The sequence below is a fragment of the Anastrepha ludens genome, chromosome 2 (assembly GCF_028408465.1).
Source record: "Anastrepha ludens isolate Willacy chromosome 2, idAnaLude1.1, whole genome shotgun sequence".
Lineage (NCBI taxonomy): Eukaryota > Metazoa > Arthropoda > Insecta > Diptera > Tephritidae > Anastrepha > Anastrepha ludens.
In genome coordinates this window covers 75,445,194-75,507,212 of record NC_071498.1, presented here as the reverse complement: position 1 = coordinate 75,507,212, position 62,019 = coordinate 75,445,194, and the positions used below count along the sequence as shown (strand labels likewise).

Genomic DNA, 62,019 nt, shown 5'->3' with positions numbered 1-62,019 from the left:
TTAATTTTTGGCCACCAACTTTTCTCTAATATTTCTCTTTCCCATTCAAGTAACCGATTTCTAACAGAAACTATTTATAAAATTCATATTGCTCCAATAATTTAACATTTCCAAAAAATTGTTTTCTCCGCCCGTCATAATTTAACTTAGGCTATTTTAACTGATAGGACATATGTATGTACATATTTTTCAGAAAAATTTAAGTGGATACCTTGCGAATTATTTGTACATTCTTATAAGTTCCTGTACACAGACATACATATGTACATACCTACATATATTTTCCTCACTACTTATGTTTACTGGTAAATATACCTGCAGTCCATGTATGTGCATATGTACACACACATATCTGTATATGTATCTGAATGAGATTTCTGAATGTGAACACAAAAATGTACTTATATATGTATATGTACATATGTATGTCTGATTCAACTGAACATATACTTGCGATATTGTACGTATCCATATATATCTATGTATAACTAGATGTATTACATGTGTGTTCACATGTACAAAAGCAAGAACACATTGCGCGGCAGAAAGGAATAGATGAACGTCTCCAGCTTTGCCGGACAGCGGCCTTTTAGTCTGGCCAACCTGCAACTTACTGATGTTAGCAGCAGGACGCGCTCCTTTCCTTACTACTTCAATAGAAACTCAAACCTATGCAAGCACTGGCGCGGCTCTCTGTTTTCTTCTTGTGGTTATACTTTGCGATTTTGTTGTTGTGATTTATTTGATTTTTGTTTTGCTCACACTTTCGTTCGCTGTACTATTTGCATTTTAGCGTTGTGCTGTTTGCTCTCTCTGTGCTCCAAGGATATGCGTATTCAGAGAAAAGAGAGAATGCTGTCCACATCCCCGATACAGCTTCTTCGGTTCAGTCTTCGTTTAGTTAATACTTGCAGGCATCGTTGGGTTTCTATTGTGATGCGGGGGCTTGTTTGTTGTTTTACTAAAATTGAACAGTTAGTTTGGTGACATGTTTCATGTGCATGTACTCGTTCAAATCAAAGTGTGTATGTTTGAGCATATGTAGTTATATGCTCATATGTAGAAGTAACCCCTGCAGGGAAACGCGACTAGTAAAAGGCCTTAATTTCTCAACTTTCACCGACGAAGTGAAGATAACTATGAATTATAAACATTGTACACCAGGAAAACAAAGTCCGAAATTCTCTGGAATATTAAAAATCAACCGATAACCGTACAGGTCAAAAATATGCATGTACATAATGGTATAAATAAATGAATTTTTTCAACTAAATGCATTGCATTAGAGGATGGATCCATGTGTAGAAGTCCACGCAAGTGGGGAAAGTTACTGATCGCCATTCACTTGGGAGTGGCCAGGACGATTCTTCTACATATGGTTCAAGCAGCTCACAACGTCCGGGATTAGCCCACGTATCCTCTGGTTAGCTTCCGAACACCCGTTCGGGAGTGAGCTAACGTGAGAAGGCGAAGCATCCCAGCATAGCTGGTTGTGCGCTGGGTTTGGGACCCGCCACTTAAAAAGCCCCCCCAATGAAAACAGCAACAAAGCCTCGAATGAGAACTTCCAACACTGATGACGACCCCTGCAAACGAAATAAGGAATACGATTTGAGGGCATGCACCTGGAATGTCCGGTCCCTTAATGGGGAAGGTGCCTCTGCCCGGCTGGTTGATGCCCTCGTGAGAGTAAAGGCTGACATCACTGCCATCCAAGAGATGCGATGGACGGGGCAAGGTAAGAAAAACATAGGACCTTGCGACGTCTACTACAGCTTCCATGTAAAGGAGCGCAAATTCGGTGTCGGATTTGTTGTGGGAGAGAGACTTCGTCGCCAAGTACTGTCGTTCACTCCGGTGGACGAGCCTCTCGCAATAATCCGCATCAAAGCGCGATTTTTTAACATCTCGCTAATTTGCGCCCACGCCCCGACGGAAGAGAAGGACGATGCGACCAAAGATTCCTTCTATGAGCGCTTGGAACGTTCCTATGAGCGCTGCCCCCGCCACGACATAAAAATCGTGCTTGGCGACTTCAACGCCAGGGTGGGCAAGGAGGGAATTTTTGGCCCCACAGTCGGAAAATTCAGCCTGCACAACGAAACATCCGGCAACGGACAGAGGCTGATCGACTTCGCCGGGGCCCGAAACATGGTAGTTTGCAGCACCAGATTCCAGCATAAAAAAATCCACCAAGCTACCTGGCTGTCTCCTGATCGAAAAACGCGAAACCAGATCGATCATGTTGTGATAGATGGAAGACACGCTTCTAGTGTATTAGATGTACGTACGATCCGAGGAGCCAACATCGACTCGTATCATTACCTTGTTGCAGCCAAATTGCGCACACGCCTCTGTGCAGCAAAAAACGTACATCTACCTACGCAAAGAATGTTCGACATCGAAAAGCTGCAATCACAACAGACAGCCAGAAGATTCGCCACTCAACTCTCACTCCTGCTCTCGGAGAGCACTGCCCAACACACCGGCATGCGCGAGCAATGGAGCAACATTTCTCGTTCCCTACGTACCGCCGCCGAAGAAGAAATCGGATTCCGGCGAGCCTGAAAAAACAATTGGTACGACGAGGAATGTCATGCCGCCGCCGAAAGAAAAGATGCCGCCTATAGAGCCACGCTGCGATCGGGCGCAACGCGAGCCATGTGGGATCGCTACAGAGAGCTGAAAAAGGAAGAGAGACGTATTATCCGACAGAAGAAACGAGAGGCCGAAATACGTGAGTGCGAGGAGCTTGAGATGCTGGCCAATAGGAACAACGCCCGAAAATTCTACCAGAAAGTTCGGCGGCTTACAGAAGGTTTTAAGACCGGGGCGTTTTCCTGTAAGAACAAAGACGGTGATCTGGTGACTGACGTACAGAGCAATCTTAAATTATGGAGGGAACACTTCTCGAACCTGTTAAACAGTGACAGCTGCGCATGTCATAGAGAAAGTGAAGATCCCGATACCCCAATCGTTGACGACGGAATTATCGTTCCGTTACCCGACCATGACGAGGTGAGAATAGCAATATCACGGCTAAAGAACAACAAAGCGGCGGGCGCCGACGGACTGCCGGCTGAGCTATTCAAACATGGCGGCGAGGAGGTGGTAAAGTGCATGCATCAGCTCCTATGCAAAATATGGTCGGATGAAAGCATGCCTGCCGATTGGAATTTAAGTGTGCTCTGCCCAATCCATAAGAAGGGCGATCCTGCAATTTGTGCCAATTACCGCGGGATTAGTCTTCTAAATATCGCCTATAAGGTTCTAGCGAGCGTATTGTGTGAAAGGCTGAAGCCCACCGTCAACCAACTGATTGGACCTTATCAGTGTGGCTTCAGACCTGGAAAGTCTACCATCGACCAAATATTCACAATACGCCAAATCTTGGAAAAGACCCATGAAAGGAGAATCGACACACACCATCTTTTCGTCGACTTCAAAGCTGCATTCGACAGTACGGAAAGGAGTTACCTGTATGCCGCGATGTCCGAATTTGGTATCCCCGCAAAACTAATACGGCTATGTAAGATGACTCAAGACCAGCAGCGCCGTCAGAATTGGGAAGGACCTCTCCGAGCCGTTTGATACCAAACGAGGTTTCAGACAGGGTGACTCGCTGTCGTGTGACTTCTTTAACCTGATGTTGGAGAGCATCGTACGAGCCGCAGAACTTAATCGCTCAGGCACAATATTTTATAAGAGCGTACAATTGTTATTTTTATTGATATCATCGGCCTTAACAACCGCGCTGTTAGTTCTGCCTTCTCCATACTGGATAAAGAGGCAAAGCGAATGGGTTTGGTGGTGAACGAGGACAAAACGAAGTACCTCCTGTCTTCAAACAAACAGTCGGCGCACTCGCGTATCGGCACTCACGTCACTGTAGACAGTTATAATTTCGAGGTTGTAAAATACTTCGTTTATTTAGGAACCAGCATTAACACCGATAACAATGTCAGCCTTGAAATCCAACGTAGAATCTCTCTTGCCAACAAGTGCTACTTTGGACTAAGTAGGCAACTGAGCAGTAAAGTCCTCTCTCGACGAACAAAACTAACACTCTACAAGACTCTCATCATGCCCGTCCTAACGTATGGCGCAGAAGCGTGGACGATGACAACATCCGATGAAGCGACGCTTGGAGTGTTCGAGAGAAAGATTCTGCGTAAGATTTTTGGACCTTTGCACGTTGGCAACGGCGAATATCGCAGGCGATGGAACGATGAGCTGTATGAGCTTTACGACGACATAGACATAGCGCAGCGAATAAAGATCCAGCGGCTTCGTTGGCTGGGTCATGTCGTCCGAATGGATACAAACGCCCCGGCTTTGAAAATATTCGATGCGGTACCAGCTGGTGGTAGCAGAGGAAGAGGGCGGCCTCCTCTGCGTTGAAAAGATCAGGTGGAGAAGGACTTGGCTTCACTTGGTGTGTCCAACTGGCGCCGGTTAGCACGAGAAAGAAACGACTGGCGCGCTTTGTTAAGCTCGGCCAAAATCGCGTAAGCGGTTATCGCGCCAATTAAGAAGAAGAATGCATTGCAAAGTAATGTACCTTCCAAAAAAATTATTAGTCCTGAGATCGATTGCAATACAGCTCCAAATCATTAAAAATGAAGAATTCTTAGAGGCAGGAGATTGTAATCAAACGTAATATTTTTTGTATACACTAAAATCTTTTTACCCACCTTTATGGGTTTCTTCTACAACCATAAATAATTGGAAATAAAGGCTATTTCAAAAGATGCACATATATGTTGTTTTCAAATAAAACATGTACAAATTTAGATTCTCTCCAGTTTTACAAAATATGGTTCTCAACAATTATGTGTGGAAAATGACATTGTCTTGCATACGAGGATTAAAATTTTCAAGGACTCACTCAAACATTATCGTATTGAGTTCAGCAATCTCGAACCGAATATTGTATCTCAGCGATCGTTGAAATCGTTGTTTCAAAAAACCCAGTCTGCTCTGCCAGTCCTTTTTCTATCCTCGACAGAAACAGTTTCTTAAAAGTTTTGCATAAATCCTTGAATTGTCGACTCATTCGGACGTTTATTTCCAGTTTGAGTTTCACTAATTTTAATGCGTTGTTCTATCGGGTAAAATTTGTATATCTGTCTACTTGTGTCTGTCTGTGTCAAAGATGACATAAAGTACTATATAGAGTATTCACTATTGACCGCGGCCGATGAATGGGTTGGTGCGTGACTTTCATTCTTAATTCGGAGTACGTAGATTTGAATCTGCATGATTAAAGAGTTTTTCCCAATAGCGGTCGCCCCTTGGCAGGCAATGGCAAACCTCCAAATGTATTTCCGCCATGAAAAAGCTTCTCGTAAAAAATATCTGCTCTCTTGAGTCGGCTTAAAACTGTTAGTCCCTCCATTTGTGGAACAACCACAGGACGCACGCTAAATATATGAGGAAGAGCTCGGCCAAATACCCAAAATGTGTGTAAGTGTCAATAATATACTCGGAGTTTTGCCATTGCCTGCCGAGGGGTGACCGCTATTAGAAACAACTTCTGGAATACTTAAGGCACAAAAATCAACATTTTCGACACCTACTCTTCTTTGCTTTTCATCGAGGTCAAAAAGCTGCCGAGCAGCGTGGGACATTTGCGACGTGTGTATGGAGAAGGTGTCATAAGCGAGTCTACAACATGTCCCGCAGCGGAAGGCCTTCTGAATTCGATGAAGAACGTCCCAAATCACTTCAAGGAGAACGGTCGCCAAACTATTCGTGAACTGCGATCATAAAACGATTCTCAATCACCTTCGAAAAATTGGGAACCTGGGTGCCTTCAAATTACTTCTCAGCATCTCGCTCGCCAACCCGCAACATGCGGTCATAAACAGAGCTTTTTGTACCGAATCGTCACGGGAGATCAGAAATGGTGCCTATACGTCAATATAAAGCAAAGAAAGGAGTGATACGACAAAGCCGAAAGTCAAGCCGGATCTTCATCCAAAGAACCATACTCCTTCACGATAACGCCAGGCCCCATGTTGCACAAGTCGTCACAGCCGCACTCCAAGAGCACGCACTCCGTCAGCATCCGTCGTATTCTGAGGACTTTGTACTGACCGATTACCATTTTTTCCGCTACCTGTCAAACCATATGAAGGGCGTTATCTTCGATAACAAAGAGGGCCTTAAAACTTTGTACGAATTTTTACCTTCAACAAAATTCCTTTCGCATCCCTAAAAACTGATGATGTTTCGGTGCTGAAAAACAAGGTTCACATCACTGTTTAGCCTCATGTTTTGATTTAGTATCATGGTGATAGATTCAAGTCGTCAACTTTACCCTTTCGAAAACTCTCTAAATGTTGCCGAGAAAGTCGCACCCGAATGTGTTTTTGTTTCATTGTTAGCGAATACAGCACCCATTGTGCACACAGCTTTCTGAAACCCAATACTTCAGCCAAAATATTGCTTACTCTACCCAGTGAGATGTCTAATGCTTCTACTGAATCTCTTTCAGACACACGACGATTTTCCAATACGATATCGTATATTTTTGTTTTTAAGACTTGCACGACCATGTTTAAATTCAGCAACCTATCTTTCTAAAGGGTTTTTCAATAAGGGCGGGTAAATGTTGAAATGGAATAAAACAAGCTGTGTGTGAGTTATTGACAAAATTATTTTCACCCCTGCGAGAGATAACCTTACCCTCAAATCGTTCATGCAGAATGTCAATCGTGCCGTTTGCTGTGTGGCACGTAGCGCCGACCTGCTGGAACCACATGTCGTCTAGGTCCATATGGTTCAATATGGGCCATAAGAAATTGGTTATCATCTTTGTGTAGCGCTCGCTGTTGACGGTGACCGCCTCACCAACGTCGTTTTCAAAAAAGTACGGACCAATGACGCCGCCGGCCCAAATTCTACACCAAACGGTAACTTTTTGAGGATGTATTATCACCTGGTGAATCTCGTGTGGATTGGTGTAGTCCCATATACGGCAATTTTGTTTGTTAACACAGCCATTCATCCAAAAATGCGCCTCGTCACTAAAGATGATTTTTCGGCCAAAACTGGGGTTCTCTTCCAAACGGTTCGAAGCCCAGTCAGCGAACAAACGGCGTTGTCTATGGTCATCAACTTTGAGCTCCCAGGTCAGTTGGATCTTGTACGGGTGTAGGCCCAAGTCCCGACGCAAAATTCGCCAAGTTGAAGTCTGCGAAAGGCCAATTTCTTGTGCACGGCGAGGAATAGACTGCCTCGGGTTCTGCTGTACACTTTCACGGACCGCGGCAATGTTCTCGGCTGATCTTGCGTTCCTTGAAGTGCGGGTGTTGGCTGATTGTTTACTGACCCGATCGTCTCAAATTTGACCACCAAACGTTAAAGAGTCGACTTTGAAGGGCCACCACGTCTACCGAAAAAAAGATGTGGCAGATGTCACCAAAGCAAAATGGCTGCCACAGGGCGCCAAAATCGACCCGCGCCAATTGAAAAACCCTTTACTATACCAATTGATGGAGAAATGGCCTCATACACTTTCAACATTCATTCGTAAATTTACGTTGCTTTTAAACCTTCCAAAAATAAAATTTCAATTACTTGATTTTTCCATTGTAGAAAATACTGTGACGTGTAGATACAAAATGGTTTGTAAACAAAGAATGAATTGCCAGATTGAAATGAAACTTCACATACGTTCATATGAAAAGTGTACCAACTTAACAAAAAAAAATGTGGCTAGTAGCAACGCCCTCTCTTATCGAACAACCCAGTATAAATACTTGCATTGTAGTTTGTAATTCGATCTTCTGATTTCTGATAAAATATTTTATCTGTAATAAATATTTATTGTCAGTGATTATCACATTTATAATTGTGTGAATTTGTTATGATGCTTTCCATTTCAATTCAACCGGTTTATTCGGAACAAGTTCTTCGATTTCGATGTAACTCAAATATGTTGCTCTCTGGTCAAAATAATGAGACACGTTTTTTTTTGTTCGGCCGAAAAATTTTTTTTTTAAGATTTATCGGCAATTTTGTTTTTCGCCTCAAAATCGATTTTTTTTAATTATATAAGAATTTTTTTTTTTTATTGCTAATAACTTAGTCAAAAATGAACCGATTTTAATGATTCTTGGTTCAAAATGATACTAATTACTTGCACGAGGGACTTCATGTAGAAAAAATTGCAGAAACGTAGTTGAACATTTTTTATTTTGCAAAAAAAAAAAAAAAAAAATTTGAAATTTTTTCGAAATTCAATATTTCAAAAAGTGTATTTTGTTTTTGTTTTTTACTTTTTCCAAATCAAGAGGATACCTCAAACTTCAGTTGAGCTGAATGCCCAGTAGCTAAAATGAGTTGATTTGAGTAATGAATTTTTGAGTAAAAAACCTGTTTTGCACTTTTTGTTTTTTGAAAAATAAAAAATTTCCAACTATAGTACTTTTTTGCAATTGTTTCTACATGAAGTCGCTCGTGTAAGTAATGACGATCATTTTGAACGCAGACTCATTAAAATCGGTTCGTTTTTGACTAAGTTATGAGCATTTAAAAAAAAATTTTTCTTATATATATAATTAAAAAAACAAAACTATTTTGAGGCGCAAAACAAAATATCTGATAAATCGTGAAAAAAAATTTTTTCGGGCGAACAAAAAAATACGTGTCTCATTATGTTGAGCAGAGACAACATATTTGAGTTACATAGAAATCGAAGAACTTGTTCCGAATAGCCCGGTTGAATTGAAATGGAAAGCATCTATATTAGAAAAAAATGTTTTAATTGCTCATAACTTACTCGAAAATTAAATGATTTTAATGATTCTGGACTCAAAATTATCGCCATTACTTACACGAGCGGCTTCACAATTGCAAAAAAGTTGTTCAAAATTTTTTATTTTTCAAAAAACAAAAAGTGAGAAACAGGTTTTTTACTCAAAAATTCATTACTCAAAAACAACTCATTTTAGCTACTGGGCATTCGGCTCAATTGAAGTTTGAGGTGTCCGTTTGATTTGGAAAAAGTTAACAAAAAAAAGTACACTTTTTGAAATATAGAATTTCGAAGGTTTTTGTTTTTACAAAATAATAAATGTTCAACTACTTTTTTGCAACTGTTTCTACATGAAGTCGCTCGGGCAAGTAATTACGAACATTTTTAACCCAGAATCATTAAAATCGGTTCATTTTTGACAAAGTTATGAGCATTTAAACAAAAAATTTTCTTATATATATAATTAAAAAAACAAAACTATTTTGAGGCGCAAAACAAAATTGCAGATAAATCTTGAAAAAAAAAATTTTTTCGGGCGAACAAAAAAATACGTGTCTCATGATTTTGACCAGAGTGCAACATATTTGACTTACATCGAATGTTATGTGCGTGCGGATGCTGACCGACTGTCATGGATGAATCGACTAGCTTATCATCGTTCTGATCATTTTTTATTGCACAAAAATTCAATGGGATACAAAATTACATACCTAAAAACTTTCTAAATATTCGGATTATGGAATTGAAGATTTTGATGATAATTTTTGAAACTTGTTAAATTTTTCTGAATTCTGCGCAAAGCTTGGAACTTTGACTCATTAAACTATATTTTTATAAAGAATTATATACATACATAGATGCAAACATACATACAAACTCTTTCTGATGCATTAGGCGGCATAAAAAATGAACGAAACAAATACATATATGAAAAATTTGCGAGTATTTTAAAAAGGTAAAGTGACTTATGGGCATATACAGTGGCCGACAGAAGTCTACATACACCCCTTCCTTTCGTTGTTTCCAAAGTACAAAGACTTTATTTAAAAATGTTCTTATGCAATTTCATTTGAAATCTTTTTCTAATCGACTGAACTAAAACAAATCCATTCTTTAACATAAACAACACAGTTATGCTAAAAAAACGCAAAAGCAGCGTTGACAAAAGAGTACATACAGAACCGATTTCCTAGCTTTTACTCTGATATCCTATGTTGTGATAACGGTAAAATACCGTTTGTCTATTTCTTTCATTTTCTTATGTTTGTTGACTGAATTTAGTTATTTAGCACAGGAAAGAAACAAAATCATATGACGAAATTACAAAAATCTTAAAATTAAGTCGTGCAGCAGTCCAGACCATTGTAAAAAATAGTGGTTCCACCGAAAATAAGCCGCGCAGTAGCGGCCTGAGCAAACTATCTCGCAGAGACGTCAGCTTGATTCTAAAAGAAGTGGACAAAAATCCAAAAGTTTCTGCTCCGCAATTGGCCGAGGATATAGCAAGCTCATCCGAGTGTGTTCATCCCAGAAAAACTCAAAGAGCTCTGAGCAAAAACGGCGTTCATAGTAGAACACCACGAAAAAAGCCTCTTATATCTGAAAAACACCGTAAACTTCGCCTGGAGTTCGCCAAAGCACACAAGGAAAAGGGGATACATTTTTGGCAAAAAGTTTTGTTTACAGATGAAAACAGATGAAGAGCAAAAGTGTGGAGGAAAAAAAATACTGCACTGAGTCCGAAGAATTTGGTATCAACAATGAAGCATGGTGGCGGCAATGTAACGGTTTGGGGAGCTGTTGCTGCATCTGGAGTTAGGAGATTAGTATTTATTGAAGGTAATATGGATCGTCATAAATACAAATCACTATTAGAAGTCAATCTGAAATCTTCGGTGAATGATTTGGAGCTTGGTCCAGGTTGGGTCTTTCAACAGGATAACAATCCAAAGCACACAGCACACATTGAGAAGGATTGGCTGCTTTATCATGCTCCAAGGCAATTAAATACACCACCGCAAAGCCCAGATTTGAATATTATTCAACATGTCGGGAAAATTTTGGATCGAAAAATTAAAAAAAATCCGATTTCAAGCGCTTCAGTACTCACAGAACGACTAATAGAAGCTTGGAACAATATAACTTCTGCAGAGTTAACAAATTGAGTCACCTCTATGCCACGACGGCTTCAAGCTGTAATTGATGCAAATGGTGGACCAACTAAATACTAAGAAGCAATATTACTTAGAGTTCAATGAAGTTTTTCAAACTGGAGTAAGATATTTGTGTACTGTATGCAGACTTTTGTCAACTTTGGTTTTAGGTTTTTTTGCCATAGCTTTGCTATTTTATGTTAATGTATGGATTTTTAAAGTTTATAATGATTAGAAAAAGCTTTCAAATAGAACACATTTTAAAGTTTTTGAACTTTCAATCCAGTGGAAATGGGGGGTGTAGGTAGACTTTTGTCGGTCACTGTATGCATCTGTTCCGATCTTTTTATGCTGAAACACATAAAGAACATAGAATAAAATTATAACAGGTACCTTTGCGCAAAGTGCGCGTGGATATAATCATGAGTTAATATATACTTACCTACATACATACATATGTGCATGTGTATGTATACATATATAATATATACGAGGAGTGCCTTTTATTTGGCAGGATTTGGCAACCCTGGTGTTGCAATCTGGCAACTGACAGCTGTATCGCAAAGTTTGACATTTTTTGGCTTTTACGTACTCAGAACGTTTTGAAATACCAGCGCTATTTGTGTTGTTTACAGTAACTTAAAAGATTCAAAGATTTTCGTGCGATTATTTTTTACAACTTTCGACGTGGATTAACTCAGCAACATTGCATGCATGAACTTAATTCATTTTTTGGCGATGAAGCTCCTTCAAGGACCAGTGTTTATCGATGGTATGGTGAATTCAATCGTGGTCGTAGTTCACTCCAAGACAAATTTCGTGAAGGTCGCCCAAAATCAGTTGTTGTTCCGAAAACCATTGAAGCTGTGCGCGAACTGATATTGCAAGATCGTCATGTGACCTATCGTGAGATTGAGACAATCTTAGGCATTAGTGGGACGAGCATACATTCAATATTGCAAAAACATTTGACTGTCAAAAAAATTTGTTCGCGTTGGATCCCACACAATTTGTCAATCGCTCAAAAAAAGGCTGGTGTCGATTGGTCGAAGGAAATGCTCAACAAATAAAATCGCGGGGCTTCGAAACACGTCTATGACATCGTGACAGGTGATGAATCATGGATTTACACGTATAAGCCCGAAAGTAAACAGCAGTCGTCTGTATGGGTGTTTCAAGATGAGCCAAATCCAACGAAAGTTGTTCATGCACGAAGCACTTCCAAGCAAATGGTCGCCTGTTTTTTCGGAAAAACTGGACATGTCGCAACCGTACCACTAGAACAACGCAGAACAGTAAATTCTGAGTGGTACACAACCATTTTTTTGCCAGTTGTCTTCCAAGAAATTAGGAAAACCAATCGCCAAAGACGGATCACTCTTCACCAGGACAATGCGAGCTCTCACACATCGGCTCAAACAACTGCATTTTTGAGCACCCAAAACATCGAATTAATGGATCATCCGCCGTATAGTCCTGACTTGGCACCGAATGACTTCTTTTTATTCCCGTACGTAAAAAACAAACTGAGAGGTACGCTTTTCGACACCTGAAGAAGCGGTTGCGGCATTCAGAATGCATGTTTTGGAGGCACCTCATTCAGAGTGGCAAAAGTGCTTCGACAATTGGTTCAAACGCATGCAAAAGTGTATAGATCTTCATGGAGAATATTTTGAAAAACAATAAAGTGATTTTCGATGATTAAAATTTGTTTTTGTTCTCTAATCCCGACATATAAAAGGCACCCCTCGTATAAGTAATTATATTTATGAGGAAATGGGTGTAAGCAAATTCCTTTTATGCATATTTAATAGTATTTTCTTTTCTGGACATAACCGTTTTTAAGCAAATCCAGACTCTATTTATGTATACATATTTGTAAATATTGAAACATTTTAGGAAAAGTGAATAACGAGTAAAGATACTTATAGTGGTTATTTTGTTAGCAATTATTGCTTCTCTTCTCAAAAACAAAAAAAATACACATCGTTCCAAACATATCTGCCGTAAATATTGTAAAAATTAAAATGATTGCAACTACCAGACAGCTTGAGAAAATTGTATCAGCTAGTTCCTGGGAAAAATAATTGCTTCGACTACTACAAATACAATTTTGAAGTAACATCTAACCACACTCAAGATTTAACTTATGTAAGATGCGAAAACTTTACATTTGTAAATTATGTAGCATTAAATACCGCACCACTGAATATATGTACCTATGTACATATGTATGTATATTATATTAGTTTCAGATCTAGTTTCCCCGTTCAAAAAGCCCTGTTATTTTCCACTGAGTTCAAAAATAGCGGTGCAACAGAAGTAGTTAGGGCATTAGGACGAGCTCGAGTAAAATGGAAATTTCGTTCATAATTTAGTTCCGTATACGTTGTTTTACAACAATACATTCATTGCAAATCATTAGTACAACTATTTTTGAGTAATGGGTCGCACTAAACATTGTGCGCGTAAAAACCAAAAACTTAAGAACTTATTAAGAAATTCCTGTCGGACAAGAAGACTTCAATGATTATGTAGGATTTGCTGGACGACGAAAAGCGAAACAGGAAGTCGCGTGGCTTTGACGCGTGAAAAACTATTTTTCAGAAAATATTAGAATTAGCTCATCTTAAGGTAGGCTCTTTGGCGGCCGCCGTAGCCGAAAAGGTTGACTACCATTCAGAATTCGAATCTCGGTAAAGCAACAAAATGAAAAAAAAAGTTTTTTTCTAATAGCGGTCGCCCTTCGGTAGGCAATGACAAACTTCCGAGTGTATTTCTGCCATGAAAAAATATCTACCTCATAAAAAATATCTGTCGTTCGGAGTCGGCTTGAAACTGTAGATCCCTATATTTGTGGAATAATACCAAGGCGCACGCCACAAATAGGAGGAGGAGCTCGGCCAAGCACCAAAAAACGGTGTACGCGGCATATATATATATTTTGAAATATATAATATATATAATGTGAAATCGTTAGTAATTAAAAATAAGCTCACTTCAGCTAAACTTTTACAGACGAAGTTCGAGAAAGCTACCATTACTGCAACCACGACCTGTACAGGTCAGAATAAAATTTGCTGAAGAGCACTTGCATTGACCAGTTCTTTTAAATACATATGTACATTACCAGGACAGTATAGCACGAAGGTGCGAAAACCCTTGTATGGGACTATTCTACTACGGAACTGTTACAGTGTATGGGATAAAAGAAAACATGGATGTAAAGTTGTCACTTAGAGATAATGGAGTCAACCATGCTACCACAAGCGGAGAGGGGATGCCTATGAAATGCAAGATCGTACCTGACCTATTGTAAATTCAATTGAAAATCTTTGGGTAGATACCAAAGAAACTGTAGGCAAAGAAAAATTCCCAAATATCAAAGAGATCTAGAAGACTGTGGGAAAAGCGTGGAAAGCCATTTCCGTCGAGAGGTGTAGGCGATTAGTGGACTTTAGATATGTAACAAAACTCGCTAAGAAGGTATAGCAGAACTTTGCTATTTGGCGAAATATTAATAGTTTAAGCTTTATTCTTATTTTAGTTTTTAACGTAGTACGCCCACTGCTGTTATTATCACAATCAAATGATTATTTTTATAAAACATGACGTATTGCATTTGTAGTTAATAACTATAAAATTCGAAGATTAAATTTCGTTTTGAATTATTTTTACTCCAATAGAAATTTAGACTACAGGTTGGTCAATACCGAATTTTTTTTTGCCATATGTTATTTTCAAGGTAACAGCTTTTTCGCGCTGGAAATCTTGACAGGAAGTCGGCCTTATAGCCGCCGAATGAGGTGAAACGCTTACGCATAAAAAATGTTTTGAAATACTGTCAATATCAATGTTGTATAGCTTAAACAGTGCGTTTACTGGAAAGAAGTCAAAATTTTCTGCCTAAGTGTATTTTCATCTTGGCGGCTATGTTAGCAAGTAAAACTGTAGCTTCTGAGCAGTTTGCTGCTGACTTTGGAGCGGTGGTAACACAGGCCCATTTGTCTTCGAAAATGCTGCTGGAAACGCCATGTAGGTCAACGCGCCGCAGAGGTGTGATAATTTATTTTTTTTTGGCCTTAAATTGAACGATCTTTGATTTCAGCAAGATGGCATGCCAGGACTCAATCGATCTTTCACGCGTCTAGTTCGGAAATCGGTTTATCAACCGTCTCGTAAATGTTATTTGGCCATTTCGGATCTACAATTTGACGCCGTTGTACGATCAATTCTTTAACGATTCAGGTACTTAAGGCAAATATGGCCGAAGCCATTCGTCAGAAGCCATCGCCTGTCTTGAAAACCATCGCCGTCTTGAAAAACTGGGTTAACAAGATGTACCACTGATTTTTGCTAAATTTTTTGAATTTGAAAAGAAACCACTATATTATATTTCCAACAGAGTTGTATGTATTGCATATGTAAATATTATAAGTGTGTTTGAACAAGCGAGTAGTTAATTTTAGCCGATGTCATATTTGTTCAAATAGGTATTTGACAGTTAACACAGATCATTTAATTGATGATGATAAAATGATCGGTACATCATGCGAACTGCGTTCCTTTTGGCGATTTTGTGGGGAAGGCAATCATTGGGTATATTATTGTTGTTGTTATTATTATCATTTCCCCCGCCACTCTCACTCCGCACACCAAGCACGACGGTAGCTTCGGGTGCAAGTCGTGTTGGTACTTTTGTGTTTAGTGTTGTTTTTATTTTGTTATTTTATATTGTTATTTTATATTGAATTGCTATATTGCATGTTTTAAGAATCACCGATTTTTGGATTTTGTAATGAATATTAGGGTATATTTCTAAATGTTCCATATTATATAAATGTATAAGTATATTGTTAATATTATATAATATACATATATAACTTCCTTAAACCGCGGATGGAGCCTAGGGCCAGAACAAAAATATTGAAGTCATTTCGATTGTGAACAAGTTGCAAGTTGTTTTAAAGAATTACAGGTTGCATTTGAGTATAAGTCCATACCCACCATGCGTCGGCAGGAGGTTTTTTGTCTTCCACGGTTCCTAACACCTTGTGGGTTCCACCATAGAGCATCCTTGCTCGCCGGCATGTTTGCGCAAAGTGTGGCCTGTCCAGCCAAGTCGTCTGCGTTTGATGATGAGCTCGATTGGCAGTTTGTTGTTCGAATTAAGATTTTTTAATCTATTATTGGAAAATATTGTTCGAGCCGTAGAACTAAATCACTCATTCTGTATACTTGTCATATTTTATTTACCAACGAGATGGATGTCATCCGGCTTAACAAACGCTTGTTCCGAGTTTTCTACATTAGCTAAGAGCGCGAAGCAAATGGATCTAGAACAACAAAACTGATATCCTTCCATGAAACATCTGTCAACGTAATAAGATTTTGGTTCATAAGTTATTGCACACAATTTTAATTTTGAAGTAAGAGGCCTGCGTTTAATTTGGCATTAGGGTTGTGCATATACTTGTAACGCAATAAAAATAAATGCAATAAGCGTTTTACTACCACTAACACTTCAGTGGCAGATAAAATACGAATTTCATTATCACTGAAAATTTAATGATAGTGAAAAACAAATTGCTCGTTATAACGGTAATGATGAATGCATCCCAGTAATCAGAGTATACAAATGAAAATATTCAAACCTAAGTTACTACAACTTTGATTGCCTTTTAATATTAATTTCCGCAAACAATTTTAAGTTTTTGGAAGCTATCGTCTCATTTTTATTTCGATGGACACTAAAGCGTTGCAATACTCTTGCATATTCTTCCAAATATTCAATTTTTTCCTCACTAAAAGTAGATATCTCCAGCTTGTAGCATAGTTCCCCCAATCTGTTTATGGCTTGTAGAGTTTCGAGAGTGCCACATAAATGAGCCTGCTGTTGACGCCAAGAAGTCGAGATTTATTTTGGTAGATTTGCTTAACGACATCGTTAGTTGCACCGCGTGTACACCAATAAGCATTTTTATTAACAAACTAGTTTATAACTCATATTGGAAATAAAAATTCAGGGGGCGCTATCTTTTATGTCGGTATGAAAACATTGAATAACTTTGAATAAAGAAAAACAACTGATTTGTATAAGTGAGGTATTTTTATTTGGTTTGGTTATTTACAATTTATTTATTATTGGTTGGATATTTATTAAAACTATTTTTTGAATGCAATATCAATCAAGTCATCACCTTGTCAAGCATTTCGGGTTTTATAGCGTCGATTTCGGTTGTTTCGGTGTAAAGCGACCCATGGTTGAAATTGTACTGAATTGACGTATCGAAAACATGTACACACACTATGTTGAGTCGATCGGTTGGTAAATGGCAAAGATATTCAGCTTTTACATACCGACATAAAACATGGCGCACCCTGTATAAATTCAAAAGCTTTTAGTCAAAGATCGTGTTTAACTGAAAATTTAGTGCTACTGAAAAAAAGTTGTATAATCATAAACCTTTAGTGATAGTTAATTTTTTACCTTTAGTGATAGTTAATTTTTTTCACTATCACTAAAGATTTAGCGATAATGCGCTTCGGTTCGATATACCATGTCGTGCAAATGGAGGGACCATTAGAGAAAAATTCAAAATTTCAGGTACTAAAAGGAACAAAATGTTCCTTAGCCCACTTCTTAATTAGTTTTTGAGTTGTAATAAAATGTATATATTTATATGCATATACAATATGAGTACATTATAATTTGTATATATATGAGTACGAGGTGTATTAAAAAAATTAGGCGAATTTTAAAATCTCGCAGGTTATAAATTCAACTTTCGATTATTATTTTTTTTTTTATGTTGGTACACTCGTCTCGAAGATACGTTCACGGTTATGACCTTTTTAAGCAAATCTGCGCGATGCTCATGCGACCAACCGATGTGTCGACATCCTCAGCAACTTCTGTAATTCTGATTCGACGATTCTCCATAAAAGTTTTCTTCTCTTTCTGAACATTTTCATCAGTTATTGGTGTGCTGGGACGTTCAGAGCGAGCATTGTCATTCACATCTTCTCAACCAACCTGCTGTGAAAAGCTTGTACAACTTGTAAACATTTTTTTGAATCAGAGTACTCTCACCGTATGCCACTGTCAACATTTCAAGTGTTTTTCAGCACTTAATTCCATTTTTTCCACAAAATTTGATAAATTTTTTTCGATAACGGCGAACACGCAAAAAAGTTATCTTGTTTAAGCTTCCTGCAAACAAACTAAACATACTATGTTGCTAAAACCGTGAACATATCTTCGAGACGAGTGTGCCAACATAAGAAAAAATAATAATCAAAAGTCGAATGTAGGTACGTAGCTGGCAAACTTTGAAAATTCACCTTATTTTTTGAATACACCTCGTATGTACGTATGTCTGCAGAAGTGTTCTTGCACTACTTACCAGGGGAAAACATGGTTTCTCAAGATTCAATACAGAGAATTTTAGTGGTCGTTCTTGAACTTTGTTTATTGTCATTGAGAGAGCCTGAAGGGCGGGGAACTTTAAGCGCTTGAATTAAATTAAATTAATTAAGTTGAATGCTTTTGTTAAACTGAATGATCGTAGGATATCCGCCTTCTGTATTTACCAATAAGAACAGCCGCTTCGATAATGCTTGGAATCAGTTTTTCATAACAAGTTTTGTTGTATGTGTATATATGTACAAGGTGGCTTAAATTAAATCACCCTATGTATGTACATATGTCAATTGTATTTGACACTTGAGAATTAAACAGCTACAGTAGACAAATAGACAAACAATGGTGCGCGTAAAAATCAAAATAAAGATTTCCATCATTCAAAAGCATTTTTTTATTATTTTGTAAAAAAGTCATCCTAAAAAAATGGATAGTTTGCTTTGTGCCACCTATATATATTTATATACGTATATGTATATATACGGGCGCGTAACCAGTATTTTTTCAGTGGAATTTTGTATTATAAAGGGTGATCCGATTGGAGGTACTTTTTCCAATAAGAATACATAATTTTTTTTAGTAATCATTGACATTTCATCTTGAAAAAACTTACGCCTCAACGTTCACAAATCGTACAATAGTTTTACGGGAATCGACGATCTGTGAAAAGTGTTCATTGCGCTCAGACCAATATATGGTGTACATAACCGTTCAGCGATGAGACCCATTTGGAATGGTTCTACACAAAAATAATAAAGATTGCCCAATCAAGTTGAATTTTCGTTGTTTTAATTCATTTTAACATCCGATACCTCTATTTTGATCACCCTGTTTATGAAAATGAATATATAAAATGAGTAAATAATCATAGGCTTATTAAGAAATGAGATAAACTTAAAAATGTGCATACATATTCAGGTCCATAGCTACTTCCATACAGTGAACTTGTTTTTACCAAATCTTTCTAAAATTCTTTCGATTGTAGAAATTAATTATGGAAAATCAAGCCACAGGTCGTTTGCATGTTTGGACGTATGGTTCTGCCCATTTTAATGTATAAATGCCCAGTTTGGTCGGAAGCGCTGTAAAACTTGTCCCAGTGCTGTCCTGAATGCCGTTTTTCACTTACTCCCATCTACTTTAACGTTATTTCCATCGCAGCTCAAAGTGCGATCAGGTTAAAGGAGGGTGGTCTCTGGAGGCAATCTCTCAAAGGACACGGTAACATTTCTGTACAGTTAACATAGTATTTCTCTGAATTCTGTTCTCCAATTTCCCTGTCTGCAAACCGGAGTTTGAGGGTCGTGCTAGGGCAATATTTCCAAGTATGCAGGATTGGAGCGAGGGGAAAATCTGCACCGAAGCTGGCACCTCTGTCTTCACTGACGGCTCCAAGATGGTATCGGTAGTCGGAGCAGAGGCTTTCTCTAAATCAACTAATCTATTTCCTTAAAATTGCCGAATACTGCTAGTGTTTTTCAGGCGTTTTTCAGAAGTCTTTACAATTCTGCAGGCATGCAAAATGCTTAGGAAACGTGGTAACAAGGAAGATATTAACATTCTATCCGATAGTCGAGCCGCGAGCAAGGCTCTGACGACGCCATGGTACAGATTCAAACTAGGCAATTCCTGTAAGGAGGAGATCAAATATTTTGGGTGTTTAGGTAACATTTCTCTGATCTGGGTTCCAGGACATAGGAACATAGAGGGAAATGAAACTGCTGATGAGCTTGCCAGGAAGGGGACTGAATTGGTTTCAGAGACCTCCTACCCGGTCATCGCCATCTCCCATACTGTTGTTAAAGGGAAATCGCAAAACTTATTTCTCAGGAAAGTGCAGAAAAGATGGAGCTCCTTTCCTGTGACCTAAGTACAGTAGAAGGAGGACTCAGAAAGTTCTTTGGACTCCACGCCATCCAATCTCGTAGCTGTGTTTTCCGGCCAGTGGACGACTCACCTGCAGAGAAGCTAGGTTTACCAGTTAACCCCCATTGTGTGAGGATCTTTCAGAAGAGGATACTGTTGAGCACTTTCTCTGCAAAGGACCGGGGTTGACTGCTAGACGATTAGGTCACTGGGTGCTCCTTCCTTCGACAGCCTGAAGCAGTGAGTCCCCCTAAATCCCATTAATCTTCGCCATTAATGGTATCAAAACGGCGCTTTAGTGCTACTTGGGGAGTATCAGAGTGGTAGAGCTGGGAAAACCATCGATGGCACCATCGATATTATCGATGGAACCGATGGAGTGCGATAAATCGATGGAAATTTTTCGATGTCGATATATCGAATTTCTTTTTGGTTCTAACACGTGTGTAAGTAAATTGCAATATATAGTAAGATTTTGTTATTATTAATTTTTTCTGCCTTTCTTTACATAGAGGTCTACTTTTATTCTATTAGAGTACCCTGGCAGTTCCTCTGGTAAAATGGACAAGTTTTTGACCTCATCCCGTAAGCATTTTAAAAAGAAACAATTACAGGACAATTTTTAAGAATTTTTTTTTTTTTAGAAAAAGATCATGATACCTCTCCAACATCATCAAATGAACCATCTTGTTCAAAATCTGAACCGGAGCCTAAGCGCAAAAAGTGTATTTCCGCAGTGTGGACACATTTTGACAAATTGCAAACCAAACAACTTGCAAAATGTCATTATTGTGGCAAAGAATATAAGACAAGCGGAAACACGTCCAACTTGTTAGAGCACTTAAAACGGGCCCACCCTCTTGCCCAGCAAGTTAATAACGAAACTACGTCTTCTCAGTTAGAGCGATATTTTACACGGACAGACGTTTACGGTCCAACATCTTCCAAAAAGGAAGCAATTGACAAAGCCATTGCTGCAATGGTCGCAACGGATTTGCAACCATTTAGAGTTGTCGAAGATATTGGACTTAGAAACTTGATGAGGGTGGTGGACCCTAGATACGTCATGCCCTGTTGAAAAACTCTGCGGGACACGCATATTAAAAATATGAACGAGAGTATGACGGAGAAATTGAAGGGCATTCTTGACTCCGTTGACTCGTGCGCTATCACAACAGATGCATGGACATCTCGTGCAAATGTTAGTTATCTAACTGTAACGTGTCACTTTATTTTAAATTTCGAGCTTAAGACGGCAGTGCTATCTACAAAGCCACTAATGGATGAGACAAACCATTCAAATCTAAATATTGCTAACACATTGCGTGAAATATGCGATGAGTGGAAAGTGTTCGACAAACTGCACACCATTGTGACCGACAACGCAGCATCTATGATTAAAGCGTGCGAATTATTGAAAAAGAAACACTTACCGTGTTTTGCGCACACTCTTAATCTTGTTGTGCAAGATGCTTTAAATCTGGAAAATGTGCAAAACGTTTTAAAAATCACAAAAAGAATAGTGTCCTATTTTAAGAGTAGCGCTATTGCTTATGCAAAGTTCAAAGATGTCCAAGGCACCGAAAATCCTTGCTCTCTATTGCAAGAGATCCCTACTCGCTGGAACAGCGCATTACAAATGATTCAGAGAGTGTTGCGGACAAGAGAGCCCCTAACTGGCACCCTTTTAAGATGCCATAATGCTCCGATTCCACTGTCAGAGGATCAATTTCGGATTTTAAAGGACTTGTGCTCGCTTTTGGAACCGTTCGAAAAAGCCACAAAACATGCGTCTGCTGCAAAGGGCGTTACAATTTCATTAATTGCTCCTGCAATTTTCGCCTTATCGCAAAGTTTGGAAGAGCTCCATGAGCAGATGTTAACACCTGTAGGGAGAGAAACTTGCGAGTTTTTACAGAGCAATGTAAAAAAAGGCTCTTCTCATATGAGAATAGATCAGCACCACGCCTTGGAACTCTTCTTGACCCACGCTTCAAAAAGGAGGGTTTCCAAAATCCGTCAAATGCCCAGCAGGCCATGTTGATGTTGGAGGGAGAGGTTCATAATATAATACAGGACGTGAGATCTAAAAATTCCACAGAGGAACTGCCAAGGAATGAGGAGACTCCATTTTTATTTAAATGCATGGCAGGAAAAATAAAAGAAAAAAAAAACAAAAGTTCACGGGCGGACTCAATTATTACCATTCGCCAATATATGGAGCAGCGCAATGCTCTTCATGACAGCGATCCGCTCCAATATTGGCAGGTAAGTTAAGTGTAGTTTTTTTTAACAACTTTCATAATTGTACTTTCTACAATACAGATTAACAAGGAACATTTATTTGCACTTGGACAATGCGCAATAAAATTCTTGTGTATACCAGCAAGTTCAGCTGAATCAGAGCGCACATTTAGTAAAACAGGAGCTATTGTGACGGAACGGAGAGCATGTTTAAAACCTAAACAAGTGAACACATTGGTTTTTATTAACAAAAATCAATGGCTACTTTAAAATAACTGTGATATTGGAACGAATTGTTTTTTTTTTTTTAAATAAGAACCTCTCATTAGCATTAAGTTTGGAAATCACCTTTTGTTTTTTAGTATTTAAGAGTAGCAGCTATCCGCTGCATAGTACAATAAGGACCTCTCATTAGCATTAAGTTTGGAAATCGCCTTTTGTTTTGTTTTTGCTTAGAGAGATTTTTGTTTTCGTTTTTTGGACTTAGGACGAGAAGTCACCCTTTTTTTTATCTTCAAGTTTAACTTGAAACTATAAATTTTGTTTTTATATTAAAGAACATTCACAAATTACAAGCTAAAATCATTTTAATATATTTTCGATGGAATTAATTTATAAAGGGCTAACTTATAGTAGTTAAATTATACGCTAGATAATTCGTATCGATGATTATAGACAAGGTCATGAGTTCTGATACTTTTGGTTGACCCTTTTTGAATATTTGAAACTTTGTAATATTGAAAAACGACACCAAAATATATATGTTGAATAACTCGTTTAAATTTTCGATGGAACCATCGATAGTATCGATGGTTTTTTCCATCGATGGAAAAAATATCGAGTGGAGCAACCATCGATGGATTCCCAGCTCTACAGAGTGGTACTTTAACCATTTCACCTACCTACCTACCTAAGAGTAAGTGCTGCCCCATTCAACCGTTCATCACTATAAAAAGTATGAAATTTTTTTTAATTTAGTAGAGCATTTTAGTCAAGACTCGACAAAGTGAAGCATTACATCGTTTTGCATCTTTTAGGAGATACTATTTTATACATATTGCTTAGAGTATAATTTTAGACCAATTCAATTATTGTATTTTTTTATTTTGAACACTAAAACACCCAACCCGCTCTTGTGTGCGTGTATGTATGGTATATATGTACATAAATATATATAATAGCCGTGTACATCTTTTGTTGAGTATTTTGATCGAGCTTTTCGTTCAATTTATGATGTGTGCCTTGATTTTGTTCCACGAATGGTCCCTCCATATTTGCCATCTACGAACGCTGACGTTTTTTGTGAGAAAGTCTTTCAAGGAGGCTTACCAATGCCTGGCAAGAGTCGATTGCTATTAGAAAAAAATAGTGGGCTTCGAACCCGAGCCCTACCGGATGCTAGTCACGCGCAACCATTCGGCTTCTGTTGCGACGGCTTGTACACGGTTACATTGCAGAGAATTATGAGCAAACCAAATTTGAACGCCAGCATTTGTGGTGTCAGAGGTGCCAGTCATAGTAAAAGAAGAGACCTCGAAAACTATCGAATAGCTCACAATGTCGTCAATAATTTTTATATTCGCTAGTCGTTTATTCTTGAATTACATTGTTGATTGTTGTTAAAATAAATTTGAATGAATAACAAATGTTTTGTGATTTATTGATCTTAAATTTTTGACAGAAGTATTAAATATCCAAGAATAAAGTAAATTGATGGCAGTAGTTTGAAGTTACAAAATGCTTACAACACTGCGTTGTTTTAAAAAACATTATAGTACAATTTTTCTGTTTTCCGGGTATCGTTTTCTGGGCAAATCGGATGAGAGTCAGACACAAACTTATTTGGCTAAGAACTGCTGCAACTATTTCAAGAGGTTCGCATTTTTGCATATTATCCTAATTTCATTATTTAGAAGATGAATGTGAACTCTTTACTAATATTTACTCTACGGGCTATTGTACGTTGCGTGAAAAAATGTTTGATTTATTTAAAAATGTAGTTTATTTATTAAACTAGTTTTTCCCAATTTTAAATGAATCGTGCGTTCTTGAAGGAACAACATTTCTTGTGTACCTTCATCTACCAACACCTCAGGATATCCTGCAACGCCATCTCCGTAGGTTCTTATAGTTTGACTGTCTAATATCTATACATGTATCCCTGCGGTATATACGATATGAATGTTTATATGGTCAGCATTCCTTGCACCGTCATCTTACAGTTTAGCAATATCTTTCTGATCCCTTCTTGCACGCAGCACATTCCACAAACGAAGTAGTCCGAGCAGCACAGAGTGGTCAAGCAATACTTTGTTGTTTTACTTCAGTTGCTGCTTAGTTTCTTGACATCGACGATTTCGATATTTGCATATGAACCCAGACAACGAGCGAACGAGTTGGACACCAAAAACGTTGAATAATGCACATATCACCACGACACGACGAAATACTCACAACAAAAGTCTCCTGCTCTCACAATTTCAACCTTCTGTTTCTTTTTGGTATGTGCTACTCATTTTGCCTAGTGTAGCTCCTAACACAGCTACGGAGTTTGTAAGCAATGGGGGTCAGTAAACATAGAAGAAAAATCAAATGGACAGGTCGCCAGAAGTAGTATGCATTCATATCTACTTATGTACGTATAAACAAAAGTATGTACGAGTGTAAGGAGAAGCTGGATGTTGCACACTAGCACGAAGGATAAACCTAAATTTGAAGCTGAGCAAGAATCTTAAGTCATAAAATAGCTTCTGCGGTTACCATTTACCTAACGTTTCTTACCATCGTACACCTATTTCCAATCTTTTCACTCTTCTAGATGGGCATTAGACACATCCGAATGCATACCCATGCAGATACATATGTACAAGGCACAGTATATAAATCCAAGTAAGAATATATTATATGTACATAAACATATGTAAATGCATACAAATGACATTCATATACATATACATATGAACAACATATAGCACGTACATGTGTATGTATGTATATACGTAAATGAATACATACCTATATGTAAATACCAAGTTCAGAACCACTCAACTTTAATATATATGTACATATGGAGAAATAAATTCATACTCACATAAACAACTATGCTTTAAAACATACGCACATATTTTACTGGCCGATACACCGCTGTCCAACAGTCGTTGCTTATAATTACATTGTGAAGGCGAGCGCACCTAGCACCGAAGCACTTGCAGCTGCTTTGCAACCTAAAGGATTAAATTTGTTGCTGTTACCAAGTCTCGTGGGTTTGCCAGTACCGCGAATTCAATTCTGCAGACGTGGGTGAACACTGCTTGACTGCTTGAGTTTCTTCCTTTGCCAACTGAAGAAGGATGAACCATACAAGAGTGCTTTCGTATGTATGTAAATCTGTACAAACTAGTACATTCAATTCATATACATATAAAATATCTGCATATGTACATATGTATGTATGAGCTTGTACTATCACATTCATATACGAATGTGCAGATAAATATATAAAGCTGAGCTCAAAAGGATACAACTTTGTTTTTTTTTTTAAGCGGACTGTAATAACTTCGGAATCTTTAGGCGACTGGTTTAGAAATCTAAATCATACATATAGGTACGTATGTAAGTATATATGTATGTATATATGCAGAGATTACAACATATAGTATAAGCAATTTGGCTGCATCTACAAGATTGGTATAATGATACTACGACTATTCACGAAACAAACTGGGTGTGTACATCAGGACTTCAATTAAGAAATTTCTGTTTGAGCAACACTAAAACACTATCCACAGAAATATTTTTATGCTGCATTTTGGAAAATTCAAATAAAACATGTACATAAGAAAATATATAAGTTTCTGAACGCATATTGCAAATCGAATTGCAGAAATCGTCAAAATTAATTGTACAGTATTTAACCCTTTCGACCCCAACGTTGCCTGTGAGCAACTTCGGCAGTTTAACAGCTTACGAAAAACGTTCGTTTTGTTGTTGTCTGTTCGTTATAAGTGATAACGGTAGATAATTTTATGTATCTTCTCAAAATATGAGCAAACAAATATCATTTGTAGATCATTTAGCAAAGTTATGTTGAATAAACAGCAAGTGCCCCACAGAAAATATTGTTGTGAAATTCAAAAGAGGTTTTAAAGTGCGTGATTAACTTTTATAATAATAGAACAATTTAAAAAGTTTATATGCCATGTTTTTTAGCAAAGATTTAACTTTACGAAACTGAATTTAAATTAGGTTAGTTAAAAATATTAACCAGGTGAGTAATTTTCAAAGTTGCAATGTTGCTTGTGGGCAACCTTGGGCCATTGTGGTAATAAATATTTTTGTACTTAGTTATGAGATCGGATTGTCAGATGACGATATGGAGAGGATTGTTAACTTTGATTGGGATGCCTCTTCTGGCGACGAAAGTGATGACGAGATGGATGACATTTCTGCAGTGCAAGAAAAGAATTTGGAAGGGATCGTGCAAAGAGGGGAAACTATACAGATTGACCTTCTCGAAAATATGATTGCAGAAGAATGTGAGCCGAAATCTTGTGAGCCTGATAATTGCTTTGGAAAAGTTGACCCCAAGACACTAAAGTGGAGAAAAATGCTATTTGTACCTTCGGAGACCGGTGTTGGGAAGAAAATACCTTGAAGGTCGACGATGTGATGACGCCAGTAGAATATTTCTGCACTTTTTTTAATCGCCAAGTTTTTGATTTGATCACACAACAAACAGATTTGTATGCGCTGCAAGAACACGGCATTGAGCTCAAATGCACTGTTAAAGATATTAAACGCTATATTGGTATTTTGTGGTATATGGGTATTTTAAAATTGCCTCAACTCAAAATGGCATAGTCAAAAGATTTAAATCTTACCGCTATAACAGATTCAATGCCGCGCGGAAAGTTTGAAAAAATAAAATAATCTTTACAGTTCCACGATAACACTAAACAATCCAAAAAAGGCGATTTGAACTATGACAAGTTGTACAAAATACGTCCTTTACTAGACAGTCTCAAAGAAAATTTTGGAAAGCTACCCCAGGAAGAACATCAAAGCATTGATGAACAAATCATTGCTTTCGAGGGTATATTTTCATAAATGTCATAATGAACATTTTAGTTTAAATTTTTGTTACAGGTCGATCGTCATTTAAACAATACATCCCTGCTAAGCCTCATAAATGGGGTATGAAAATGCTTACGCGAGCTGGAACCTCTGGATTAGTGTACGACATTACGTTGTATGCTGGTGAAGGTACCTGTCCTGCTGTGGCTTGGTCCTATCTTCGGATATATTTAGTTTTATATTCGGTAAAAGGTCTTCCTAAAGGCAAACATTTTAAGCTTTATTTCGATAGTTGGTTTACGTCAGTAAGCCTTCTGATCACGTTGAAAGAAATGGGCATATTTGCAACAGGAACTGTACGTAAAAACCGCATAAGCAATTGCTAGCTACTTTCAGATACTGAGTTAAAAAAGCGTGGAAGGGTATCTTTCGATATGAAATGTGAAATCAACAATAATATTGTATGCGTCAAGTGGTTTGACAATAAGCCAGTTCAACTTATATCCTCGTGTGAAAGCATTGAACCTGTTGGTATACGCAAACGTTGGAGTCCAAAGGAAAAGGCTTATATTGATGTTACAAGACCTGCGATTGCTGCTTCTTACAATAAGGGTATGGGAGGAGTAGATTTGGCTGACATACTCATGGAGCTCTACAAGGTCAACCACCGTTCAAAGAAGTGGTGCATTAGAATGTTCTTTTGGTGTCTCGGAACATCCGTTACAAACGCATGGCTATTGTATAGAAAAAATTTACATTTGATAAACCTGACGCAAAAGCATATTCCTCTAATAAAATGTCAACTAGAAATTGCTCACGAGTTGCTTACTGTCACTACTTCGCTCGGAAAAAGGAAAGGCCGACCATCGAATATTGAAAGAGATAGCTCGATAGTATTCCTGGGCTCCCCATCAAGCAGTGTGTCTTCTGAAAAGGGACGTTGAAGATTGTGCAAGACAGGAACCCCAATGCAAAGTCCACCTTTGCTGTAATAACAATAAAACCCGTTTTTTGTCTTACTATATCTAATTTTTCAAAATAAATAAAAATCATTAAAAGTTGTTCGAAAGAAAAAATTTGTTTATTTTGTATACCACCATTGCCCAAAGTTGAGGAGATTTTTCTGTGGTAGATTGATTCATAGACATAAAAAAAAATGTAAGAAGACTAAAGTTATGTTCTTACGGCATAATTCACTTTAAAATATAGTTTGGATTCGTAATTCACTTTAGTAGCTTTCCCCCTTGCTCTCGGTTTTTGCTTTTTATTATAATTATTTTTTGTGAATATCGGTGATGGAGAAAAAAATAATTTAAAGCTAAGATTTTTCAGTCACCATTAAGCGATGTCGAGCTATTCTGACTGAATTTAAATAGCGCGCCGAGATATTGCAATATTCAAGCCACCATTGACAGCATATGATCAAAATTGGACTGATGGAATGAACCATGCCACATTCAGCCATAGCGGACAATTGCCGGATATAATGCAAAAAAAAAAATAAATGCCATGAAATTAGCTACCATATAAAAATATTCATTTGAACAATATTTCTGTTATATTATAATTTTAAGTTCTGAAGTGAAGATAAAGGAGTTGCGTGGTTGCCGGACACACAATATTGGTAATAGTAGAGTCGAAGAAATTAGAATACAATTTGGTCTCCTCCAAAATTCTTAGATTGTTCAGCCACCTCCTCAACATAATAAGTCTTTTCACAATATTATGTTTTGCTTCCATTAACTTAACTTAAATTTTTCTGATTAGTTTTCAACGTATATAAAGTATATATGCATGTATGCAAGAATACGATTTGTTCAATTATTTCGATTATTTGGCAGTTGAGAGGCATTTAGGGGTCCCGGTAGTTTTTTTTCATATTTCGAAAGTATCGACTTTCAAGAATACACTCTAAAATTTTTGGAAGGATATTCACAGTATTTTCGATTCTACAGTCGTTTTAGCAGGTAGAGTCAGATTCGTCACGCGGCGGAATCTATGGAAAATATCCATTCTTATAACTTTAAACTTAACTATCTCTACTTTTTTCGGCCTGGTGTTGTTAAAAAAGCAAAAAGTATACAAATGAATCGTCTGACATTTTAGTATGTTGTTCACAACATCAATGGCTATTTCAATTATTACGTATTTTTTATTTTATTAAAAAACTGAAAAAACCCGATTTTTATAGTGTCAAATTCAAAAACCGCGTCATCTTGCCAAATTTTGTTTTTGTTTATATTCTAGTATGTGGCACAGCTACAGTCATACTGATTTGTATGTAAAAGAAGTTAAAATCCTGAAAATATCCTGAATTTTCTAGCTCAAGATCACCGTGGCCCCTTAATAGGCAGTTTGAGAACTTTAAGGAGCTAAAAGGTCTTCTTAATTGAGTTTAATGAAATAAGTTATTCAACATTAAAAAAAAAACTTGTGTGAAAATGAAATGTTTCGTTGTCCAAGAAAATTTTCATATGCACGTGATGCTATAGATTTTATATAGCAATGCTTCAAGCAAAAAAAAATTCTTTAAACAGCTGGATATATCTTCTTTCGCGTAATGTCCATTCTAATACCACCGAGTGAGTGTAAATAAAGAGAGATGCGCTTGTAATATTGTGCATGTGTCACTTGACAAATGTCAAAGATGAGATAAAAAAGGTACCGTCTATAAATTATTCACTACTACCCTCTAGGCGTCAGTTGACAAAGACCATTTATTTAAAAAAAATATTGAAAATCGAGTCTTGAAATTTTAAAATCCTTTAAATTTAAAATGGTGCGAAAATGAAAAACTGAGTATATAAAATCTTTAGTTTCACACCTATGTGAAACATTTTCCTATATAACTATTACAGTTGCACGTGTGAAATAATTTAGAATATTATATTATTAAATATATTGTTATGAACGAACATATACAATCTGTGCCAGAAAAAAGGAACCGCGGTTATTCATGAAATATACAAGATATATGTATATTTAAAATTTTTTTACATGAAAGCATGTACAAAACTACGAGTCGCAATTACTCAATAAGCCGTGTAGTCTTCATCGTTGTCGAGTATAGCCTGGCATCTTCTTCATGCTTTGAGGCCGGCGGGCCAATTAGATGTCCTAAATTCAATAGTTTTCGCGAAGCGTTGTAGGACGAGAAAAAAAACAATTAGCGAAATGAAGTTTTGGGGATAGTTTAATATATATTTGAACTAAAAAAAAAAATTTGTACAATCTCCAACAATATATTGTAAGCCGAGTTATCAATAGATTCCCAGAGCGCCTTGTCACTGAAGTATCCAACTTCTGTACAAGATACAACTTGCAATTTTCATCTGAAAACAAAAAAATTATTTTTATTATTAATTATTAATTTGGATGTAATTATCTTCGATGTGAACTAAGAAATTTGGGAGAAACACGTAAAATTCGAATTTTTGGGGAAGGTAGAAAAAAAAGTGGGTTTTCAAGGAAAAAAAAACTCTTCAACTGGGTAAAAAAGTCGCTTTAAAAAAGTTTTTGGATGTTTTTTAGTTCACATAATCTGAAAACAAAAAAAAAAGATTATTAATTTGGATGTAATATAATTATCTTCGATGTGAACTAAGAAATTTGGGAGAAACACGTAAAATTCGAATTTTTGGGGAAGGTAGAAAAAAAAGTGGGTTTTCAAGGAAAAAAAAACTCTTCAACTGGGTAAAAAAGTCGCTTTAAAAAAGTTTTTGGATGTTTTTTAGTTCACATAGAAGATAATTACATCCAAATTAATAATCTTTTTTTTTTTGTTTTCAGATGAAAATTGCAAGTTGTATCTTGTACAGAAGTTGGATACAGGCGCTCTGGGAATCTATTGATAACTCGGCTTACAATATATTGTTGGAGATTGTACAAATTTTTTTTTTAGTTCAAATATATATTAAACTATCCCCAAAACTTCATTTGGCTAATTGTTTTTTTTCTCATCTTACAAGGCTTCGCGAAAACTACTGAATTTAGGACATCTAATTGGCCCGCCGGCCTTGAACCAGCTTTTTTGCGTACCTCGTCGACAAATAGGACTAGATTTTGCGAACTTGATGCACGAGTTTCTTTAAATCATGGACTGGTCTTCCGGCAAGATGCGTTTTCATAATTCCCCACACATTTTCAATGGGGTTGGCGTCTGGGGACTGGAAACGCCAGTCCAATACTGTAACGCCATGTTCTTGTTTTGTTGTTTCTCAATGTGTTTTTCTGAGAGCACTGGTTTTGATGATGTGGGACGGTCGGATATGTTCGCCTCCTTCAGTCGACGTTCGATGGTGTTGATACTCACATCTATTCCCTTTTTAGCAAGAACTGCTCGTGCTTGACGTAGTCACAATGAAGGGCCCCGCTTAAAAAGTTGGACGATCACTTTATCATACATTTTTGTACACCTTATAACGCTGATTCCACATCACAACAAACTTTTTGATTTTTTAATTACTTTTGCAGCTGGGGCGTAAGATAATTTCGGGCCTTTGGAATGCGTGCAAAACAATACCGTCTCGAAACGCTTCGCGTATTTTTCACTCTTTTTACTTTGGTTGCGTTTAGGGGAAAGTTTCCAACACCACTAACCTGAGTTAGCACTGGCGTCGTAGCCCTTGAACGGGACTATTATGCAGCAAAAAGCAAAACGAAAAATATCACGAAGTTACAACAAGAAAACCGGTTCTTTTCTTCTGACACAGACTGTACCTATTTTCTAAGAGCTGTTAATATTTTCTTTATTATTCTATTCAAATATCATTAGTACCTACTGTTACTCTCAGTCAAGTCTGGTAAGCGATAGGGAAGTCGAAAGACGTACCTAGATTCGAGCGAATGAGAGTTGAGCAAGGTATCTTGAAGGTGCAGTGCTTAAACACTCAATCGCTCGAATGGCTGATCAAAACAGTGGCTGCTATGGCAGCGTTTGAAGGATGTAAGTTTGTCATTCGGCAAACGAACAAAATTCAAAAACTGGTGAGGGTGAGCATGCTGATCCCTGGGTCTTCAAGGGAGCCGCATGCGATCATCTCTAGGCTCCATGCCCTGAACGAGGGACTTGATACGAAGCACTGGAGATCAGACCACTACACCAAAGCGGGAACGGATCCTAAATATGGAAACTGTTCCCATTTGGGTCTTGGTGTGGATCCAGAATCGTTCAAGGTCATACGGTCGAGGTATGGAATGCGCCTATATTTGAATCTGGAACGGATACTAGTTGGGGGTCTATCCTTTATAAAGAGGGAAAGGTCCGTCCGCGTACGTATATTATTATGCCGAAAGCGGTTGATGGCACTTTGTTAGGACAATTCTGCTATCAAGCCTTAGTTGCGGTCAAAATAAAGAATCGATTAGAGAAGAAAGAAGTAGAGAGAATTGTCATCTCGGCCTATTTTCCTTGCGACTCCATTCTCCCTCCCGCTACGAGGCAGTTTGTGGAAGTTGTAAGATATGCTGAATCCATGGGATTAGGTCTAATTGTGGGATGTGACGAAAATTCACAAAACACACTCTGGGGTACACAGAGCACGCAAATGTAACTTCAGGGCGCATGGACTTCATTCTGTCATCTCGCTTGGTCTTACAGAACGTTGGTACCAGTCCGACTTTTGTGTGAAGTGATTGATATGACATTAGATAAAGATAAAATATCAGATCTAATCACTGGCTGGCAAGTACTCGTTAAAGGTTCCCTGTGGGACCATCGTTATATAGTTCAGTCTTGCGGCTGAGATAACCTCGACTCCAGCAGGCCGGAATCCTCGAAAAGGGGATTGGACACGATATGAGGATCTCACTAAAGAGGAAATCCGTGATGTTTCCAAATTCCGGACAATAACTGCGATTGAAGAAGCCACAAACTCATTGGGGCGAACTGTGATCGAGTGCTATAACAAGGTGTGCCCGGAACGTAGGAGAAGAGAGGCTAAGACAGTCCCTTGGTGGAGCGCCGAACTCAGGAAAACTTCCAGAAAACTTCTTAACAGAGCTCCTTAAACTCAGTTGGAAGAAAATTGGACTGCCTACCGAAAGCTGAAGAAGAAATATAAAAAAAAGAAAATTATACCATCTAAATTGGACTCTTATAGAACCTTCTGCAGTGAACTGTTGGTCAAAGTTCTATCGATCAATCTGATCATGTAAATATAATTACCAGCAGACGTGATTAATTTATTGCATCCAGGATAGTTAACGAGGAAACGATAAGGTTGGCCTTCTCGTCATTCGAAAGCTATAAGTTCCCAGGACCCGATGGAATTTACCCAATCATGCTCAAGCGAGGCGGAGAACAACTAATAAAGGCTTTGAAAATAATATTTACGGCATGTCTTGCGCACTCTTATGTTCCACAATTTTGGCGTTTGGTGAAAGTTGTACTTGTCCCAAAGCTAGGCAAGGACAGCTACGCTTTACCAAAAAGTTTCTGGTCTATAAGCCTGACATCGTTTATGCTTAAAGGTATCAAACGTATGGTGGAGAAGCACATTAGGACGGGGGCTCTAAGTCAACCCTCTCAACGTAAGACAACATGCTTATCAAAGTGGGAAGTCTTACGAATCGGCTCTGCACGAATGCGTTAGCATAATCGAAAAAGGGCTGGAAACAAGAGAGTACACTCTTGGTATGTTTGTGGACATTGAAGGAGCTTTCGGTAATGCTACCTTTGACTCTATGTGTTCTTCTATAAGAAGTCATGGAGTGGAAGAAATCATTGTCAGATGGATCCACTCTATGCTATCCAAAAGACTGATTACCATGGATAGAGAAAGCGATGAAGGAGCCAGGGTTGAGGTTAAGAAGGGTTTCCCACAAGGCGGTGTACTCTCTCTCCTACTTTGGTGCTTCGTGGTGGACTCTCTTCTTAATGATCTGCAGGAAACTGGACACATCCAAGCCTACGCAGACGATGTGTGCGTATTAATCTCAGGACGATCACTTGAGGTTATATGCAATAAAATGCAGGTAGCTCTAAATAAGATTGTGAATTAGTGCGAATTGCATGGTCTTTCGGTGAATCCTACAAAAAGTATCTTAGTGCTTTTCACTAAGAAACGCAATATGGAAGACCTGTTACTACCCACATTGAAAGGGATAACACTGCAACTGTCTTGTGAGGTTAAATATTTAGGATTAATCCTAGATAGTAAACTGGAACAAGCACGTCGAGCAGAAGGCCCCTCGAACACTAAAAGGCTTCTGACAGTGTGAGAGAACCTTTGGCAAGACATGTGGTCTAGGACCGGCGATATTACACTGGCTGTACATCACCCTGATTAGACCCACTAGTACATACGCCTCTGTAGTATGGTGGAAAGCTACAATGATTAATTCCAGAGTAAAACGCCTAAACAGGCTACAGAGAAGTGTGTGCTTGGGTATCACAGGTGCCATGAGTACGACATCTGGTGATGCCCTTAATGCCATTCTGAACTTGCAACAATTAGATCTTCAAATTCGAAAGGAAGCAATAAAGGCGGCGTACAAACTCAAGCTAAACGGAGTCATAGGGAATGGAGTAAGCACTGACCACTGTCAGATATACCACCAGTTGTCAGAGCGGTGCACACTGTTCTCGGTGCCGGTGGACAATCGGATGCCTGTCGTTGGCTTCGGTAGAAAGTATGATGTTTTGACCCCAGATAGAGATCAATGGTTAAGTCCAGAGAACCTATTAACCTGAGCTCTCTCAGCGATTCGGTTTTTATCTCATCAATCGTCGCAAAACGCCGCCTTACATTAGCCTGTTCAATCTTGGGAACAAGAAAAATTCGCAGGGTACAAATCTGGTGAATACGGTGGCTGAGGCATGAAAACGGTGTTGTTTTTGGCCATACGTTTTTTCTCCACAATTCCGGACGTTTTTTCGTATTGTTTCACGCAAATGACGCATAACTTCAAGGTAATACTCCTTGTTTACCATACGACCTTGTGGTAAGAACTCCTAATGCACTACGCCAAGGTAATCGAAGAAAACAGTAAGCGAAACATTGACATTTGACCGAGCTTGGCGTGGGTTTTTGCTCTTGACTCTCCTGGACTCTTGCATTGACACGATTGGGCTTTGGTTTCGATGTGACAACCATATACCCATAATTCGGCACTAGTTATGACACTTTTAGGCAAATCTGGATGATCGTTGACGTCATTCAACAATTCCTGAGCGATGCTCATACGACGTTGTTTTTGGTCAAAATGCAGCAATTCTCATGCCCGAAATTTGCGAAAAGATTTCATGGAAAGAGACAACCGATATGCCGACATCCTCAGTAAATTCTTTAATTGTGTTTCGTCGATTCTCCATAACAATTTTCTTTACTCTCAACATTTTCATCGGTTGTTGATGTGCTGGGGTGTCCAATACTGGGCTGGGTTCTCCATAACAATTTTCTTTACTCTCAACATTTTCATCGGTTGCTGATGTGCTGGGGTGTCCAAGGCGAGCGTCGTCATTCACATCTTCTCGACCTTTTGTGAAAACTTGTACCACTTGTAAAAAATTGTTTGAGTCTGAGTACGCTCACCATAAGCCACTGTCAACATTTGAAATGTTTTTGAGCACTTAATTCTATTTTTTCCACAACATTTTATGGAATTTCTTTGATCCATTTATTTCTATAGCAGAAAATCACCGAACACACAAAACACCTGTCTTATTTATGCCTCTCACAAACATACTACATTGCTAAAACCGCGAATATATCTTCGAGATGAGTGTACCAGCATAAAAAAAAATAATAATCTAAAGGCGAATGTACGTAGCCCGCAAAATTTGAAAACTCACCTTATTTTTTGAACACACCTCGTATACTTACATATTGTATACCCGAGCGACAGGCTACGTGCAATCACTGTATGTATATACATACATACAAATGTATGTATAAAGTATGGTGATGTGCCCTGTTAGCTGACGCTGATCCAGCGGGTAGTTTGAATTTTAATTTGTAATTTACTAATAGAGTAATTACACTGGGTTACAAATAATGATGAACGTTTTCGAAATACTTAAAAAGTTTCTCTGTCCTAAAATATATCAGTCTTTCATCTGTATAACAAAAATATATAAGAAAACGATTTTCGAATGTTCTGTATTGTTAAAGTAGAAAAACTTGTATAATATGTTATGTTTTCAATTAAGAATTAGTATTTATGAAGAACTAAAAAAGAAGTAAAAACAATTGGCAATTCGAGAATAACACATCGTTGTTAAAACATATGCATATTGTACATATGTATGTACATACATATACATGTGCTCTTGTAACTGTCTTCGATGTTATAAGCCAGAAGTTTGATGAAAGGCAAATATTTTTAATACATACAGTGCAGTATCGTCTCATCGATGACGGCATCGACCGCAGGGACAACACCTTAGAATGTCAAGGTATAGCTGTCCGGTCAGGCGATGCCGAGCTTGAAATTTATAATATAATATATGTATATATACCCCCTGTCACCTGCACCCTGTCACCGGCAGGATATCTCCCTGATATAGGTGCGCTCATCAGGGATGAAAACCGATTGGTAGTAGGTGACTTTAATGCGCATCACGATCTTTGGCATTCAAGCCTACCAAATGATCGTAGGGGACATCTATTGGCAGAGCAGATAGACGATTCGACGTTCAGCACTGTAAACGACGACGAACCCGCCAGGGTAGTGGGCAATTGCAGCAGGTCACCTGACATCACAATTGCTAGCGCCGGTCTGATAACATAACCTGGCGACCTATACTATCGCTTCCATTAGACCACTTGCCCATTATCATCCCAATCGAGAAACCTGCCGACTTCGTTTCCGCAGATCACCGGTTATATATCAACTTTAACAAAGCTGTTTGGACCAGATTCGCCGCTATCCCCATTCCCACCGATGTGCGCGTAGGCGAACGCGCATTCCGCAAGGTGATCATAGCCGCCGCGGCTCGCTTCATAGCTGCTGGAAGGATTCGGGACATGCGTCCCAATTTCCCAACTGAACCAGCTGTTTTGGCAAACGAGCGTGATCTCCTACTCCTGGCCGATCCCGGGGATCCTCTCATAAAGGATCTCAATTTGGAGATCCGGCAACTGGTAACCCAACACCAAATGGGAAGAGCATCTGAACTCCTGCAACTTCACCTCTGATGTGAGTAAGCTCTGGTCCACGGAAAGGACCCTGTGGAACCCGATGAAGCACAACGATAAGGTGGATACCACCTTCAACGGTTGTACTTCGTCGGATCCGAAGATATGCGTCATTAACACCCAGGTAAACCGCGGGCTCAACCAAAACCGCCCTTGCGAGAGGACTGCCCTTGTAGCGTTGGACCTAAAATAGGCTTTCAACACAGTCATGCCACGCTATTAGATGACATTTTACAGTCGACACTCCCGCCAGGGCTGAAGAGGTGGGCCGCAAACTACCTGAGTGGTCGTCATTCGTTGGTACTATTTTGACACCAAATATCAAAACAGAAGAAAATAAAGCAAGGAGTTCCGCAGGGTGGTGTCCTTTCACTCCACCAGCCACCAGAGGGAGTCTCCCTGGCCTCCTACGCTGACGACTGTACGATAATGGTGTCGGGCAAAGACATTGATGGCCTCTGTTCCAAAGTAAACGACTACCTCGCCTGCCCTTCTCGCTTCTTCACTGCGAGGAATCTACAACTTTACCCCACTTAATCCACGGCGACCCTCTTCACCACTTGGACAAAGGAGGTCAAGCTGCAACTTAAGGTGAACGTTGAAAGCAATAGGCCGACCGGTTCTAAACTATGCTGCGCCTGTGTGGTCGCCTAGAATCAGTGATTCGCTGTGGACGAAGCTTCAGACCTGCCAAAACACTGCATTAAAGACCGCGACAGGATGTCTTATGATGTCACCGATACAACAGCTGCACGACGGGGCCCACATGCTGCCCGTGAGGGAGCATAACAAACTGCTCAGCAAGCAATTTCTGCTAGGGTTTTGCCGCAGGCCTCACCCTTGCAAACACCTGCTTCAGCCTGAGCCACCTCCTAGGCACGTCAGGAGGCATTTCCTCAACTACACGGACGAGATCCAAGACGGACAGACAGCTCCTGGATTGTACAGTGTACAGACAGACCATAAACGACATTCATCGGGAGACCATTACCACCTTCTTAAACGCCCGAATGCCGTTATCGGAGTCCAATCAGCACCAATCGCAGACGGAGAGCTCCAACTTCACCGAGAGTCCCGCGCATACCTGTAACCTTGGTACAACTACGTTCTGGATACTGTAGCAGGTTAAACTCCTAATTATCCAGAATCGACCCCGACATACAAAATATACTATATGTTCGGCATGTGAAGGCACCCCGCACGAAACTAACCACTTTTTCACATGCCCCTGCAAGCCTACTCATCTAACAGACCTCTCCGTCTGGACCCAACCTGTTGACACAGCTAGTTTCCTGGGCCTACCGTTAGATGAGCTAGGCGAAGACGACCGGTGATTACACAACACTGACAGGGAAAAGTTACTCCTACTACAACAACAACAATATTATAATGCACTCAAAAAGAACACTAAAGAAGATTGTTCATATGTATTAGATTGTTCAGTAAGTTTTGCGGTTCGATTAGAAAAACACAATTTTATGGCTTGAAACATACTTTATTATTCAGTATAGTCTCCCTGAATATCAATACACTTTTTCCAACGAGATTCCAAATTTAATAATTCCATCCCTGAGGTGAGAATCTGGAAGGGATGCAAAATACGCTCCTACTGCTGCTATCATCTCATCATTTGATGAAAAACGCTTTTCCTCGCGTAAATATTTTTTAGGTCTGGAAACAGATGGAAGTCGCTAGTGGCCAAGTTTGATGAATACGGTGAATGCTCCTACAATTCGAACTTTAATTCATGGGGTTTAAAAACGGTACATTGTCCTGATGAAAAATAATTTTTGTCGTTTGCAAGCTGGGGGCTTTTCAGGAATTGTTTTCTTTAGCTGGTCTAAAAGGTTTCAATAATATTCAGAACTTATTGTTTTACCAGTTTGCAAGTAATCCACAAACAAAATTCCTTTCGTATCTCAAAAAAATGATGATACCACATTCTTGGTCGACTTCTGGACACGAACTCGTTTCGAAGCCTGCTTCTCACGTCACTCTTGAACCACTTGTTTTGATTTAAGATCATGGTGATAGACCCAAGTCGCATCTATAGTGATGAATCGATGCACAAAATCCAATTTATCCTTTCTAAATGTTGCTGAGAAAGTCGCGTGTTGTTGTACCACTGGTAGCAAATGCGGCACCCATTGTGCACACAGCTTTATGAAACCCAGTACTTCAGTCAAAATATTGTTTACTCTGCCAAATGAGATGCCTAGGGCTTTCACTAAATATTTCTCAGTCACTCGACGATTTTCCAATACAATATCCTGTATTTTTTCTACGACGTTTGTGGACGTTCTTGACGTGGTTGCATGTTCAAATTCAGTAACCCATTTTTCTACTGTACTAATTGCTGGTGAGAAGTGCTTATACACTTTCAATATTCGTTCGTAAATTTACCTTGCTTTTAAACCTTCCAAAAATAAAAATTCAATTACTGCACGATATTTGATTTAGAAAATACTGTGACACGCCGATAGAAATTGTGGCTAGTAGCAACGCTCTTTCTGAGCGAACCGCAAAACTTATTGAAGAACCTAGCATATGAGATACAACTAAATGTTTAATTTGTTACCCCTCGATAACTTGAAAGAACTATATAAAGGATTTAGAAAGGATGGCATTGAAGTGATTGCATTACAAAAGTGAGGTAAAAGTGCAAGTGAGATTTACGAATTACTGAAAAATCTTATTATATTATTTCGAGAATGTTTGTTTACCGCACGATCAATCGTTTTTTCCAAACGTCTGGAGTGACAGGCAGAAAAAGAAGTGGTCATCCTCGCGTGATTCGAACCAGCCATAAAAGCCATTCGCGAAAGAATTCGTAGAGGTGCGAAAATCATGTCTAGATGAATCGACCAGTCATGTCAAGGATAGTTAGAGATAATCTCCACATGAAAGCCTGCGTCGCTGAACTGGTCATCTTCGCGTTCAACGGTCTTGAAAATATTCTTTTCACAGAAGAGAAAAATGTTTACTGTTGAAAAAGTTTTTAATAAGCAAAACGGTAAAATCTATGCTAAAACATCTAAAGACGCAAAAAATGTTCTTTCAAGGGTTCAGCGTGGCAACCATCCAGTGTCTCATAAAGACGTTTCGAAAAAGGGGCAAAAGTGTACCAGGAGGATGTCTTAGAAGGCGTGGTGAAGCAGTTGAGCAGTACTCTATTCAATGAAGAGCGTTCAGCCCATTAGGCAAAAACCGCCCAGTAATGACTAAAACACAATATCTCTGGGTTCATAGCCACAGAAGGTTTTCCGTCTAGAAGTCCAGGTCTGAATCCATTGGACTACAGTATGTGATCAGAATTGGAGAACATGGCGTGTCGAAGGCCTCAAAGAAATTTGGAAAACCTCAAACAATCCTTGGTTCGAGCAGCGACGCCCATACCCATGGAAACTGTGCGTGCTACAAAGCTGAATGGCCTAAACGCAAATGGTAATGATTTTGAATGAAAACTGCATGTTTGATTTTTTAATATCTACATGATTAAATAAAACTTCATTAAAAACAATATTATAATTTCATATCTATGACGGACTTAACTTGCATCAGAACTTATGGCAGGATGAAATACATATGTCGTCAAAGTTAACTTCTCCTTCGTTTAACAATCAAGCGAATTAAATACTACCGTTTACAAAAATATTGGCCAAGTAAAAAGCCAGAAGCATTTTTTCTATTTTTTGCTTTATTTCTATGAAATTAATAAGACAGCGATTATCTTATGTTGATCGAGAATTCGATAACTCTTGTTCAATTAACTTTTAAATTTACCCTCACTTCTTTCTTAAGGAGATTATTCGACAGCGATGTGAATAGTTGTCAACGGAAATCTTGCATAAAGTCATGAAAAGTGCAATCAAACGGGCACAAATGGGGATCAACACTAGCGGCTGCCGCTTGACAGATATCATCTTTTCAAAAGCCCAAATAAAGATTTACACCACTCAAAATCACTTCTTTATGTGTCTAATAAAAAAAGTTATTCAAAAACAAAATTGGATGATTAATTTTGCTTGTATTACTAAAGAGCACAATTAGCATACCAAAGGCGCTTCGTTTCATATCTTATAAAATTCTGAGTTACACATTTTTGAGTTCATTTTCTTTCGGATGTTTATTTGAGGTTCAATACTAAAATAATCCTAAGCCGAAAGCGTTTTTTAAATTTTCTTCTTCAATATTGTTCTCTTTAAATTTTTTTTTTAAATGTGACTGTACATTAAGAGTGAAACGAATTTACATACATACGCAGGTATGTAGAAATAGATTTTTGATATTAAAATACGTAATTTTCGTGTTCTGATGGATTATGTATGGAAACTTTTACAGGACGATATGTAAAAAACTTTTTCCCACAACTTATTGGGATCCATAAAATTAAAATTTTGTTAATATTAATTGTGGTTTAATTTGATCACACATTAAACGTTATTTTTTTAGATGATAAATATTACATTTGATTAGGTTATATATATAATACTTCGCTTAAGCTCTTGTAAAAATCTGGTAGTTTTCCAATGAATTTGAGTTTTCTTATAATATACTTTTTCTATGTTGTCTACAATTGTACATTCCAGCTTCACAAAAATATACATCACTTTAAAAATTTAAATTTTATTCAGTCTATTAATAAATTTGATGAATATATGATACTTTACAAAAACAAATCGAACTTTTCTCGTTTAAGATACGAAGACTATTTTTTACGCTGTCTATTTTGTCAACATTAGCAGCGAAGTAAAATTGTTACAATATACCTCCATACCATTGCCTCTAAAGATAGCCAGCGCGTTTCAGATATTGTGTTATTGTATAGCATAGAGTTATTTGATGAACGTTTTGCTTGATAGAGCAATAAAGACTAAGAAGGAGGACGCATAACGCATACTTATATATTGTAATAAAAACGTTTTAAATTGAAAATAAATATGTATTTAAATATTAGCCGTAGCCGAATGGGTTGGTACGTGAGTATCATTCGGAAGTGCATAGGTTCGAATCTCCGTGCATGAAACACCAAAATGAAAAAGTTTTTTTAATAGCGGTCGCCTTTCGACAGGCAACCTCCGGTTGTATTACTGTCATGAAAAAGCTCCTCACAAAAGACAATTTGCCGTTCAGAGTCGGCTTAAAACTGAAGGTGGCCTAGGAGGGTTGTAACTCCTCGTATATTAAGCCTCCCTTAACTAACATTAAAAAGCTATGCAGTAATTTCTCGCCATTCAGGTTTGCGAAAGTTGAAAATAGTGAGGCAGCAAATGATGATGGAAGTATTGTTTTACGCATTTATGTCAATCAATATGTAAGATATCATTTTACATCAATTCCGATACTGCTCTGAGGTATGTTGGAGGTGTCCAGAGCAATCGTAACCAATACCTTTCGGTCCTTTCACTCCGCCACTCATGAAAACAGCTACTTCAGTTACTACCTACTATATATCGTTGTATAATTTCGGCATGTGTTGGAAGGTGGTTTATCAGCGTCAATAACTGACTGATCATCATTCGACACAAACCTTGGTTAATGTTTATTATTACATTTAAAACTCAAAGTACAACAAATTTTTAAGAATTTTAAATACTACCGTAACACGTTACACGTGTAAGAGAATGTTGTGCGTAAAAAATGGGGTATCCAACCAAAACTATCCAATTGGTTCTACATAGCCATTGTAAGGCCAATACTAACATATGCGGCACTAGTTTGGTGGCCTGCAACAGAAAAGAAATACAACAAAACTAAACTGAACAAGATACAAAGAACTGCGTGTATCTTAACTACAGGAGCGCCTAGCACCAGTCGTACTGAAGCGCTCAATGTACTAACACATCTGCTACCATAAGATTTACCCATTAAAACAATAGCTACTTGCAGCGCGGTGAGACTCAGAGACATAGAAAGCTGGACAACAAGGTCGTACGGTCACAGTAAGATCCTCCTACAGGGATCCCACTGCTCAAAAACAGATCAGACTACACAGTTCCCGACCTTAACTTCAAGAAAGGCTTTACGAAGGAGCAAGGGGAAGGTGATTGGAAGATACGATATCAAAATCTATACCGATGGTTTTAAGATGAACTGTGCTGTGGGAGCTGGCTTCCATTCGGAGGCACTCAACTTATCTCAGTTAATTCGTCTTCCTGACTATGTCAGCGTGTTTCAGGCAGAACTTTTAGCGATCAGAGAATCATGCAAATCACTAAAGCTCTCTAAGGCAGTTGGTGCAAGAGTAGCTATCATCTCAGACAGTCAGGCAGCTATAAAGGCCTTCAATCCCATTTGCAGAAGCTGTCAATCGGAAGGGGCGAAAGAACTGCAGAAGCTGTCAAGCGGAAGGGGCGAAAGAAAGTCTTTCCCACTATTTATGTGAATTTCCGGGGCTAGCTAGGGCACGACTCCGCTCCTTCGGTAAGCCTTTCCTACAGCAAACTAAGGAGATCGCAGACATCGAGATAAAGGATTTGCTGTTATACTTAGACCTCACTAAATGGATCTGACTTGGAAACAAAAAAAGACATCATCACACGAGACAGTGGTAGTAAAACGGTGCTGGTCACTAATTATTTCAGTGGAAATATTCAACCGCTTCAACAACAACAACAACCGTATTCAACTAAGGAATCATGCTTGCACGTCGGCTTTAGCATTTCATAACACTTAATTTTTGCATTTAAGTTCTAAAACATATAATAGTTTTTATAGACCTCTTAAAACAAATATGGACTCAATTTACTATTATTGTACATAAGATTCCTTCTTTGGCACCGAAAAGTCAAGCGAAATATAACTAGAAATCTCATTAAAATCTCTAAGTGCGTTGATAAAAGGAGCACTACGCGCATAATTCGTTTTAAACAATTTAAGAAAAAATGGGTAAGTGTTGCATAGAGTTCCAAAAGGGATATGGAAGTGAGTGCTCCGCAACAGAGATGATCAATAAATTTCTCTTTTAATTACTCTAAAGACAAACGGCAGAGAGAGAGTATAGACCTTCTACTTTCTAAAGACTTGATTAAAATTAAATGAAATCAAACGGGAATCATAAGAAGGGATCGGATTGGAGAATTTTAGCAAACTGAGAGCATACTTATGGAACTCCTTCTGATACATTAAATTTTCCCAATTGAAAATTGGTGGCAAGACCGCCAAATAAATGTCTCATTCTCAATCATTATAAAATAAATTAATATTTCTTAACAATACACCATTTTCAACTTAAATTCACGCATATGCAACTTTTAAATAAAACGAAAGCCATAACATACATAACTCTTGCGCTCTCATTTTTGACTTCAAAGTTAACAGCGCTGTTACGAGCATGGATGTTAGATTCGAAAACATCTTTTGTTTTTTTTTCCAGTTACTTGAATAAAGCACGAGTAATAGATTCATGTAAAATATAAGGTATCAAAGTTGTAAAGGTATATGTAATTACTTAAAATTTATATGTGAACATGCCCACATACAAGTTCAATGGTTATAATATTTATTTCAGTTGAACAATTTTGCTGCAATACTGTTAACAAACTGAAACAAAATTACAACTTTTCGATTATACGAGTATTGTTTCTAGACCTAGCTTTGTCAGTTGCTGAGACCGCCGGAACTCTTAGAACTCAGTTTAACGATGCTCAATAATGTCGATCATACAACGTATTGCAGGCTAATTCAAAGAAGATGACTTCGCTAGAGCCTCAACGACATTTAGGTACATGTATTTTGGTTTTGCAATTTAGTTGTTCGAATTTCAAAATTTCAATGAGAATGTAAACAAACAAATAATGCAGCAACAAAAAAGTGGACACTTCTAGCCAGTATGTCGCAAGAAAAAAATAAATTAGCTTCTATAGCGAACTTACCTTGTGTGGACAGCTCAATGTCTGCATGGCGTTGAAGTGCCATGAGTAAATATTTTTAATAACAGTAATAATAACAAAACAAAACCAATTACAATAACTGAGCATAAATTTATTATGAACAAATATCTTTAATAACAGTAATAATAACAAAAAAGCTTAAATAACACGGCAAAACAAATAAACATTCTATAATCTATTCATTTATTTATATACAGTGGACTCGCGGTTGAGGGAACTCCGGATTGAGGGAACTACTCGGTTGAGGGGACCACAAAAATTCTTTCATTGAGTACTCTGTAGAGGGAACCTTCAATCTAATAAGTACCGAGTAGAAGGAACCTCAAAATTTTTATGCAATTTCAGTTATTTTACAGTTATGTTAGAATGCGTATATAATTGGTATATACATATATGTATGTATATTGTGTACATTGTCCAAGCTATTTAGTTCGGTTCAGTGCGTTGAAGCAATTGTGCGAAATAAGATAGTGATAAAAAGATACATTTACTTTTGCTAGTTAACTATGAAAGCGAAAAGGTTTTTACCCCTCAAAACAAAATCTGAAATTATACAAAAGCTCGATAAAGGCTTTTCATTAAAATCATTGGCTTATCAATATGGTGTTACCAAATCGACCATATCTCGTATAAAAAATGGCAAAAGAAAGATTTTAAAAGCGAAGTCTCCGAAGAAGGGTGAGTTTGCTAATATGAAAACTAAGCTATATAAATGGTTCATCACTCATAGTAGTCGATATATTCCAATCTCTGGAAACATTATTAAAGAAAAAGCTAAAGAACTGCATGCAAAAATTTATGGAAATGGAAGTGGCTTTAACGCAAGTTTGGACTGGCTATGATTTGGAAGTAGATTGTTGAAAATTTGCGGTGAAAAACTGTCTTCTGATCAAGAAGCATTCAAGGCAAAATTTTGGCGACTAAAAAATGATTTACAGTTGGATGAAAACCAGGTTTACAATGCTGACGAAACTGGATTATTTTGAAAATTACTGCCAGACAAAACATACGTTAGCTCAAATGAAAAAAATGCGTGCGGAAGAAAAAGGGAAAAGGCGCGAGTCACAGTTTTAGTGAGCACTAATGCAACTGGCAAACACAAATTAAAGCCATTAGTAATAGGTCAACCCAAAAAACCACGATCATTCAGAAATTTTCAGCTTCCGTTGAACTACAGGTGCTCAAAAAGTGCATGGATGACTGTGGACATTTTCGAAGAATGGTTCCACAATTCCTTTGTACCAGAGGTAAATTAAATTATTAAATCATAACATAAGTAAATAATAAATTGAACTAATTAAATAAATTTTTTTTTTAGGTTTCCACATTCCTAATACACTCTAGATAATGCACCGTGCTATCCAAAACAAGAGTTATTAAAAACAGAATGTGGTTCAATTTTCGTTTTATATATGCCACCAAATGTATACCCCTTCTGCAGCCGATGGACCAGAATGTAATAAGGTTAACCAAGTTGCACTATAGAACAAATTTGTTAAAATCAGCTATTGGTAAAAACGAAATAGCCGACTTTTAAAAAAAATTACTTTGAAAGATGCCATTTGCCTTTGACCCAAGCATGGCAAAAAGTCGATGCCGACGTTATTAAAAAATGCTGGTGTCCATTACTTGACTATAAACATCCGATAGACAATGAAGAGTGTATCGAAGATGATGTGCCTCTCAGTGTTTTAAGGCAGCAGATAGTTGCACAACAACATTCCGAATTTGAAGAATTACTCAATTTAACTGAAACTGCATTTCCACAGGTAAAAAACACAATCATTACAGTTACACGTGCACTTAACATGCCATAATTTTTTTTATTTCAGTCAAACCTAAGTGTCAACGAACTAAGAATATGGACAGGAATAGTACTGGGGGCGTTACCGATGATGTTAATCAACCTGTTGAGGATTAGGATGAGTATGACGAAATAAACGACGACAAGTGTACAATAGAGGCAGCTGAAGCCATTGAAATTTTTGACAAAACAATCCATTGGACCGAACACAATACCAACTCGCTCGAACACATCATTTTTCTTAACAATATCAGGGATATTGCAGTGAAAAAATCACTGGAAGCTAAGAAAAACCAAAGTACTATATTGGACTTCTTTAAATAATATATATCACTGCACAGACTATGTACCTCTACCTTACCGCCCACTTCTGTACATGTATAATTTCAATCTCAATTGAAGGGAAAGTCCGGATTGAGGGGAATAGCCCTTGCACGAATTAGTTCCCTCAACCCCGAGTCTACTATACCTTCTTAAATATGTGAAAGAGGAGTATATCACTTAAACATTGCATTACAATACCTTTTTTGTAGTAGTTTTCATATTCAATATAAAATTCATTGGAACTTACGTTTCCTAGTTACCTTAATCTGGGTCCCGGGACATCGGAACATTGCAAGTAATGAAAAAGCATGGGATCTGCCATGAATAACGCTCTTGTAGAATCGGTATTCACACCATTAGCATGCAGTCAAGAGTACAATTTCACTAAATTACCTCCGAGTCGCGGATTGTAGATGGAGCGATCAGACGAAATGCAAAATTAGCAGAACGTTATGGCCCACCTACAACCTCAAGCAATCGTCGACATTGATAAACATGAAACGACGGAACGACGAGACGCCTGGAGACTATCGGCAGTCATAACTGGCTTTTGGTCTATCGGAGCACAAGCAGTCTAAATGGGTATCCCTCACAATACATACTGTCACAGTTGTAAACAACCGGAGAAAAAGGAAACAATCTTCAATTTGCTTTGAAAGTACCCTGCCCTATGTTAACCCTGGGCCAACCGCTGTTCGAGAGTCTCGAACAACTGTCTGGCTTAGACTTCAAAAACCTAATAAGGTTCTTAAACCGCACAGACTGAATATAGTCATGCTGCAAATAACCGTTAAACAAGTTGGTAACGAGGATGTGGCAACAAAATGGTGGCGGAGCGCTAGTTGGATTCTGGAAGAATCACCACTTTAACCAAGCAACCAACGCTTCCTAGTCGTATTCATAGTAATAAAGATTTGCAGATTATACTGACTATACGAGTGTAATGTTATATGTATATTTTCAATACAATTTGTTAGTAAACAGTAACCGGAAATTTTATAATTCAATTATTAAGCAAGCACGAAGGTGAGAGTAACTATACAGGATTACCAGAAAAACTCTGAAATGAGGTAATTGCCGATTAACTTACTTATATTACATGATGTCCGAAACTTAACCGTTTCCAAGATTTTCGATTTTGTAAATTTAAGAAAAAATATTTTTCTTTTGAACGTGTGAGTCACCTTTTTAAAAATGATAGTTCAATGGTTCGATTAATAAAAATCATCTATTAAGTTTGAGCCAAGCCCTGAAGTATAAAGTTTTGAATTTACTATTTTTCACATTTTTTATAATTTTATTATGTATAAAATAATAAATAATAAAATTCCTTATAAATCACACTTCGAAGTTATATGGAGTTAAAATTATTGAATTAACGGATGGTCTAGTCGGAAACGGTAAGTCTATTTCGTTCCTTAGTTCACTGAGCAGTTACTGAGGAAACGTCTCTTTCACCATTTGGATTCTGTGGAGGAATAGACAAATTTTCAATTATTCGGAAAATCCATATAAAAAGATTTACTCCACGACTCGCGGGCCTTATTTTCTATGAAAATGTGTCATCTTCCCCATCACATTGGTCTCCTTGCCGCGGGAATGAGGCTTAAGTAGTGGTCTGACCCCCATATCATGGGGACTAACCCAACACGAACTAAGAGGGAAGCTCCATATGGGGATTGGCTAGTCATTCAACCTGCTTTGCGGCGTATTTGGTGGTCATCAAAACACCATGTGAAGATCACCGTACCGACGAAGATCCCTCTGTTATTCCCAGTCCCCTGTCATCCCATTATTTCCTCTCTTTGACCACTCCTAGTCCAGGGTGTTACGCGACACCGTGCCCATTGGATGTTTTGCAGCCAGGGAGTTCACCAGACCGGGAGTTACTTAGGAAGTAACTGTGGTCTTGTCACGGCATCTGACGCTGCCGTGGTGGACCGTTTGAATCCCCCTTTACTTACGATAAATATACCACTACGCTCGCTTCGTCGAGCAGGTCGTCGTACGAAAAAGATGAATACAAAAATTAACTTAAGCAACGAAACTTCCACTGGTTACAGGTTACAGTGGTTGCAATGCTACTGCTAAACACACCCATAACGCTCTTCATCGCGAAGGTGGCGTTGTAAACGAAGACTTGGACCACGAAAGCGTCGGGAAGAGGAGAAAGCAAGAGGAGGAACGGTTGGCTTGGGCCAGGGAGGAGATAGAAATAAGCGGGCCTTCTACGCAGAAAAACCAAAACTCGCAGCCTCCAATCCGAAGTATGCTAAGAGAATCGAAGAAAAGCTAGCCATCAAGAGTCAGCGTTCTGGAGGCCTCAGTGCCATCGAAAAAGCAAAAGGAAGGACCTACGACGTCGAAAGCAGCGGCAGCGACCAGTGAAATCGCTAAGAAACATCTGATAGTGGCACTCACTCACCGTAGTGACAAGCTGGACGAATGTCGCAGGAACGGTGGAAGGTAACGAAAATGAAGCTACTGGAAACTCTATTTACGAAAATCGACGCAGAGCCGAACGCACACATACCAGCATTTGACGGAGCAGGGTGGTTCAAAATTATTAAATGTAGAGTTGACCCCACGCTCACATGGCTAAAGGAAGCAGTAAAAACGCTTTACGGCCTGTGGGAGGGGTCACCACTTGAAATTGTACATCGCAACTGCAGCCCCTCAATACCAAAGGCAAAGGTTTTCATTCCGCTAGTGGTGAAACCGGAAAATGCACTGCGACTGCTATAAAGATAAAACACGGACGTGCCGACAGGCGACTGGAAAGTGTTGAGCGTGGCAAAACCAGCAACTGCTGATGGAGGCCAAGATTATCCAGATCAATAAGTCGGCAGAGGACCTGCTTTACGCACGATTCGGGACAATGGTTGGTAGCGTGCACCTTCGCCTTAAAAAGCGCAGTCCGGCAGATGACAACCACAACACGCTCGCTGCGGGGGAGGTGGAAAAGGATCTCGGTATAGAAGAGATCCTGGAAGCCTCCCTCAATATACAGGAAGTGCTGAAGGGTGAGCTGGAGAAAGCATCCAACCCCGAGAAGGTGTTGAGGCCAGATGCTGAAGGTGCTTCAGATAAATCTCCACAAGAGTAAGAACGCCTCAGCCGAGCTCTTGCTCACCATAGAGGGAGTCGGCTACGTTGTGGCTCTAGTCCAGGAACCATGGATAGCATCGGGCAATATAGACTCCGGTCTAAAGTCGCACAACTACAACACCTTCATCCCGATTGCAAAGAAAAAGGCAAGACTTCTAATATTTAATTGCCCTTTTGTTCAACAAGAATAATTTTCTGTTGGATAAAACAAGAATGCGTTAACTACAAATAAGCCTCTGAATTTGAATCTTCAAAAATATTTTTATAGAGGAAATATGATTTAATAGTAGGATAAAATTTCAACCCCGGTTTTATTGCAGGAAAAAGTGTATAAATATATGTATATACATATGTATGTACATATTAAATATTTTTAATACAGCAGCTTATTCTTGCATATATGCCAGCTGCTGTGTAGTTTATGTGCTTAGCAACGGATATCAAACAAAATGCCATGTTGGAATCTTTGCTTTAATGATTTAAAGCAGTGCAAAGATTTTGTTCCAGCAATCTGTTAATTCCACCAAAATTTAAGTTGACATTATCAACTATAAAATGTATACATGCACTTACATTCGAGTAAAATTGAGTTTTTTTTACCAAAACGAACGACACATGTTGCCAACAAATTGTATTTACTAGTATATCAATCAAATAATTTGCGACAGAGGTGGATTTTTCGTAAATTTATTTATTTATTTCTATAGCTTCATCCTTATTCCACGTTCTTCATGGCTGTTACCATGGATTCAAATTTGAAAAACGTTTGCTGATCTGTAATTACTTCCATCCGTGGCAACGGAGAGAAGCGGAATACTTTTTAAACTTTCGCAATACAAGTTCAATATAATTCAACGCAATGACTGTATTAATAACACAGTGCGACATTTGAAATCTGTGTCGAGAGAAGCCAATTGTAATTTCTAGTTTTAGGTGTCATTAATACTAGGTTTGAAATTTTCGAAAAGCACCCAGAGATTTGGAAGAGGAGTCAAGGAGGAAAGGAGAGAAGTAACAGAAGGAAAAATATAAGATAGGATAGAGGAATAGAGGTAGTTAGACCTGTGAGAATTTTGCAGATTCTTTGATAAATCTGAAAATATCCTCCAGTTTGAGAGAACGAACGAGAAAATGCTCAGTGCCATCCGCCTCGTCTAAGCCAGACAGACAAATCGGGCCCTTGATGATTGGATTGTGTCCTGTAATAATACCGACCATCAACCGAACGTCTTTTCTTTCAAAATTTAGAAGAAAGTCCGACAGTTTTCTGTTCAGACTTGTCACAAAATACTTTGCAGCCCTGCAGCGTTCCAGACCAGACTATCGCTCTTTATGTAAGTTGTATACATAACCGCTGATCCACTTCTTGATTCTTGCAGAATAGATTCCGATTACTGGCTCTGGTCCCTGTGGGGAACCGCGGATCACAGTTAGCCAATTCATCGGCAATTTCATTCCCTTGAACCACGCAGTGTCCTGGAATCCATATAAGTATGAGCTTATTCTGTCTTGCAACAGAATTAAGCTTCTTCCTATATTCTTGAGCAATCTTTGAGGTTTGCTTTGTGTTCTCCAGAACCCTTAGCGCAGCCTGACTGTCACTAAAGACTCCAATCTCTTTCCCGCTCCATCTCCTCTCAATTATCCATTCGGCTACTTTCAGAATGGCAAAAATTTCCGTTTGAGAAACAATTGCCATTCCTCCCAAAACGTTATGATATATATTACTCTCGTTTAAGTACCATCCGGCTCCAGGCCCTATCGGTAAGAAAAATATGCGTCAAACCTCTTTGAATGCACTCTGAATTACTGCTAAGAACAGTGGATACTGCTCAGATACCAACTTAAAGATTTCTCTGTGTCCCGAAGTTCCGTCTTCGTGCCAGAAACCATATTTATGGAGTCTACACATTGCGTTTATTGCCTCCTGTTGTATCTTAAGATCCAGGGGGAGCAAATCAAGCTTAGCGGTTAGGGCATCACCAGAAGTTGTACTCATGGCACCCGTGACGCATACACTTCTTTGCAGCCGGTATAGTCCCCGGATTGTGGTCTTAACCATGATTCGTCGCCACTACCCCACAGAGGCGTAAGTGATGATTGGTCTGATAAGTGCTATGTATATGCATAGGACCACAGCAGGTTCCAGACCCCAGGTTTTCTTATTAACGGAGAGACCTTGTCTCATGCACCAGTCATCGATTTTGCCCAGAATCTTCTGCACTTTCATGCGAAGCCTCCTTAGGGATTTATCCGATGTTAGCGCACAGACATCGTCCGCATATGCTTGAACATGAAAACCGAGTTCCTTCATCTCCGCTAGTAGAGAGTCTACGACGAACCACCACATCAGCGGAGAAAGAACACCCCCTTGGGGACATCCCTGCTTGGCCCTGACTGTGATTAGCATAGATAATAAGATGGGAAACTCTTTCCTTTTGAGAGAGAGCGCGCCCATGAGGACGTTTCAAAACTTGGCAGCACTCACACATTATGGGGTTTTGAACAGCTGATAGGCAAAATGGCAGAGAAATGACGTGTTGAAATATTTATAATTATTTGTCTTAAAATTAATTCAATTGAAATGTAATGATTTGAATTGAAGTGAGTTTGTAGAATCCGAAGCTCGTTATATCCTTTTCGACTTCTACTTTTAATTAGTCTTATGTACATAATGTAATTTTATTGAAAACTGGGTGTTGGTTTATGTAAATTTATATATACCTAAATATTCTATGATTGAAAAGCGTTTGAGATATTTTACAAAAATTAAAGGTAATCTCCTTTAACTTATTCTGTTCGTTGTTTGAGATTTTTTTTTTTTTTGCTACCCACTTTCTGTGTTTATTAAAAAATCGCAATATGTCATGTTTTTAATTATAATTTATGTTTTTCGGGTTCATAACTTTATTATTATTAAATTACTTATGTATATCAGTTTGAAATAATTTCATTTACATATAAATTTTTAAATTTTTGGCTTATTTATGTACATATTTCATACGGATTGTGCTTATTTTTAGTATATGTAGGGGTTTACGAGTGATATAAGGCTATTGGGCAACCGCACACTAAATACTAACCTCAATGGTGGTGTGGAAACTAAAAATTCCAGACCTTTGGTTCAAAAATACCCAATTCATGTTTCTACCGGTGTGGCAATATTGGAAAATGTTATAAAAATGCACATTTTTCAGTGCTCTCACGAGAAAAGGAGTTTCCCATATAGTCATCTATGGTGATTAGTTCGACACTGTTCCCACCAGCGGTTAACAACCTCTCAGAGAGCATGAAATATACCCATTTTACAATGCTTTGATTAACTCCGTGTCGTTCGGCAGAAGAACATATTGAGCCGAAAGTGGCATTATCAAAAGCCCCCTCAATGTACACGAACACGCCCATTGTGTATTCGTCAGCTTCCAGCCCAGCTTCAATCTTGCTAACAAGATTCACATGATTTTCCAGTCTGGGGCGTGTTGATTTCTATTAAGTGTACTTCTCGGCAATACCCCACTCGAACATGTTTCTCCACCACTCATTCTAGACTTTTCAAAACGAACGATGTCAAACTGATTGGTCTAAATCTTTTAGCTGGAGAATAGTCGACTTTTCCTGGTTTCGGAATAAATACTACTCTTACGCGTCACCATTAGGATGGTATATAACCAAGTGCAAGACAGGCTGTGAAAATCCTTTTCAGGGCCTCAATCAGCCTGTCTCCTTCTTTTTTAAGCATTGCTGGATATATTCCGCCAGGTCCAGGTGACTAAAAGTTCTCAAAGGAAGACAAGGAAAACCTTATCGATAGCTATCCGACTAGCAATATACTAGCTGTACCTAGAGGTTCCACCGTTGCTACCGTTATTGTTCATGCCACTCTCCAATTCAGAGAGAGTTCTACTATCCGGAAAAGCGTTGTCGAGTAGAGCATTAAGCGTTTCCGTTTTGGAAATTGTATATGAAACGCCAGGTTTTCGGATGGAATCCAGTCTTTCTGAGCGGTCTAGTTGAAGCAGCTTACAAAGTCTAGCTGTTTTCTGCGTTTCTTCGACTGTGCTACAGAAAATACTTTTTTGTTTGGGTCTTTAAGTCCTTTTCTGTTTGGGTCTTTAAGGCTTTATTAGGAAGTTTTCTGGACCGTATTCGAAGCTTCGAGAGTTCAGCGTTCCACTAAGGGACTACTTTCCCCTGTCTGCTTTGCCTGAGTGTAATCAAAGCAACTTCTAGAAGCAAGCAAGAAGAAGAAGAATCCTTCAAAGCTTCTAATTTTTCAGTAGCATCTTCAATAATTTCTATTGATTTGAATTTTTCAAGTTTGGTATTCGCTCTGTTACAAGCTCACCATACCTGTCCCAGTCCGCATTTCAAGGATTTCTACCAGAAGGTATTGATATAGTATCAATTCCCAGTCCGAATACGATAAGAGAATTTTCTTCCAGGACTCGCCATTGGTGGATTTGATTTTCATCTCACCTATTGGTAAGTGTTAAATCAATCATCTCTTGTCTTCTTTTGGTCACAAAAGCTGGTTTGTTACCAATGTTCTGAATAACCAAATCAGTCGACAGAATAAAATCCAGGAACTTTACTATCAATGATCTATATTAGCTCTAAGTCAATGGATCTATCATTACCTCATTCAAGTGCTGTGCGTATGAAAATCATGCAGATATGCATACCAAACTTAGTCTAATTATAGATTCAATTATTCCTGGAGAACTATTTATCTACAAGTCCTGAAGGCATTGCCTTCGATCTATTGTGTGATATGTTACTTCTCAAGTATTTACTTCACTGTCAATCCGAAAAGCTAGCAACTTTTTAAAAAAAAAGGACATTTTTAGCAGACCTTTTTTTCTGGTTAGCAATGGCAATATTTTTTTTTTTTAAATATTATAACAAAATGGCGGACTTTTGAAAAAATCGGGTGGAAATCAGACTTCAGTATGGAAAGTTAGGACTGAAAAGAAACGAAAGTAGCACCTGCCAGAATGACAAGCCTACAGAATAATAATCGTTTCAGATGCCCTGAAGAGCCAAAATCCTGTTGACAAGCCACCTATCTTTTTTTTTAAGCACTTACTTTGGTGCGACACTACCACAAAAAAATATGTCAAACAAAAAAAATTGTTTTTGTATACTATTTGATGTCAATAATAATATATTGTACTATAAAATCAAAACGATCGCACTTTATTTTCTTAAAAAAAAATTCCTAAAAAATATCTCTAGAAGTGAGTATTTGACCAGACTAATACCTTAAAAAAATGATAATCGAAAGTCGAAACTCGAATGTACATAGCCGCGAAATTTGAAAATTCGCCTTATTTTTTGAACACATACGAGGTGTGTTTTGTTATTTTGTCACTTGTAAAATATTTGTCACAGTGGTAGCCGTGTGAGGCAATATGGAATTCGCTGTCAGAACTCTATTTGACGGTACCAACCGAACGGAGTGGATACGAATTAACAATGAATTGCAACTAATGTGGAAGATGCCCAACTGCATCGGCACCATAGCGAAAAGCACTTCAACTTAACATGCCCTTCGAATCAGGATCTATGTTTTACAATTATAAAGTGATGGGGGAATTTTTCAATTTTCGAAAATTACTGAAGCTATCGAAAATAAGTATCTTAATATTTCGGCAGATTGTCCATTGCCAGGAGAATTAAAACCATTCCCCCGTTACTTCGTTCTGCTGCGGAGCTACTTAATGAGGCCTTATCCGGGTAGAACTATACAGCCGGAACAGGAATAATTTAATAAAGGACTTTTCTCGTGCAGGTAGGAAAATAGAGAATGCTTTTGGCTTGTTGAAGAATCCTTCGAAATATTATACTTTATGTATGTCCCAAATAATGCAGAAAAACGAGTAAAAAAGCCTGTATTATTCTACATAATTTTGTAAAATTATCAACTCATAACTATATACTTAACTAGCAAACCCGGCCCCTTTCGCTGGGCACACTAAAATAGAATAGATATGGTTTAGAACAAAAAATATATGGTTTTCATATTATTTATTTCTTTATTCTTTATTCAAGCGCTTTGGCATAAACAATATTTTTTGTTTTTCTATTTGTTTTTGAGTAAATATAAAATATAAATTGAAAATCAGGAAAAAAGAAGATTGTTTTTAAATTTCAAATCAACGCATATGAATAAACAATCGTCTTTTTTCCTGATCATCCATGAATTTTTCGTTTCAATTTATATGTTTTATTAAGCATTGGAGCTTTTTTAACCATTATCCATTTATATTTTTCAAAAAAAAAAAAACGAAAAAAATTGTTTTTTCCACGAACACATAATTTCATTCGGATTTCACATTAAATTCTCAAATTTCGTAAGAAATTATTCACTGTTCCAAAATCCACTCCAAAAAAAATCACAAACAATTTTTACATGTTGCACTTGCGTTTTTTCCTTATGGCATCCAAATCAGAAAGAAATATTGACACATTTTAACGCACACTGTCAATTTGACAGTCCAGTTCCGCCCCAAGCGTTAAAAAAGTAAGCGACATTATGGCTGGCTCAAAAGAACGCTGTACCCGTTGCCACTGCTCCGAATTACAACCAAACTTTACGAAACCCATTTTCAATACTTACTTAACAATGTGCATAAGTTTGGTTTAATTCGGTGCAAAGACACGGCGGGTCCACGTTTTGGCATATATTTCCAGACCCTAGTCATCAATAGGTATGAAAATTACCCCGTATTAACACGTTGACTGCCGAGCGAAATTTGCTGGTTATCACACAGCGCCGCAAGTGTGCATCACATATTTATATTTGAATTGTCATACATTATATATATATATCCTGTTATATGTTTTCAATTTTAAAATCAAACGACAGAAAATATAATTGACGCAATATTACACCAAAAACAATGCGCCGACACCCATTGCCCGGCGCGGCAGTACAATGCGCCGGCACCCATTGCCCGGCGCGGCGCCATTGAAAAGCCATGCACCGGGCAATGGGTGCCGGCGCGGCAGTCAACGTGTTAAAGCACTTATCAACAGCTTTCATTTGATACCCATATTGTACATACACAACCAAATGTTACCTGGGTCCACGTTTTGACCTATATCTCGAGACCCCAGTCACGGAGCGGCATGAAAAATACTCTGTACTAAAGCATTCACCAACAGCTTCAATTTGATATCCATATTGTACATACACATCCGAAGGTTACCCGGGTCCACATTTTGATCTATATCTCGAGCCCTATCCACCAATAGCTATCCAAACTATACGGAAACCATCTTCAATACCTTCTTAACAATGTGTGTAAGTTCGGTTTAATTCGGTGCAGACACGGCCGGTTAGCGCACACACACAAAAAGTTGACTTTATTTTATATATAAGATTTTTTTCAGTTTGTGTCCGAAAAATCCAAATATCTGACGGAACCCTATTTTTTCCAAAATAAAATGCAATCCATGTTACTCTTGGATGATGTAGTTTTCGAATGGTCAAAGAATTTTTAAAATCAGTCTAGTAGTTTTTGAGCCTATTCGTTACAAACAAACAAACAAACAAACAAAGTTTTCCTCTTTATAATATTAGTATAGATGATGAAAAAATGAAAGTACAGACAGACAACAGAAATCTAAATGTTTACTATGGTTGCGCTCGCGGTTAATTCCGTGATTTTGAACCTTTTCAATTTTTATACATTTGTGGCAGGTAACAGCTGCACTAATTACCTCTTTATTTGTAAAAACCAAGCAATTCCCTAGGCTTTCCAGTTTTCAAGAGTTTGAATCCCTTGTTGTATTTCGTCGCATTATTACTCGCCTACCTGCCGAAATTCGTGTACAAGAATAATTTCGTAAGTAGCGCTTCGGCCGATCCAAGTTCTTCATTACTAATCCAACTACATACTACTATTGAGCTTCTTCGGCTTCGCGTCCATTCTTCCTGCAACATAAAACTCATAACTGAAACTAATAATACGTTCACATATGTATTAATCATCTATAAATCCACCAAATTAATCTACCTGTTCACATATGGCAGATTACCTGCAAAATTAACAATCAAATTATTTTGGTGGAATGTTTCGGTATTTTTGGTTTCTTTAGTTATTATTAACGATATGAAGAAAATACAAGGAGAAGGAATAGCCAATTTAATTGCGCAATTGGCTGCTAATAATAAACAGTTAGAGGAAAGCCGTATGCGAAGATTGCTGAGGTTGCAAAAAATTTTATAACAAGTAATAAGAAGACAAAACGTTTATGGGCACACGCTTTTTTTTGGAAAATGAACCCATACTTAATAATATTTAACAAAAATTTTATTAGAATTATGTTTACAGACCTGTTTTCTTTGCCGGTATCCATTTCATTTAGTTTTTATTTTGATGTTTCTCTTACATTCGTAATAATAATTATCGATAACACAGAAAACACAGGGCTGTATGTCAAAAAGTATCGTTATTATCTAGGATTATTTTATAATCTCAGATTTTGGGAGAGAAATTTTATATGGGAAATCGCGCTTTTTAATTACGGATTTTGAGTTAAGCGCGAAAAAGTAGATCATCTACTTATAGTATATGTGAATGTATTATAAGCCAAAACAAATTAAATGAAAGAGTGTTCAATTCCTAATGTCAAAAGCGTTGCAAATAGAACATTGAGCTGTTTGAAACTTTGCCGTACTTCAAGCGCTTCAAGCAAAGCTGCATTGTGTCTCATTATATATGTTATACTTCATTATTATTCTATTAATTTTTGACAGTTATCAAAGACAACCTGCATTGCGCCAGTGCCTCAATGGTACGTTTTGTTAAGAAAATAGTTATAAATCATTCCCTTCTCTGAAAATGATATTTTTGAGATACTAGTTTTCTAACGACTAGAAATTTTTAATAATCCGGAAAAAAAGATAAGTTACAAATAGTAAAGAATTCGATGACTGCTTAGATTCAGTAGATGATGCTACACTTACCTGAAGATGTCTCGGGGAAAAAAGAGGAGCAGAGTTTTTTCACGATTGGTTTAAAACATGTTGGAATGTTGTAAATGTGTCCAAATCGTTGAACATTCATCGTATGTATATGTATTGTATATGTATGTACGACACAGAAGAAAAAAATATAGATGCATTACTAGCAGAAATGTGAGCAAATAAAAAATTAAATGAATTATTGATTTAGTAGAAAATAGTGGCAATTTATTTATTTCTTAAATGTCTGTAAACAAGGCAAAAAAACACAAGGAGACTTTGCTGTTGAAACTGATCTGTTTTTTTTTTTTTTTTGGCTGCCAATTCTGGTTTGATTGTCAAAGTTCACAGTTTCTTTGTTATTGCCTTATTTGTTTTCTAACAATCCCATTGAAATTTTGATGACGAAATATCGAATTGCAAAAACAATTTAAACATGTAAATTTTGTCGTTGCTCTAGAGAACTAGGCTATGGAGTCGCCCTGTCTGCAAAGACATTTATGTGAACCAAGGCCAATCTATTAAAGGTGATATCCACGGTGTACAGATACTAAAGGTGGCATCTTCCGAAAAAAACTACTTTATTTTTCGCGATTTTGACAACCGACTGATGTCATGAATTAGAATAATTAAAAATATATAATATAAATAAAAGAAAAAGGAAGTGAAATTACTTGTTTATGTTTGTAAATGTTCACTGAATGTCTTGTTATTTGAAAATTTGAAAAACAAAGCGCCGCGGTTAAATTGTGAATGCACAAATTATAACAATGCCTCCAAATGCACTGTTTTTGTGTTTTCGTGCTGATGACGCTGACGTCGTTTACTCTTCCTCTTCACAAATAAGTAATTTCCCTTCCATTGTTTTGTATAATCTTAAGCTATGACCTCACTGTGAATTCGGAAGCCACAATCTTGTATTCTACCATTCTTGGGTGATACCAGTACTTTTTTCTGTTGCCTTGTACAATAGGACGTCAGCACAAAACGAAATTACGAAAAGCCGTTTCTTTCCCACCATAGTGGAACGTAGTTCATCATTTTATTTTTATTTTCTACTTTCTTTTTTCCTGACAATCTAATGTGCAAAACGTTGTTGTTGGTCTAGTGCCACCACCTTTAATGGATTCGCCTTGATTTTAAGATGTCTTCTCTCTTGTTTTTGATATTTAGGTTCTTATGATGCCATATCGTAAGCTTTTAAGTTTTAGCAGTTTAGCTGAGACTGTATTTCTGTCTTTCTGCCCTTCCTTCAATCATTCCTCCATTATGCAGGACACTTCTTTCTCCCGGTGCTTCGTATATAACAGTACCCATTATACGAGTATATTTATAAGTATAAAGATAAAACGTGGTTAAAGGTGTTGGGCAAATGGGTCGTTAGTTTATAGTTTCGTTATATTTATACTCGTTATACTAGAATATCAAAACCTCGATACAAAATTTATTATAAAGATATATTCGTTGTTTTTTTGTTTAAATTTTATTTTCTGATTAAACAATAAAGAAAAACATACACTGTGTAGATTTTTTGTTGATGAAATTGTGCTTCACAGAAAACTCAGTTTCCCAATAATCAAAACAAGACTGACAATATGCCCTCAATGCACTACACTTCGTTATTTAGAGGCCATTGCTTATGGGGTCAACACAAGTATTTTCCGATTGTTGTTAATGTCTAAAATTGCTTCGTTTTATCTAAGGAGCATTTTCTGATTCGCCACCAAATATACCATCTGATTTCCTGTAATCTAGTAGCTGCGATAGTGGGTTTGATTTAGCATCTAATATTGTCTCTAATGGTTTGTGATCTGTAATAGCTCAAATTCTTACCCGAATAGGTCAGAATAACAGCAAATCACTTTACTTTCAGGGCATAACTCCATTTTTATTTAGTCGATGACCAAGGAACTAAATTTCACTATCACAAGACAGAATTTAGAGTTACGATCTTTTCGTCAAGGTCTTTTAATACTATTGTTGTACGCTGATTCAGTTTTGCCTTATCTTTCCCATACAACAGTATATCGAATAGGCACCCTTCGCCGCCACTTAATATCTGACCCCCGACCGTAATTATTTGGAATAGTTCAGGTTGCTGAAATCTCCATCTTGTTTCACATCGAGTTGAACTGCCTCATATCGATACAAATGCGAACATCCTTTCTGCCATTCTTCGGAACTGCAACTATTAATGAGATCCATCGACCTGTTTTATATTATTCCTTCCTTCGATTCATGTTTCACAGCGTGTTCTA

General features: G+C 37.9%; 1 protein-coding gene across 1 annotated transcript; it reads left to right on the top strand.

Moving 5' to 3' along the window:
* Nucleotides 1-20,721: 20,721 nt before the first annotated feature.
* Nucleotides 20,722-21,284, top strand: LOC128867169 (zinc finger BED domain-containing protein 4-like). Its single transcript, XM_054108292.1, has 2 exons — nt 20,722-20,791; nt 20,851-21,284. The coding sequence occupies exons 1-2, from the start codon at nt 20,767-20,769 to the stop codon at nt 21,282-21,284; spliced, it is 459 nt and encodes a 152-aa protein (XP_053964267.1). The 5' UTR covers nt 20,722-20,766.
* The last annotated feature ends 40,735 nt before the right edge of the window (nt 21,285-62,019 follow it).

What these genes read in the sequence shown, in the direction of transcription:
- LOC128867169 (XM_054108292.1), top strand. Translation starts at nt 20,767, where the DNA reads ATGGACAAGTTTTTGACCTCATCCC. An exon ending in CAAGTTTTTGACCTCATCCC is followed by an intron (nt 20,792 to 20,850) that starts GTAAGCATTTTA and finishes TTTTTTTTTTAG; the next exon opens with AAAAAGATCATGATACCTCT.